The sequence below is a fragment of the Squalius cephalus genome (genome assembly GCF_949319135.1).
Source record: "Squalius cephalus genome assembly, chromosome: 23".
Taxonomy (NCBI): Eukaryota; Metazoa; Chordata; class Actinopteri; order Cypriniformes; family Leuciscidae; genus Squalius; species Squalius cephalus.
In genome coordinates, this window is record NC_137144.1 from 7,374,584 (window position 1) to 7,435,531 (window position 60,948).

Below are 60,948 nucleotides of genomic sequence, written 5' to 3' on the forward strand. Positions count from 1 at the left end.
GAAACATCTCTTCTTGTGAAGGTGCCATATTTTAGAGTCAAGGACCCAGCCTGCAACAATGTACCGATATGACTCGTTACTCTTGTACGCTTTGAGGTGTATGGCGACGGATTATGTACAAGGTATATATATATATATATCATTGAATGCCAGGATTGGTAGTTCGGTAGCAGCGGACAGAGGCTGGAATTACGCATCAGGTATCGCGAAGGGATCACACTCTAACGATGATATTTTTTGAAAGTAGCGTTTCTTTCATGGCAGTCAAGGTGCGAAATGTTGTCTTTCATAGCAATTTACTGTATCTGTACGAAGCTGTAAATCGTAGCAAGCTAGCTAGCTAATTCTTGTCAGTACCATAGACAGTACTCGGTAGGTACTCAAGATGGCGGCAGTCAACTGGAAAAAGAGCGGATGACGTAAGAGGTCACGTGACTGATATTCATGTATTGGCTGATTCAGTGGTTGAGGGCGGCCATTTTGGGTTGATATCATTGTAGTCCATAGTTTGCAGCACTTAAGTCCCACTTTAGTCAGCACTTAAGAATCAGTCTAAGGCTTTACTGAAAGTTGCTTTTAGCTTCTTTATAAAAGTCTCCTACTCTTGAGGTGATGATACACAGGGCAACTTTTTGAGCAATATTGCTGGGCAATGTTGCCATCAACGGGCAACCAGATGAGACACAGGGCCCACGGCCAATCTAAATTATCCAGATAGAAATTTATTGCCCATTTTCAATGGGAAAGTGCCCAAGCAACAATCGCTCGGCAAGATTGCCCAGCAACATTGCTCAAAAAGATGCCCTGTGTATCATCACCTTTAGAGAAGTCCTACTTTTTACTAAGAATTTTTTGACACTTAAGTCAAAGCTTAATTCTTAAGAGCATTTCTGAGAAGTTTTATAAATACGGGCCCTGGGCCCGTATTCTTAAAGCTTCTAAGAATTCTCTCAGAAAACTCCTTATTTAGCTTAAAAACTTCTACGTAGGAGTCTTAGCTTAAGAGCGATTCGGGACCGATCTGAGAGCAACTCTGAGCAAAGAAAAGACTAAAACTTTCATCTTAGTGAGGAGGCGGGGCTGACCCTGTTGCTGCATATGACACAATCTTTTGAAGACTGTGATTAGTTGGTTGTCCAAGAAGGAAAAAAAATGAGCGATTTTAAGTATAGGGTCTACTCACACACACACACGCACGCACGCACACACACACACACACACACACACACACACACATTATATATATGTATATATAAAAAAAATATATTTACCATTCTGTTAATTTCCTATAAGGTTGGCTTATAATGATAAAAATTGTTCCACTTTTTCCAATTACACTGATTGCTGGCATGTCTATTTAAGTGGTGGTTTGAATGTTGGTTTTAATGTAGAAAACATGGAATCAAAAACAAGAAGGATGAGAAAGCCCGACTGGACAGAGGAACAACACTGTTCCTCTGTCCAGTCGGGCTTTCTCATCCTTCTTGTTTTGCTTACTGTTAGCCCAGTTAGTGGATGGACACAAGGCCATCCTTAAAAGGAAAATTCAGGCCGGGTGTCACAGCACGGGGCAAGAAGCAGACGTGGGAGCTTATAGCGCAAATTATTAACGGTTCATTCCCCCTGATTGTGCGCACCAGGAAAGCCTGCTATATTCATAAATGCAGTTTTTTGAGCCTGCAAGGTGGGAATGTCTAGTGGAAACGAAATGAACTGCGACACAAGAGGTTCTGAAAGTGCTGTAATTGTTTGTGTGATCTCTCTGCTTACAGAAGCTTGTGACAGACCCAAATCATCACTGTTGCATTGTTGCATTTTCCCAGTGGCCAAATATCTTAATGTAGTGATTACTTTCATTTCTGGCGCTATGGCATTTCTGCCCTGTGTCGGAGATGTTAGCGTGTCTCTAATAAGATCTGTCACAAACATGATCCCTGCACGATCTCACTGTCATCCATTGTCTGCAACACATTTCTTCTCCTTTGTCTTTCTGCCATTTTCTCCTCTTCTAAAGAAACTCTTAAGCCTCTTAAAAGTCCTCCTCCGTCGACCAATTTTGACCTTAAGTCCTCTTTTAAGGGTTAAGATGCTTTTTGAATTACTTTTTTCTTTACTATGATTTTTATTTAATTTTAAAGGAACACTCCACCGTTTTTTTCAAATTAAACTATGTTATTCTCTTAACTAAGACGAGTTGATACATATCTCTCTCGTCTCAGTGCGTGCACTCAATCGCTCTGGTGCGCGGCGACACTTTGATAGCACTTAGCTTAGCCCAGTTCATTCATTAGGGACCAAACAGAGATGAAGTTAGAAGCGACCAAACACCTCACGTTTTCCCTATTTAAATACAGTTACACGAGTAGTTACACGACCAAGTATGGTGACACAAAATAAAACGTGGCGCTTTTCTAAGCGGGTAAAAAGGATAACTTCGACTCAATGCAGTAAAAAGTCACGCCTGAAAAATCCTCTCCCCCTCTCCCTCTCACTTCTGTCATTAGAACCAACGTGACCTTTTACTGCGCCGAGTCGAAGTGCTCCCAAGTGCTATTCCAACATACATTATAGTTATCCTTTTTACCCGCTTAGAAAAGCGCCACGTTTTATTTTGTGTCACCAAACTTGGTTGTGTAACTACTCGTGTAACTATTTAAATAGGGAAAACGTGGAGGAGTTTGGTCGCTTCTAACTTCATCTCTGTTTGGTCCCTAATGAATGAACTGGGCTAAGCTAAGTGCTATCAAAGTGTCGCTGCGCGCCAGAGTGATTGAGTGCACGCACTGAGATGAGAGAGGTATGCATCAACTCGTCTTATTTAAGGGAATAACATAGTTTAACATGAAAAAACGGTGGAGTGTTCCTTTAAGAGTAAACGCCCACATTTCTAAGAATTTTCTTAGAATTTTGTCACTAGGAGCAACTCTTTGCATTAAGATTTTTTATGAATACGGGCCCTGGTGTGTTTGTTTAGGGTTAGAGCTGAACTAGGCTATATAGTCTGACCAAAGCCCCAACATCTGTGCAAATATATCAAACATATAGTGTGAACTAGTGCAAAAAATGCCCGTGCAAAATCAGTTTTTGTGTGTGTTTTTAGTAATTGTTGGTTTGGTGTGTTTGAGTGCTCATTGTTACAATTACACAGCAAAAGTTCAGTGACATTTTTTTTTGTGCATGGTAGAAAGCACACAGTGAACTCTGAGAAAACGCTGCGCTTGAGTAAACAGTTTGTGTATAGGCCACTACAAATGATGCCCGTGAAAGAGACTGTGAACGCATTGAATAGGATATGTTTAGTTGGTGAATAGCATAGGCTACTATTACACAGTAGCGATAACGTTAAGCGCACCAGAATGAAATATAATATTCAGAAGTAAACAGCATAGCTGACTTACAGATTCAGTTAACATCCACAAATGAATAAGCGTGTCGATTCAGGGAGCAGTGCAAAGTGCCCGTGCAAAATCAGTTCTCTTACGAGAGGTTCTCTCGTATTGCGTAGTTACTACGCTACGGGAAAGCCTTTCTTTCTCGAGATACTGAAGCCAAAAATTATCCTTAATTTTTATAATCTTGTCAACGCAGTGCGGCAGCCTGCAGACCTAGGGCAGGCTTACTAGCGTGCCCATTGGCTGCCCTGCGGCAACTGCAGCAGCCTACCGCTGAGCCCTTGGCGTGACGTCACGACCAATGAGCGCGCTTGGCGCGCTTAATGCGTCACAGCCCGCGAAAAGGGGTGTGGCTTAGCGTATAAAAGCGGGGCTCGGAGGCTGCTTCTCTGATTTCTGTCTTTTCAGCGAAGCTCTACGCATCGCTGCTCTCTGAGGAAGCCGCCGTCGAAACAAGCGACCAGCACGCCGAGGATCTCAGCCTGAGGACGCCGGCCGCCTTCGCCGCCTTCAGCTTTCCCTGCCTGCTTCGCTATCCGGCGAATATATCCTTTTACTGCTCTGTGTTGTATGTGTTTGTGTGTTCGCCCCGCGACACACTTTGCATCTAAAAGAGCGCGAGGCGTTGTTGCAAATGCCTCGCTCATCCTGTGGCTCGTGCAGAGCCGCGCTCAGCGACGGAGACCGCCACGTGATCTGCGCTCTCTGCCTGGGTTTCGACCACGCAGCCCGCGCCCTTCACGGGCGGCTGCGAACAGTGTGAGGACTTGCCGATGTCGACCCTGCGGGCTCGACTCGCCATGTTTCACGATCCTCCACCTTCTCCGGCTGCCTCTTCCGGGCCGTGTAAGAAAATACGCCGCTCTCAAAGGCTTTCCGAGCCGGTGGTTATAGCTGAGCGCTCGCCGGAGCCCCTCCCGCGAGCCTCGCTCTCTCCTTCTCCCCCGCCCTTCACCGACGCGCAGCGGCCGGCCTCTGCCCGCACTGCCGTCGCATCAGGGGGTGAAGCAGACCAGCTGGTTACTCCCCTCTGTCAAGCCGCGCAAACGGCGCCGCTCACAAGGGATGTCAGAACGGACGGTCACGGGCTATAGCTTCCTTTACGTTACAAGGAAGCTACCCCCCCCCCGGATGACGCACGCCCTCTCCCCCTCTGTTCGAGCCGCGCAAGGCGCCGCTCACAAGGGATGTCAGAAGTAGACGGTCACGGGCTGGCTTCCTTTACGTTATAAGAAAGCTACCCCGCGCCTCGGTCGCGCGCGTCACTCTCCGGCCACCTCCGTTTCTCACACATTTCTCAGTCCCCTCCTAGCTCAGGCGACTAGAAATATCTATATTGCAGTAAACGAGCCTGTTGTTATACACGCACGCCTGCAAACAAACAATGTCACAGCACATAATGACATCTTCCCGCTCTCTCTCCCTTTGTTCGAGCCGCGCAACTGCGCCGTTCTCAAGGGATATCAGAGCGGACGTCACGAGCACCGGCGAAAGGAGGAAGAGAGAGTGATTTCGTCCCGCTTAGGCCGGACTTCCTCCAATCCTCGCATATTTCTCAGTCCCCTCTAAGTTCAGGCGGCTGGAAATACTAATACTGCAGTAAACGAGCCTGTTTTAATACACGCGCGCCTGCAAACAAACGCTCGGTCATATGCTCGCACTGACTGGAAGCTCATGTGTGCCCCTGTGGCTCAGTGGCAGAACATTAGGCTTCCGCACCAGAGATCCGTGTTCGAATCCGGCTCTGGCAGCAGAAAAACTTTTTTCTGCTTGCTTCTCCGAGTTCGCGGCCAGCTTTCTTACATACAGAAAGCAAACCCGCATCTCACGGGATACATATTTCTCAGTCCCCTCTAAGTTCAGGCGGCTGGAAATACTAATACTGCAGTAAACGGGCCTGTCTTAATACACGCGCGCCTGCAAACAAACGCCGAAACACGACGCTCGGTCATATGCTCGCACTGACCAGAAGCTCATGTGTGCCCCTGTGGTTCAGTGGCAGAACATTAGGCTTCCGCACCAGAGACCCGTGTTCGAATCCGGCTCTGGCAGCAGAAAAACTTTTTTTCTGCTTGCTTCTCCGAGCTCGCGGCCAGCTTTCTTACATACAGAAAGCAAACCCGCATCTCACGGGATAAATATTTCTCAGTCCCCTCTAAGTTCAGGCGGCTGGAAATACTAATGCTGCAGTAAACGGGCCTGTTTTAATACACGCGCGCCTGCAAACAAACGCCGAAACACGACGCTCGGTCATATGCTCGCACCAACTGGAAGCTCATGTGTGCCCCTGTGGCTCAGTGGCAGAATATTACGCTTCTGCACTGGAGAACCGTGTTCAAATCCGGCTCTGGCGGCAGAAAAATATTTTTTTCTGCTGGCTTCTCCGAGCTCGCGGCCAGCTTTCTTACATACAGAAAGCGAACCCGCATCTCACAGGATGGTGCTTGAGTATTTATGAGCGTCTAAACATATGAGCCATCAAAGCATTTGATCTATAACGCCGATGGTGTTACAAGTGTAGAAAATGTGCCCACTCCCATGTGCTCACTGCTACACACAAAACACGGTCTCCCCGGTAACGCTCACAGAGCGCACTCTCATAAAGCGGACACATGCCGCTTGAGTACTAAGTGTAGTAAATGTGCCCACAACTCTGTGCTCACACCTAGCTGCTGCCCGCTCTATCACACAGTTACCCCGGGTTGCAGATCCTCTAAAGCTCACAAACATTCCGGCTCTGGCCGAAGGTGTCATAAGTGTAGAAAATGTGCCCACTCCCATGTGCTCACTGCTTCACACAAACATGGTCCCCATGGTAACGCGCATAGAGCGCTCTCTCATAAAGCGGACACAAGCCGCTCGAGTACTAAGTGTAGTAAATGTGCCCACAACTTTGTGCTCACACCTACCCGCTGCTCGCTCTGCCATTCAGTTACCTCGGGTCGCACACCCTCTAAGCTCCCAAACACTGGCCGTGTCATAAGTGTAAACTCTGCGCCCGCTCACGTGCACGCGCACTCACTTTTAGACATTACAATCCCCACGCCGCTTTCGCGCCAGGGGTGTTTGTCAGCAAATCGCGCTCCATCCTCTGGGACCGAGCTACCGAACGCTGTACAGCCGGCCAATACTGTTTACCAGCCCCCGTGTTCGAGCACCAGCGGCGCGCACGCCGCTCCATCCTCTCTGATACAGGTTCCCCAATCCCGCGCAGTGCGGCGATCTGAACCCAGAGACCATTCGACCCCTAGCTATGCATGCGGAAGCATGGGAAGCTATTCAGGGCGCGTCAGAATGGGTGCTGAGTACTATAAAACACGGCTATTCGCTTCAATTCGCTCGTCGCCCTCCGCGCTTTCTAGCACAGACGGAGACGAAAGTGAGTTCAGAAGCTGCGCACCTGCTTCAAGCTGAAATAGCGAAGCTGCTGCGCAAAAGGGCTATAGAACAGGTTCATCCTTCTCTGAGCGAGTCGAGCTTTTACAGCCGCTACTTCCTCGTACCCAAGAAGGACGGAGCGTTAAGACCTATTTTAGATCTGAGACATCTGAACAAAGCCCTCATGAGACGGCCGTTCAAAATGATCACAACCAGAAAAATCCTCGCGCAGATTCGCCCAGGAGACTGGTTTATCTCTCTCGATCTAAAAGACGCATATTTTCAGATCCAGATAACTCCCCGTCACAGGCCATTCTTGAGATTCGCCTTCAACGGTCGAGTATATCAGTACACAATCCTGCCCTTCGGCCTGTCTTTGGCACCCCGTACATTACGAAATGCATGGACACGGCTCTCGCTCCCCTGAGAAAACAGGGAATGCGAATACTGAATTATCTGGACGATTGGCTTATTCTAGCGCTGTCAGAGACGGAACTTGTGTCTCACAGAACAGCGCTTCTTAGCCATCTGGAGGATCTGGGTCTCTCGGTCACTGGACCAAGAGCTCGCTATCGCCCCGTCAGTCAATTTCCTTCTTGGAATAGAACTGGACTCGGTGGCTATGACGGCCAGACTGTCGGAGCAGCGCGCGCGCCGCATCCGCCTCCTCGCCGCATCCCTCCAAATAGGCAGCCGGGTTCCGCTGAGGACATTCCAGCGTATCCTGGGGCATATTGCCTCAGCTGCAGCAGCGCTCCAGCTGGGCTTACTGCGCATGCGCCCGCTTCAACGCTGGCTGAAAGCGCGCGTGCCCCACCGAGCCTGGGCGGCCGGCGGCTTGCGAGTCAAAGTGAATCAGAGCTGCATTTCAGCCCTGCAGCCCTGGCTGGCAGCCGAATGGTATCACACAGGAGTGACTATGGGAGTGATTTCACACCGGAAAGTTGTCTCGACAGACGCTTCCAACCTAGGTTGGGGAGCGCTCTTCGAAGGCAGACCGGTCTATGGCCGCTGGTCAGACCAGGAGAATCTCCTACACATAAACTGTCTAGAGATGCTCGCGGTCGAGAAAGCGCTCAAACACTTCCTCCCATTCCTCCACGGTCACCATGTTCTAGTCCGCACGGACAATACATCGGTAGTGGCCTATGTGAATCGCCAGGGCGGTGTCAGATCAAAGACGCTCTGCACCCTGGCGGAACGCCTCCTCGTGTGGGCTCAGCACTCTGCGCTCGCTGAGAGCCGCGCATGTGCCTGGCCACCTGAACGAGGGCCCCGACAGACTGTCCAGGGACAACGTTCCCCCTGGGGAGTGGTCTCTACACCCCCAAACAGTCCAGTCACTGTGGCGCCGTTTCGGCAAAGCGAAAGTCGACCTTTTTGCGTCAAAAGACAACGCTCATTGCCCTGAGTTCTTCTCGAAGAACGAGGACGCGCTGGCCCAGACCTGGCCCAGCGGCCCGCTGTATGCTTTTCCCCCGGTCTCTCTGCTGCCTCAGGTCATCAAGAGAATCAGGGAAGCGCGCCACACAGTGCTCCTCTTAGCCCCATACTGGGAGAACCAAGCTTGGTTCCCGGATCTAATACAGCTGGCAGACTCAGCCCCCTGGCCGATACCGGTGAAGAGAGACCTTCTCTCTCTAGCCCGCGGCTCGATATGGCATCCCCATCCAGAGCGCTGTCTCTGCATGCGTGGAGCCTCAACGATTACACGCTGATCTGCCAGACGGGGTCATGAACACGATCATACAATCTAGAGCCCCCTCTACGAGGCGGCTCTACATGTCGAAATGGTCAGTGTTTAACAGATGGTGCACTGCTAAGGGGCTCGATCCACAGACATGTGGGGTATCGCGAGTACTGTGTTTCCTTCAAGAGTTACTGGACGCGGGCAGGTCCCCCTCCACGCTCAAAGTCTATGTCACGGCCATTTCAGCGCTCTCTGTTCAGAGCTGGGCCGCGCATTAGGAAGGAACGAGTTCGTCATCCGCTTCCTTAGAGGAGCCAGGAGGATGAACCCCCCGCGACCCCCCTCGGTTCCTATGTGGGATCTTTCACTGGTCTTGGAGGCCCTGAAAGCGCATCCCTTCGAACCCTTGGAAACTGTGGATATGAAATACCTCACGCTCAAAACCGTTTTTCTGATAGCACTGTCTTCAGTCAAACGAGTGGTGGAACAGCTCTTTGTTTCGTTTGGCGGGCGCACCAAGGGTCTCGCCGCCTCGAAACACAGCCTGTCCAGATGGATAGTGGACGCTATTGCTGCTGCTTATGCGTCTAAAGACCTGCAGTGCCCATTGGGCATTCAAGCTCACTCCACCAGAGGCATGGCCTCGTCGTGGGCGTGGTCCAGCGGGATTCCCATTCATGACATTTGTGCAGCGGCAGGCTGGGCCTCCCCCTCCACATTTGTTAGGTTTTACAACCTGGATGTTCCCGCCTTGCAGGCGAAAGTGTTATCAGTCTAAGTCTCGCGTATGCCAGCCCACTATCTGTGCGCGGGCTACGTTGTGTGATTTAGCTCTACTGGTTGAGCTGCACTATACAGGGAATTGTCAGTTCGGACCGGCCGTGCCGCTCCTAACCCCCTAGTGTGTGCTTATGTACGGCGCTAGCCCTCTGTGGGCCGCCCGGCTCTCTGCTATCACGTTCCCCGGGCTCTCCCTGGGACTCATTCAGTGGATGCTGGGCGCGCACGGCGTTGACAAGGGTGTTCCCGTAGCGTAGTAACTACGCAATACGAGAGAACCTCTCGTAAGAGAACGTTTCGGTTACTAACGTAACCTCTGTTCTCTCTAGAAGAGGGAACGAGTATTGCGTAGCCCGCCGTGCTCGCGCCACGAGCTCATTCGCTTCATGCGACAGAAACCAGAGAAGCAGCCTCCGAGCCCCGCTTTTATACGCTAAGCCACACCCCTTTTCGCGGGCTGTGACGCATTAAGCGCGCCAAGCGTGCTCATTGGTCGTGACGTCACGCCAAGGGCTCAGCGGTAGGCTGCTGCAGTTGCCGCAGGGCAGCCAATGGGCACGCTAGTAAGCCTGCCCTAGGTCTGCAGGCTGCCGCACTGCGTTGACAAGATTATAAAAATTAAGGATAATTTTTGGCTTCAGTATCTCGAGAAAGAAAGGCTTTCCCGTAGCGTAGTAACTACGCAATACTCGTTCCCTCTTCTAGAGAGAACAGAGGTTACGTTAGTAACCGAAACGTTTTTGTGTGTGTTTTTAGTAATTGTTGGTTTCTTAGTAAAGAAAACACATTTTTACTCCAATTAATCAAAATGGATTTATCACGTTTTGGAACCAAACTATAATATTCAGAAGTAAACAGTGTAGCTGACAGATTGTCAGAATGTTTAATTTTAAACCACAACCTTCTTGGGGATTCTTTGACCGATACAACTCTCTAGTGTCAGAATGTTTATTTTTAAACCACAACCTTATAAAAATGATATATTTAACGATATCTTTAGCATTTCTCATCCAAACAACGTCAAACTTGGCACTGCACTTACTCGTGACTGTAGCGAGACACCTGTCAAGTTTGAAATCCATCAGACTAATGGTTCGAGAGATGTGTGGTTAACAGACACACACACACACACACACACAGACAGACATACAGACACACACACAGACACACAGACAGACAGACGTTCCTGTAATTTATAGAGAGATAATACGTCTGTTTTATGAATAAGCATTTAATAGTGGTTAAATCAAAATTACATGTGCTTTATTATTAACATTTATTCATTTAGCAGACACTTTTATCCAAAGACACTTACAAATGAGGAATACAATCGAGGCTATGACATAAGAAATGCTTGCAAGTAGCACTACAAAGTTTCAAACAATGTCCAGAAAAGTACAGGCTATATAACAAGGAGGGAAATAATTGAGAAAAATAAGTTGTTTTTAAATAATTTGCTATGCCATGCTGTAAATGAACAAGTCGTTCATATGAGCTTTTACCCAATCCTCATTAGCATGCCGAAAACTGAGATGATTTGAATGACGAATAAAGGGAAACACGTGACAATTTACATTTTATTTATGTGATATGTACATCACCACTTATGGAAACGTGTTTAACAAGTTAAAACATTAACACTTGTGTGATCAGGCGTATATATTTATTATTGTGATTAATGTTATTATTATTATTATATGGACAGATCATCTGGCCAGACATGAGAGTCACAGAGAGACTCAAGAGTCTCCGGATGTTCGTGTGCTTCAAGCTGCCCAAAACAACATCTGTATAAAAGCCTCCTGACGCCCCTCACTGATGCTGATTTCTTTAAAGTTTCACCAGACTGTTTGCTGAACATAAAGAAGACGCGTTCAGGTTTTTATCAACTTTTACACTAAAACTATTTATCAAATTTACACGCGGCTTTCTCCCGTGCCTGATGCTCGCCTTGGATTTGATCTGACGAAAGCAAAATAAGCATTTCCTCTTCTCGTATATTAGTCTCAAATGAAAGCTCAGAACCTCTGCTTGGTGTTCACTTTGTTTTGACTGTGCTAAACTATTTTACCGTTCCAGTTTTGCCTCAAATGTAAGAGAAGAAAACACATTCGTGAGGGGCTCGTGGACGCGCACAGACGCCGAGCGGGCAGGTTGAGTCTATAAGGTTCTCATGTGTTATTTAAGAGCGCCGCGCCGCGCGAGAGCCAGTCATTGCAGAAAGAAATCAGAGACAGCATTTGAAAGACTGTAGATCCAATCAGAGAGAAATGGCAGAAACCGCACCCGCACCCGCCGTTGCCGCCCCGGCCAAAGCGCCCAAGAAGAAGTCCGCTGCGAAAGCGAAGAAAGCAGGTCCAGGCGTCGGCGAGCTCATCGTCAAAGCTGTGTCCGCATCCAAGGAGAGGAGCGGCGTGTCTCTCGCCGCGCTGAAGAAAGCGCTCGCTGCTGGCGGCTACGATGTAGAGAAGAACAACTCCCGCGTCAAGATCGCCATCAAGAGCCTGGTGACCAAAGGCGCCCTGGTGCAGGTCAAAGGGACCGGCGCCTCGGGCTCATTCAAGCTCAACAAGCAGCAAGCCGAGACCAAGAAGAAAGCGGCTACTAAAGCGAAGAAGCCCGCGGTCAAGAAACCCGCTGCTGCCAAGAAGCCCAAGAGCGCTGCGGCAAAGAAGCCCGCCGCCAAGAAATCGCCCAAGAAACCCGCCGCTAAGAAGTCGCCCAAGAAGGCCAAGAAACCCGCCGCCACAGCCGCTAAGAAGGCGACGAAGAGCCCCAAGAAGGCAAAGAAACCAGCAGCCGCTAAGAAAGCAACCAAGAGTCCCAAGAAGGCAAAGACTGCTAAACCTAAGGTGGCAAAACCTAAAGCCACCAAGCCTAAAAGGGCAGCGCCCAAAAAGAAGTAAAGTTCACTGTTTGTGCCTTAACGGCTCTTTTAAGAGCCACCCACTTACTCTGAATTAGAGCAAAACTTATTTATATTGAAGTTTTCTGTTCATTTCGAAAGCAGATAATAGAGATGGTCTTTTTTAACCTCTTAGACTAATTCATTTAACAAACAAAACCAAGCACCCTGTTAAAAAAAATTATATTAACTTAAGTGAACCATTATGTAAGGGATAATGTATAGAGAGGCGGTCGTTATAGCGAATAACAAGCCCGACAGGCTGAACGAGACCCCGACGCGAAGCGGAGGGGTCTTGACAGCCTGAAGGGCTTGTTATTCGCTATAACGACCGCCTCTCTATACATTATCCCGCTTATTACATGGCTACCTACAAAATAAATAAATCATTTGCCACGAAATATTGATTTAAAAAGGAGTTTATTGATTTAAAAACGATTGTATTGCTTCCGCCAAAGAAAATAGTCCGTTCCGCGTCCATAGCAACGCGCTGTTTTTCATGGCAACGGTCTGTTATACTTCGCAGCGGTCTGTTATCAAGAAATAACAGACCGCATTCTACATTGGAATTCAGCCCAGCCATGTAATAACTATGGTTAAGACGTATTGTAAATGGCCCAAAAAAACAAGAGGGTTCAGACTGTTAATAAATGTCATACAACACGGTACAGACAGAATATACACACAACACTATGCTGAGGAATTGAGATAATACAACACAAACAACCCCACATCCAACAATATGGACAGTGATAAAACTCCAATATTGCAATAGGAACATAATACTGTACAGTATCAGATAGTCAGTGTGCACAGAATATACAGTGATACAAGAAGACAGAGAAACCCTCCAAATCGAAATAAGTCGACTCAAGTTAGTTTTATTTAGGCCAAAAGGCTCTTTTTGTAAAGGCCAAAAGAGCCACCCATTTTATCTGATAGAGAGTGTTTTTCATTGGTATTTTTTATAGACACCATAAAGGTGTTGGTTGGTTGGTTGACATTACCCATTAGCTGCTAAACTAGTGAAATATATGATTGCTCTGCATCATCGACGATTACAGGTAACCTTACAGTCGCAGGTGTGTGTGTGTGTGTGTGTTTGTCATAAGCACATTATGATCCCCTAATGTGGGTTTGTCAATAAATTGTTCAAAATAAAAAGCCACATGCATATCGGCTTCATGGTAAAAGAAATTGGTGAATATTACTCTGGTTCTTTGATCCCCTATTTTACGGGGCGGATGGAAACCCTAGTGTGTCTCGCTGCAGTGTTTTTATACAGACTGTAATGTGATCTTCTAATCCGAGATCTACAATCATTGGAAATTAAGGCGACTATTTCAGAACAATTTAATACAACATTGTGAGTATAAAGACCAGGGAGGTGTTATATATATACACTGTTTGATGCATATGAAGTATTCAACAGAAGAAAAGCAGCTCGAGCGGGAAACCTTCCACTTGTTTGAAAAAGAGGAAACGCGCAGTCATTGGCTGGCACTCATGCGCAGACGTCACGTATTAGCCAATCACAAGGTCTGCATCCTCGCGACACTATGAGCTCGTGGCGGTTCAATGCTTTAAAAGCGGGTGTATAACGTATTGCAGCATTCCCTTCCAGCGCAAGCAGGACAAAGAGAAAGACCGCAGCAATGGCAAGAACCAAGCAGACCGCTCGTAAATCTACCGGTGGTAAAGCCCCGAGGAAGCAGCTCGCTACTAAAGCCGCCCGTAAGAGCGCTCCGGCCACCGGCGGCGTCAAGAAGCCTCACCGTTACCGGCCCGGGACCGTGGCTCTGCGGGAGATCCGCCGCTATCAGAAGTCCACCGAGCTGCTGATCCGCAAACTGCCCTTCCAGCGGCTGGTGAGAGAAATCGCTCAGGACTTCAAGACGGACCTGCGCTTCCAGAGCTCCGCTGTCATGGCCCTGCAGGAGTCCAGCGAGGCTTATTTGGTTGGTCTGTTCGAGGACACCAACCTGTGCGCCATCCACGCCAAGAGGGTCACCATCATGCCCAAAGATATTCAGCTGGCCCGCCGCATCCGCGGAGAGCGCGCTTAAACCCGCGTCTGCGTCAACCCACAACGGCTCTTTTAAGAGCCACCAAAACTGCACTGAACGAGATCATTTCCAGTTAAACTCCTATATAGAAAGTTGCGTTCACGCAATACATTAATACTCTCTGGGTCACCGTTCTCTAAATCATCAGTTACCATTAATATAAGTCTAATTCTATTACAAACTACTTAGACATAAGGAAATGTTCTTTTTATTTTACTTCAATACTGTGATGTCAATAAACTGCGCACTCAGATTCCAATGTTGTGGAGAGTTTCAACGGAGCTAGAAATTTATCTTAATATTTACAGATAAAGCTTCTTTTCATCTTCAGTTTCCCCAAACAAGACTACAGTGGTTGTTTTTTTCAGTCAATTCTTTTCTTCCAGCTACTCCCTAATAGTGGCATGGTCTGTTTTGAAACTTAGCGCAAGTTCAATGCCAACTTTAGAGATTATTCTTATACAGGTGCAAGTTCAGCTAAAGGTAGACATACAGTTTAAACCACTGAGGCCTGAAATCATTTATATTCTGCAAATATATCTGAATTATCTAATATAAAATGTACTATACTGTACTTCTAGATTAGCACATTCCATTAGCATTCAGTATCTCTGTATATTATATGATGATATTATAACATCCTCTTCATCAAATGAAATAAATCTTATAAACATGAAAGAATTCGGACAGGCCTCGTTAGATTATGGTTTGGGTTAAACCACATTGTTTTGTGCTGGAACTATATTGAGGGAGGGGCGTTTTGCGTCTTGTGACGCGGTCTTGGTTTCTATCAGGTCCTGTAAGTAAATATAAAAGGCCTCCTTGCAACGGTGAACGTACATTTCTTGTCATCATTTGACTGGATTGAGTGAAACATGTCTGGAAGAGGCAAAGGCGGTAAAGGACTCGGGAAAGGAGGCGCTAAGCGTCACCGTAAAGTTTTGCGCGATAACATCCAGGGAATCACCAAACCCGCTATTCGTCGTCTGGCTCGCCGCGGCGGCGTCAAGCGCATCTCCGGTCTGATCTACGAGGAGACCCGCGGAGTGTTGAAGGTGTTCCTGGAGAACGTGATCCGCGATGCCGTCACCTACACCGAGCACGCCAAGAGAAAGACCGTCACCGCCATGGATGTCGTGTACGCGCTGAAGAGACAGGGACGCACTCTGTACGGCTTCGGCGGATAAACGCCTGAAACCAGGAGAAACCACACAAACCCAACGGCTCTTTTAAGAGCCACACACACTTTCAGTTAAAGAGTCTTGCTACATCAGTAATGATTCATGCTTTTCTTTAAAGTAAATGATACAATTTTAATTTGTTTTCGGAAAAATAATTCTGCAAGGATAGTTTTGACTTGTCTTTACTGAATATGTGACTCTGGACCACAAAATCAGTCACAAGTAGAATGGGTGTATTTACGGCAATATATACATTGAATGGGTCAAAATTATAGTTTTTTTTTTTTTCTTATATGCCAAAAATCATTAGAATATTAAGTAAACATCATGTTCCATGAAAATATTTTGTAAATTTCCTAACATTATATAAAACCCTTTTTTTGTGAATGAATGCAGCACAATCGTAAACATAAGTGGACAAATTTAAAGGTGATTTTTCTCAATGTTTCCATTTTTTGGCACCCTCAGATTCCAGATGTTCAATAGTTGTATCCCGCCAAATATTGTCCTATCCTAGCAAACCCATACATCAATGGAAAGCTTATTTATTCAGCTTTCATACGATGTATAAATGTTTTGTGGTCCAGGGTCACATACGGTTCACTGTATAGTTGCATTAAAGTCGCATAAAAAATGTAATTTTATGAACTTTTCTTTCAGAAGCACATTTCCTAGAGATTCACCACCTATTAGACTTTAAAGTGATTTACAGAAACAAGAAAAAAAGAGAAAATGGTGAAAATAAAAGTGAAACGTCAGCGGTAAAGGGGCTTTGAGAGACTTTCTGGTATACAAAGCTGTTTTTAAAGGAATTTTATCGTTGCTATTATTAATTCCCTTCAAAAAAGACTTTTCAGATTACACGATCATGCGTAATATTTGGCTTTTTCTTCAAAATTTTATCAAAACGAAAATAAATAGCGGGAAATGAACAAAGGAAACAGTGTCCTGTGGCGTGTCACTCAAACATTTGGCGGTAGGAGGGGCTATCATTTAACCGCTCGTGATTGGCACTTGTTCCTCTCGTGATTCTTTGAGTTGTCCAATGAAATACGAGTTTATGGGTTTGGCCTATGAAAACAGGCAATCAGCAGATTCTCGAATCTCTTTGAAAATTAACATAAGGAGCGAATAAATGCCTCTGTATCGCACTGGATTTTACACTGATTCGTCAGTTCTCTGATCACTCATCATCATGCCTGAACCAGCAAAGTCCGCGCCCAAGAAGGGCTCTAAGAAGGCCGTCACCAAGACCGCCGGTAAGGGAGGAAAGAAGCGCAGAAAGTCCAGGAAGGAGAGCTATGCCATCTACGTCTATAAAGTGTTGAAGCAGGTCCACCCTGACACCGGCATCTCCTCCAAGGCGATGGGCATCATGAACTCTTTCGTCAACGACATCTTCGAGCGCATCGCCGGTGAGTCGTCTCGCCTCGCGCACTACAACAAGCGCTCCACCATCACTTCTAGAGAGATCCAGACCGCCGTGCGTCTGCTGCTGCCCGGAGAGCTGGCCAAACACGCCGTGTCCGAGGGCACCAAGGCCGTCACCAAATACACCAGCTCGAAGTAAAGCGGGATCTGAAGACTTCAGCTGCCACAAAGGCTCTTTTAAGAGCCACCCACTCTATCTATTTAAAGAGTTTCTGTTGATTGTTACTGTTTAAATGGTGAAAAATTGCCTCTTCTGATATTTGATCTTTCTCTCAGATGCATGAACTTTTTTTTTTTCTTTTTTCTCAGAATTTTTAACTTTTAAAGGTTTTCATAGTTTCAACAGCTACTTTTTATTTCATCTCACTCCTTCTCTCACCTGATTCGAATGTCTCTTTTTAAGAGCCACCCATTTTCTCCTAAAGGTAGAGTATAGGCACATTTTTTGAAAAACACTTTTTCTTATAGTGGTTGAAACATCCTGATACCAATCAATAATAGAAGTGGTTTAAACATAAATAAATGTCCATACATATAACAAATAATAAATTACAATTTTAAAATCCATACCTGCCCGACCCTACATTTAAAAAAAAAAAAAAAAAAATTTTCAGATGTTTTAGAATCTGTTGCAAATACCACATTCAAAACTAAATATGGTAAATGTAGAAAAAACACGTTGTAAATTGGTGGATTTTCTAAACTGTAATTTGATCCGTGTTTCATCCAAAGCTGTTTTTTGTTATTCAGCGAAAATGACAAGTTTAAGAAAGCTTTATAGTTTAATTCTTGTTTGGTTGGGTTATTGAGGTAATAGTTATCGAATGAAAGAATTTAAGAGCAAATACATTCATTCTCCTGTTATATTTGAAAAACCATCCAGGTAAATTTATATTGCTTTGGAATGATGTGGATGAAGAAAACATGATTTCAGTGTTGGCTAAATTACTACTTTTAAATACACATTTGTGAAATCTCAATTTTAGCCCTCAAACTTTCTTAATTTCTAAATGATGTACTGTTCTGGAATTAACTTAATAAACTTAAAGTCTAATAATAAAACTCAATCTTTGGATTTATCATGGTCAGTTTCCTAAAGACTAATGCCAACTGACCTGTCAGATGATGATGACTGAAGGCCAATTTCAGTCTGAATTTTGCACAGCTGTCACTGTACTTTACTGTACATGGATCAGCTATTATTATGCTTTTTTTTTAACTGTCATTTAGCAGACGCTTTTATCCAAAGCGACTTACTTAACCCTCTGGTTGTTTTAATGTAAGTGGACTAAAACTTACAGTGTGTGGTAATGTTAGATGGATGTTTGATGCACTTCAGAATAGGATGAAATTAATATCTGTGGAAAAAGAGGCCTAAAAGCAGTCAGATCCAAAAAGAAATACAAAACCTATGCTGAAAGAAAGAAATCCAGTTGACAAATATTTGGTAATAATATAGCATTTTGAAAGGATTACAAGCATTTTTATGTAGGCCGGTCATTTTTAATAAATTGTATAGAATATTTGATAATTTCATAAAATTTTGCCTAAATTATACTTTTAAATAATGTTTTTTTCAGTCAAAAATTGAGGTGCATAAATTCAATTTAATGAGGCCTGTGGTCAGTCAGATCCAAAAAAAGAAAAGAAATACAAAACCTGTGCTAAATGAAATAAAATGAGCTGACAAAAAGACTGAATCCAATATTTAGAGATAACGAGAGACTTACAAGCAATTTTAAAAGGCCAGCCATTTTTAAACCAGAACACCAAATTATGTAAAGTGTTTTGAAGCAGCACAAGGGTTAAAGAGGTCGTTCAAAGATGAGATGAAACAGATGCTGGAAGGAAATGCAGTGAAAAGAAAATCAAGTGTCCAGCATACATGAGAACGGTTTAACCAAACTGAAAGATTTCATGCATGCAGGGCACTTGATGATACGTTTCTTTTACTATCTGCTCCTTCTAATCCACAAGACAATCCATTAAAATGTTTGTAAAGAAGTTCATATGTAGGAAAAATAATAATAATTGTAGAGGTGTGACGTCATCTGGTGCACATACAAACTTACAAGATTAATACAACATCATAATAATATCAACAACATTATTAACGTGCACATTTTTACATGAAAATAAGAAATGCACTTTCCTTTTCTTCACAAATGCACACAGCTTTAAAGTTCGGATGCTTGCCGTGACCCAGCGCGTGCGGTGTATAAAGCGGGTCTTAAAGGAGTCATGACCTGCAATTTTCACTTTTCCACGAGAATCAATGTATGTTATGATTGCCTAACGATTATACACTGGCCGGGAAGCCGATATTTAAAAGTGAAGCGTTCGTTTACCCCAGGGTTCATAAACCAGCGCGCGTGCACGCGCACTCAAATACGAGATTTTGATTTCAGCCCCGACTTGACGTCATGACGGGGCAGGATATACCATATATGGACACCGCAGACCTGCCGCAGGAAGTGCGCCCTGGCGCCCCTCCTCCCCTCATATTCAGTCGAGAAAGAAGCAGAAACGTAGTGCACACTAAGTTGCTCTGTTGTTGACTGCCAGAATCAACATGTAAATGTGTTTTCTCTCCCAAGAACGGACCAAGCTGTCAGGGACCAGTGGATTAAATTCATTTTTAATGACGCGGTTCCTACAACCCTTCCCACTGGCTTAACGTTATGTGTCTGTGCTAACTAAACATTTTACGCCGGAATCCTTCACAAATTTGAGGCAATATCAGGCGAAGTTGGCATCGAAGCTCTGGAAAAAGGGGCCATTTTCAACAATCAGACACTTGCCTGCAATTGAAACAGTAAGAATGTGTTTTTATTGCTCTACTCTGTGTAACAAACAGCAGCCAACTGCTAATGCGGCTATTGTATGCTAGCGGGAGTATTAGCTTCGAGGTAAACATGGGGAATGGCTGCTAACGTTACTTTGCAAACAACAAATGACTGAGATCATCATGAATTCGGCTATTGTATATTGATTGCCTAACGCTTATATATGAGGCGCCGTCTAGTTTGTGTGTGTGTGTGTGTGTGCTCGCGTCTCATGAGTATGTGCGCGAGTTTGTGTGTGTGTGCTCGCGTCTCATATGAGTATGTGCGTGGAGAGTTCATATACATGTATGTGTGACTACTTAGTATGTATGCAAGCGTGTTTCATTTATGTGTGCGTGAATGAAGTTTGATTTAAGCCCTAAACGGCGCCTCGTACTTATACACTGGCCGGGAAGCCGGTCGCGGCCAGGTCGGGTTCATTCATAATTTGCGCCATGATGTCATTTTGTAATGATATGCTAAAGCGTCACCTGCGCTGTCAACCCCCTCCTTCCTGCCACCAATCAACGCGCCCCTCATTTGCATTATTAAAATGACTGTCCACGACAGCCAAAATATCGCATCAGATCTCGCGAGACAATAATGCCTTCAGAAATAAGGGTCTGAGGAGCTCTGTGTTTATTTTTTTTCCACTTTTCTTTTTTAGAAGGGCCTGAAAGACTATAATACAGCAGTAGGTATCCAAGGTAATACTAGGTCATGACTCCTTTAAAGGGGTTGTTGTATGGTATCAGTAAAGTGAAAGACATGTGCCCTCTAGTGGTGAAACATGAAAGTGCAATTAAAAGGATAGACTTCTCTACAATAATAGTAATAATAAATATAGCTGCAAGCAGCAATTAAGGGGCCAAGCATAAAGAAGGCAAGATTGGTCATGTCATCATGGGAGCCTCAGATTAACTGCAACAACGAGCAATTAAAGACATTAAGTTAAACATTAAATTAAGAGCATTACGATGAAAAATCATATATTCAGTTACTAATAATATGATTTAATTGTTTATCACTTTTGACCAATAGGCTACGTGCACGTAACTAAGGAGTTCTACTTCCGCCGCCTTGAGTGTGCGGTCGACCATTTCCGGTTCGCAGCATTGCTATAGCAGCGAGATGGCAGGATAGTATTGATTGAGAAAGATGGCATATTTCACCCGTTGTCTACAAGGCCTCCCGAAAATTGACGTGAACGACGTCCACAGGATTGTCGACCACTGTTCACCTACACCCGGTTGCAAGCGTGAAAAAGGATTTAGATTGTACATATCAAGTTACATCCACAACTTTGAAGGTGAGTAGCGATACCTCAGCTGTTAGCGGCTAATGTTAGATCAGCTGTCAACGTTAGACATTGACTAGCTAGCAGCCAAGTATTTTAACTCACATCAAATCGTGTCAATATTACGACATACTTTATTAGTGTTATTAAATACCTTGTTATGATTATCAACTGGTTGTGTGTATTTTTAATTTGGGTTTTGTATTTCCTCTCAGTGTCTCAGAAAGATCCAGTGGCAGGAGTAGTGTGTGTGAGGGCGTTATGTCATCCGTCAATGGACAGATCTAAACCACCTCACAGTTTAAGTGTAGGATGAGTGTAGCGTTAAGAATGTTCCTGGGTTAATCGTGTTCTTTTGCTCTAGGTTAACCATGTTCATTTGGTTAACCATGTCCCCCATTCACGTTAAAAACGACCAGTGTAAGCTTAGTGCTATGTTACTACAATGTTTTCACTAACTGCAATCAGTGGTGTAGTATAGTTTGTTTTTCCAGGTATGCTGAACATCCCATGTGAAAGGTGAAACACATAAGATAGGTATAGAAGTGCATGTAAATCTGCTAAGTCTAAGTAGGTATGCTGCAATCTTGGTACTTTTTAAGTGGGGATTCTGAGTGTACCTGCAAATCAAACAGACTGCTCCACTGACCACATAAAAAGAAAAAGATTATTAATCCCTTTGCTAACAGTGTTTACAAGAAAAAAAAGTTACGTTTTTACTAGCTTTTTTAACTAACAGTGTACAAAATAAATAGTAGCTTACTTGAGTAGTCCATATACATATATGACAAATCAGTTATGCTACTCTTTTATATATATATATATATATATATATATATATATATATATATATATATATATATATATATATATATATATATATTTTTTTTTTTTTTTTTTTTTTTTTTTTTTAATGGTTACAGGTGGGGCTGAAGGACTCAATCCCTGTTGAGCTGGCCCATCACAGCTGTACATGTGTAGCTGGATCAGTGCTCTGTAACCATTGTGTAGCTCTACTTTTCCAGTCTGCACATTATTCTCAGCTAGACACTCCAGTTGTTCCACCAGTGCTGAGCTGTATGGAGGGTGAACAACAGTGGCACAAGTCAAGAACCCTGGCAAGTCTTGGAATAATGTAACAATAATTCCAATACTACATCTACACACACACATCACATACGCTCATCGCTGCTTATGGCCTATATTCACAGAGTGTTAAACCAGGTCCTGTCGAGAAGATGTCTGTGATGTCTGCCAAACCAAAGCAGAGGACCATGGCTGAGGGAGTAAGGTGAGAATTTGGCTAGTAGTTAGTAATCTATTAATTAATTTGTTAGGCCTACTTTTCTCAATCAAATCAAGAAAACTGTAGAGTTTGTTACTTGTAGTTATGAAGTGATGTATCTTACTGGTGTTTCTCAATTTGTTTCAAATAGGTCCACATTGAACAAAGCCGTCAGTGGAGAGTTGCTGGACCTGTCCATTCTCAGAGTGTCAGAGATCTACAAAGAGTTCACCCCTGTTTCTGCACCAACCATTTGTACAATGGGTATCACCTGTGAGGTGCCACTAGTGGAATCTGCACTCGGTTTGGTACAAGCAGGCAGTCCTCTGTCACACCAACAACCCAAGGCAAGAAGTCGCCCTTTTGCTCACCATGATGCTCCACCACGCCCAGATTTGCCATTGGCTGGCTGCAGACTGGAGACATCATGCAGTATGTTCGTTTTCACTGAGCATCAACAGCTGCACTTCAAGTCACTTGAGGTTACCAGGGAGATGGTTAAAGGGGGGATGAAACACTCAGTTTCAGTCAATCTCATGTTAATCTTGAGTACCTATAGAGTAGAATTGCATCCTTCATATCTCCAAAAAGTCTTTAGTTTTATTATATTTATAAAAGAAAGATAGGCTTTACCGAGAATTTCCGGAAAAAAACGAGCGGCTGGAGGCGTGCCGTGTGGGCTGTGCTATACCGATAGGCCGATACCTAACAACACACAGACATTTGAAGCAGTTTTACTCACGGTTCCAACGCACGACCGTTAATCTTTATCATTGGGACTGCTCCATCCTTAAGCATTAGATGATCTGCAAATCCGGCGTCAAACTGGCCTTGTTTATAAAACAATCATCGTCGAAATGCACTAGCAGCGAGCACAGCGCTTTGATGGTTTCGCTCTCTCGCTCTGGTCTACCTCTATGGCTCTGGTCTACGGGTGCGCGCGCGCCCTCCGAGAGAAGTTCCCTTAGGACCCATATAAGGAAATTCCGCTCCATCTGACGTCACACATGCCCATACTCGAAAAAAACTTTCCGAAACTTGTGACAAACCGGAAGGAGTATTTTTGGCACAGAAATACTCCATCAAACGTACAACTTATTTTTTAAACTTTGTCCATGTTTAGCATGGGAATCCAACTCTTTAACAGTGTAAAAAACTCAGTATGCATGAAATAGCATTTCACCCCCCCTTTAAGAAAATAGAGGATGCAACTAGGAGTCAAAGTACATCAGCAGACTGACATAGACTGAGAAAACCCAGACTCACTTCCTCACATTTTGGGGAAATATGCCATGCTAAACCATGCACCATAGATAAGATGGCAGACCGGCTGCTCAAAGGGGTCCGTCAGACAGCAGCAAGTCAAGTCAAGTCATCTTCATTTATATAGCGCTTTTAACAATGTAGATTGTTTCAAAGCAGCTTTACAGAGAAAAACGTATAATTTAAGGTAACAGAGATTGTTTTGGCTTTATAGCAGTTCTTTAATATAGTTATTTTCCAGCTAAAGTTAGTTTTGATTCATTCGCTTCCGTCGCAACGATGAGCAATGAAGAGGGGTCTCAAAATGGAAGCTGATGCCATCGAAGAGTACTGCAAGCTCAAGAGGGTGAACTACTACCCTTGTGGCTTCATTATGCACCCCGACACTCCATGGCTAGGTACATCCCCAGATGGGGTTGTCTTTGACCCAACAGAAAGTTCTGAATTCGGCCTTGTGGAAATGAAATGTCCAAACGTTAAGAGCTATGTGGATTATCCACATCTGAAAATGAAAGACGGCAACCTGGAATTGAAGCAGGGTCATGGTTACTACTGGCAGGTGCAGGGTCAGCTGCTCCTAACAGGGATGGAGTGGTGCGATTTTGTGGTGTTTGCGGAGGAAGACACCCTGATTCAAAGAATATACCGGGACAGTGGTGTGATGCAAAAAATAAGAGAGAGAGCAGACTTCTTTTTTTTCTACACATACCTACATAAATATCTGCTGTAATAAAATGAATTATCAGTAAACAACTTGTCTTGTTCTTGTTGATATCTCATTATAGTGTGAGGCCTTCAAGTGGGTTGTTTTAAATTTAAGTTAATTTAAATTTGTCAAGTTACTAATCAGAAAATGTGTGCTAAACAGAGTTGTAACACTTTTAGGATTGACCACTTCAATTAAAGTGTACACAGCAAAGGTGAACCCATACCAGTGTTTTGCTAGATTTTAAACTAATAGTCAATGATTCAGGCACAATTGAGGGGAAATTAAACAACACAAAGGAAGACCAAGTTAATATAGATTTCAAATAAATCATTTATTAATTAAAAAAAGTCAGTAAATGTAAGCCAAAACGAAATTGTGGTGTGAAGTATATTGTTTGTAAAAAAAAAAAAAAAAAAAAAAAGGAAAATGAGGAAGAGGAGCAGCCAGCCATGAAGCAAACAGTCAGATTTCTACCTGGCTCTTATGTTCTCTCCAGTCTTTGACCAGAGGTCCATTTTGGTAGTTGCACAAGATACAAGCTACAGTGAAAAGTTGGCTAATGCTCCCTGAAATAGACAAAGGGATTACAGTGTCAAAAAGTTTGTTCTCCTTAACCCGCCTGATTAGCCTTTCATGAACTCGCAGCCACGCGATTGACTGGGTCTCCAGGACGTCCTGTGCTGCCATTTGTTCCTTGTTGGAGCGGAAGGCAGGCCTGTGAAGCTTTCCTGGCACAAGGTTGTCCACTCTAAAGCCCTTGTCCACCATCACAGCCATGTCAGGCGACAAGAGAGGTATGATGCCCGACAATCTGAAGAGCTCACGGTCACTGACAGAGCCCCCATAATGTCAGAGGACCATGTGGTGCCATGCCAATCATGGCCTTGAAGGTACAGTGTGATTTGTAGTGCGAGTACACCTCACTCTGTAGCACAAGTGAGGATGGAGTTTGGCACAATGACCTGAGTGTCTGCATATTCCTTGAACTCAGGAGGTAGGTTGGCTGTGATTTCTTCAGGTGTCATCCAGATACACACAGCTCCCAGTACACAGTAAAGAAAGCTGGCCCAGGTTGTGATGATCCTGCCGGCTGTTGTCCGATGGATGTTAAATCGGTGGCCAAGCTCTCTCTGTGTGCATCCGGTTGATAGATAAATTAGAAAAAGAAATAACTCATCTATGGGCAGCAACTTAGTTGATCTGTTCGATGTTGTCTTCTCTGCCACAGAGGCCGATGCTTCTCTTGCCACACTTGGCACGGATCATCCTTGATGTTGCTGGTTCGATGAGCCTCCAGAATGCCATCAGGGAGTCATAAGAATGGAATCTTTTAAACAAAATACACAAAAGTAACATTGTTGTTAGTCACAGTAGTCTAATTTAGTTGCAGATGATCAATTATCTTAATTTTTAACTTAACTTTAACTTACTACAATTTTTTTACATGAAGAAAAGGCCTTAAAAACAACAAACAGATTTTTTAATTTATTTTACATTTAAACCAAACCAACACTGCTTAACACAAATGTGTCTGAAATAAGGTCTCAAAATTAATTTATTAAATACATACATTTCAACTAGCATGCATGTCACCCTTAATATAATGCATGTAGATAAATGATTCTTAATCATTATACTTTACACAGGATGTGCTGACCATCCTCAGTCATGCTTTTATAAATGGTGCTAGCCAGATATAATTTATGGAGTATCCTAAAATTTATATAGAAATAAAGCTTGCATAATCTGTGACTGAATTAATTTTCATGTCAATAAATAAACAAATAAAAAAATACAAAAACAAATTAATTGTAAATAGAAAAGAATAGAATAGAAAAACTTAGAAACTCATGGCAGTCTAATTTAGTTACACATGATCAATTATCATAAATTACATTACTTTTACTTTTGATATTTGATGTAACGTTACACTTGAAGGAAAATACTCTTCCTCTTTTAAGGTGGACTTTTAGTGGAGCAACATTTTACATGTGTAGTAGCCCATCTTTACTTTCACTAAAGTACATGACTTGCGTGATTTTTTTGTCCATCACTGTTAATATGGTACAAGACATCAGCTTCCTGCAATTTAAAACACCTTAATTATGACTTACCAGGTATAATGTCGGATGTCCTCGTCCGATCCTGCAAAGCGCTTCAGTCCAAAACAACTCCGCAGCTGGAGATCCTGAATTTGTAGTTCGAGCTCCTTTACTTTCAGGCGAAGCGAAGTGTATCATTTTCCTCAGCTAACAGATCTGCGACCATTGATGTTGTAGGAGTAATACAGTAATCGTGATCTGGTGCCAGGGTAGCCACCTCCATCTCTTCTTCTGAGTCGATGTCATGGACAGGAGGAGGGCTATCCGCTCTGGGTCTCCGCTCCCACACGCTCGCCCTCGGTGCCGGTATTTGAAAATTATTCCAAGAAAAAATGTTGCTATTAGTAAACAAAAACAATTTCTAAAGCTATTTCTTCTAAACATTAGATCACTCACACCCAAGGCAGTTATTGTAAATGAAATAGTCACAGATAATAGCTTCGATGTACTTTGCCTTACTGAAACCTGGCTTAAACCAAATGATTATTTCGGTCTAAATGAGTCTACTCCATCAGGATACTCCTATAAGCATGAGCCCCGTCTGATTGGTCGTGGCAGCGGTGTTGCAACAATCTATAGAGATATTCTCAATGTTACTCAGAAAACGGGTTATAAGTTTATTTCGCTTGAAGTACATGTACTAAATGTTACGCTCTTAGATGTTAGAAAAACATCCCTATTATCTCTAGCCTTGGCTACCGTACATAGACCGCCTGGGCCTTGATTTCCTAAAAGAGTTTGCAGATTTTCTCTCAGACCTATTAGTCAATGTCGATAAAGCATTAATTGTTGGAGATTTTAACATAACACGTAGATAATCCAAATGATGCGTTAGGGGCTGCGTTTACAGATTTATTAAACTCCTTTGGAGTCAAGCAAAACGTTACCGGACCAACTCATCGTTTTAATCATACACTCGATTTAATTATATCACATGGAACCGATCCAACCAATATAGACATCATTCCACAAAGTGATGATGTCACTGACCATTACATGGTAACTTGCATATTACGTACTCCTGTAATATGTCATGCTGCACCGCGTTATCGATCAGGCAGAACAATTCTTCCATCCACCATAGATAATTTTTCAAATAGCTTATTTGATCTGTCTCAGCTGCTCAGTGAACCTAAACAAATAGATGAACTAGAGGAATTAACTAGCACTATGAGCACCATTCTCTCTGGTAAATTGGATATTGTTGCACCCATTAGATTAAAAAAGGTCAGAGAGAAAAGTAAAGCACCCTGGTACAACAATACTACGCATGTTCTAAAGAGAGAAACCCGTAATTTAGAGCGTAAATGGAAACAAACTAATTTAGAGGTCTTTAGAATCGCATGGAAAGACAGTATGTCACGTTATAAAAAGGCCCTAAAAGCGGCCAGGGCTGAGCACCTCCGCAAACTAATAGAAAACAACCAAAACAATCCTAGGTTTTTATTTAACAACGTGGCTAGACTAACAAATAAACAGATGTCACCTGAACAAAATATTCCGTTACAGTTTAGTAGCAATGATTTCATGAAGTTCTTCACTGAGAAAATAGAAAACATCAGAACCACAATTGTAAACGTTCAGTCCTCAATTGCGCCTTATAATCTAGCCTCAACTATCACCCCGCAAGAACAATTACAGTGCTTTACAACTATAGAACAAAAAGAGTTAAATAAACTTATCACTTCATCTAAAACAACAACATGTTTATTAGATCCTATACCCACTAAACTACTGAAAGAAGTGTTACCTGTAGTGGAAGAGCCTCTCCTCAATATTATTAACTCATCTTTATTTTTAGGTCATGTTCCAAGAACTTTTAAATTGGCAGTTCCCTATCGTTCGGTCACTACGACGTACGTCGTGGTGAACGACGAATAGGAATCTCGCTAGAGAGGCCAATCTACTTCGAGTGAACTAAAACAAGCCAATGCACATTGGCGTGCAATCATTTGCATCAGCTGTGCAGCCTCGCAGCGCGGGTATTTAACGAGCAGCTGGTGTGATTGCACTTCAGCTTTTTGCTTCGGAGCCAAGCACTTCGATGCGTCTTACAGAGAGTGATTTACTAATCAACGAGCCTTTCTGGACCTCTCCTTCCCGGTGCGGGCGTTACAGCACGGCAGCGCGAGCAGTCTTTTTCTCTCTTCTCTCTTCTCTTTCTGTCTTTTTTTTTTGTTTTGTGGTATTGATCAAAAAAAAAAAAAGCTGTTATAACAGCTGGTAAGGTGCGCCAGCAGAGCGCTCAAAAGCTGTTTTTACAGCTGGTAAGACCTGCCAGCGAGAGAGAGAGAGACAGCGCACAGACAGGTGCACATTCCTGTCTGTGTTCGCAGTGACTGTTCCCCTGCGTGTTTCAGCACCAGTGAGAGCAGTCCCTAAAAGAGCTTACACAGATAGAGAGCGTCTTTTTCAAAAAGAGAAAAAAATGACTTTCTATCTGTGTGTTTCTGGATGCGGTCGTTACCTGGGTTCGCGGGATGGTCACGAACGCTGCCTCGTGTGTCTGGGCATTAAACACGCTGAGGCAGCGTTTGTGGATGAGTCATGTACCCATTGTGGGAAGATGGCCATCGCGGAGCTGCGGTCGAGACTCACGTTCCTGCAAAGGGGCGGAGTCCCCGTGCCGCTGCCTCGATCCAATCCTCCTCAGAGGGTGGCTTCGGGCAGCGACATGGGTGACCTGAGGATCACGGTGAGCGCGGCTCCTTCGGGGAACCAACCCCCTAGGAGCCCTCACTCCTCTCATGCTCCGCAGCCAGTTGAGCCCCCATTGGAGAGAGCTGGACCATCCTCGCGGTGTGTACCGGTTGTCTCCTTTGGGGCTCCCTGTGAGGATCAGATGTCGATCGCTGCATCGGAGGGTGGGTCAGACTTCTCTGCGGATGACGACTCGGCGCCGTTGCCTCCTTCGGGGGTGTCAACGGTGCCTGAGACGGACCCGGAGATGATGGCCATGCTTTCCCGGGCCGCCAACGGGGTCGGGCTCGTGTGGAATCCTCCACCGTGTCCCGAACCCTCGAGGTTGGACGATTGGTATCTCGGGGTGGCGCGCGCTGGTTCTCAGCAACCCACCCCAGTGCCTTTCTTCCCGGAAGTGCATGAGGAGCTTACGGGGACATGGACGGCACCTTTTACTGCCAGAAACCGTTCCGGTGGCTCCTCCTCCCTCACCACCCTTGATGGCGGGGCAGCTAAGGGATACACGCGCATCCCGCCAGTGGAACGGGCCGTTGCTATGCAACTGTGCCCTAACTCCACTTGGCGCGGAGAACCGTGTCTCCCTTCACGGGCCTGTAAGTACTCGTCGGATTTAACCGGGAAAGGCTTACAAGGCCTGTGGGGAAGCTGCCTCTGCCGTGCACGCCATGGCGTTGCTGCAGGTTCATCAGGCCAAGGCACTGAAGAACCTGCACGAGGGTGGTCATGATCCCCAAGTTCTTCAGGAACTTCGTATCGCGACGGACCTCGCGCTTCGTGCGACGAAGGTGACCGCGCGGTCGGTGGGTCGTGCGATGTCCACCATGGTGGTCCAGGAACGCCATCTCTGGCTGTGTCTGGCGGACATGCGGGAGACCGATAAGCTCCGGTTCCTGAACTCCCCCGTGTCCCAGACCGGCCTCTTCGGCGACGCGGTCGAGAACTTCGCCCAGCAGTTCTCGGCTGTACAAAAGCAGACTGAGGCCATCCGTCACATCCTGCCGCGGCGGCCAGCTGCTGCTCCCACCCCTCCGTCTGCGGCTCCTCAGTCTGCTCGTCGCCGAGGACGGCCTCCTGCGTCTGCCCCTGCTCCCGCGCCGCAGCAGCAGCCTCCATCCAAACGGCGCCGTGGAGCCAGTCGCAGGCGGGCCGCCCCGCCCGTCCAGGTCCCCGCTAAGAAGGGCGGCAAAGCCAGGAGCAAGCGGCCCTAGGACGGGCGACCCAGAGATGGCAGGGACTGCTCTCCAGGAGACGATGACTGCATCGCTCCATCCCCCGGAAGAGGGCCGGGTGGAAAATCTTTGTTTTCCTTTTCTTTTTGTTCCGCCGCTGGCCTCAATACCAGCGGTACCCAAATTTTCAATAAAAGAGCAGTTTCTTCCGTCTCTGGGTCCGAAGAGGGCCCGGAGAGCAGTGGGGGGAGAGAATCCTCACCACTCTCATCCGCCTCTTCTATCGCCAGCAGGCAGCAGTGTGCAGTTCGAGAACGCAACCAAGTCATCTCCTGCACCTCCCGCCTCGTGGAACCAGGTAAGTGTTGCGCAGCACACTCAGACTCCGCTACGGGTCGCCTCCCAGAGAGAGCCTCCCGAGCCGAGCCCCTGTGTTCCACCTCGCTGCCCCACTCCGGGCACGCCTACGGTCCCTTTGGTTCCGCTTGTACGGTCTCTGCGAGCCTGGCTAGCGCTCCCCAGTCCGTCTCGCTGGCTCATTCGGACCATCAGGCTCGGCTATGCGATTCAGTTCGCCCGGCGTCCCCCCAAGTTTCGGGCCATCCACTCCACTACAGTGAGAGCAGCCGATGCCCGTGTCTTGAGCGCGGAGATCGCAGTCCTACTGGCGAAGGACGCGATAGAGCCGGTCCCTCCAGCCGATATGAGGTCAGGGCACTACAGTCCCTACTTCATTGTGCCCAAGAAAGGTGGTGGGTTACGACCGATCTTGGACCTGCGAGTTTTGAATCGGAGCCTTCACAGGCTACCGTTCAAAATGCTCACGCAGAAACGCATTTTCGAATGCATCCGTCCCCAAGATTGGTTTGCAGCGATCGACTTGAAGGACGCGTACTTTCATGTCTCGATTCTTCCTCGACACAGGCCGTTTCTGCGCTTTGCGTTCGAGGGTCGAGCATATCAGTACAAGGTCCTGCTCTTCGGGCTGGCCCTGTCTCCCCATGTCTTCACGAAAGTCACGGAGGGGGTTCGCATTCTCAACTATCTCGACGACTGGCTCATACTAGCACACTCTCGAGATCAGTTATGCGAACACAGGGACCTCGTGCTCAGGTTTAATACCTATGATCACGCGCGTGAACTCGGCAATCGACTACTTTGGACTTCAACCGAAAAACAGGATGTAAACAAAGGTATTTGCGCTGGCTTAAATAACATCATTTTTATACATTTCTTTCACATCTACTGCAGTCAGACTCACTCGTGTTCACTCAGAAGGAATCACTCACATTTTCTGTGCACTTGTAATGACACATCAAGGATGTTAAGAGGCTAAAAGCAGGTTTAGTCCTTGCCCCATTGAAGTCAACAGGGTGCAAATTTTAAAAATAGAATAACTCGGTGTAGGCAACACCGATTTTTGTCGTTGTTCTCTGTATTGACAGCACTCCAAATGTACAAAAAAATGAGCTCAATGTTAAAATTGACCGGAGTTCTCCTTTAATTTCTTCCTATTCTGAAGTGCATCAAACAGCCATCTAACATTACCACACACTGTAAGTTTTAGTCCACTTACATTAAAACAACCAGAGGGTTAAGTAAGTCGCTTTGGATAAAAAGCGTCTGCTAAATGACAGTTTAAAAAAAAGCATAATAATAGCTGATCCAAGTACAGTGACAGCTGTGCAAAATTCAGACTGAAATTGTCCTTCAGTCATCATCATCTGACAGGTCAGTTGGCATTAGTCTTTAGGAAACTGACCATGGTAAATCCAAAGATTGAGTTTTATTATTAGACTTTATTTTAAAATCACCCTTTTGGCAAGCGAATTTCACTGCAATAATGTTTTATTAGCACAAACAATTAAAATGAATCAGAAATCGACTTAACTAGGCCCAAATGCTCCTGTCTACACAACAATGAACCTTATATCACATGCTTTGTAGAGGCCTAGTAAACTTGATTCACATTAGTATGTAGATTTCTCATGATGTAGCAAGTTATTACATAATGACCTTGATTTTATTAAGTTTATTAAGTTAATTCCAGAACAGTACATAATTTAGAAATTAAGAAAATTTGAGGGCTAAAATTGAGATTTCTCAAATGTGTATTTAAACGTAGTAATTTAGCCAACACTGAAATCATGTTTTCTTCATCCACATCCTGGATGGTTTTTCGAATATAACAACAGGAGAATCAATGTATTTGCTCTTAAATTCTTTCATTCGATAACTATTACCTCAATAACCCAACCAAACAAGAATTAAACTATTAAGCTTTCTTAAACTTGTCATTTTCGCTGAATAACAAAAAAACAGCTTTGATGAAACACGGATCAAATTACAGTTTAGAAAATCCACCAATTTACAACGTGTTTTTTTCTACATTTACCATATTTAGTTTTGAATGTGGTATTTGCAACAGATTCTAAAACATCTGAAAAAAAAACATTTTTTTTTAAATGTAGGGTCGGGCAGGTATGGATTTTAAAATTGTATTTTATTATTTGTTATATGTATGGACATGTATTTATGTTTAAACCACTTCTATTATTGATTGGTATCAGGATGTTTCAACCACTATAACAAAAAGTGTTTTTCAAAAAATGTGCCTATACTCTACCTTTAGGAGAAAATGGGTGGCTCTTAAAAAGAGACATTCGAATCAGGTGAGAGAAGGAGTGAGATGAAATAAAAAAGTAGCTGTTGAAACTATGATAAACTTCAAAGTTAAAAAACCTGAGAAAAAAAAAAGAGAAAGAATTCATACATCTGAGAGAAAGATCAAATATCAAAAGATGCAGTTTTTCACCACTTAAACAGTAACAATCAACAGAAACTCTTTAAATGGATAGAGTGGGTGGCTCTTAAAAGAGCCTTTGTGGTAGCTGAAGTCTTCAGATCCCGCTTTACTTCGAGCTGGTGTATTTGGTGACGGCCTTGGTGCCCTCGGACACGGCGTGTTTGGCCAGCTCTCCGGGCAGCAGCAGACGCACGGCGGTCTGGATCTCTCTAGAAGTGATGGTGGAGCGCTTGTTGTAGTGCGCGAGGCGAGACGACTCACCGGCGATGCGCTCGAAGATGTCGTTGACGAAAGAGTTCATGATGCCCATCGCCTTGGAGGAGATACCGGTGTCAGGGTGGACCTGTTTCAACACTTTATAGACGTATATGGCATAGCTCTCCTTCCTGGACTTTCTGCGCTTCTTTCCTCCCTTACCGGCGGTCTTGGTGACGGCCTTCTTAGAGCCCTTCTTGGGCGCGGACTTTGCTGGTTCAGGCATGATGATGAGTGATCAGAGAACTGACGAGTCAGTGTAAAATCCAGTGCGATACAGAGGCATTTATTCGCTCCTTATGCTAATTTTCAAAGAGATTCGAGAATCTGCTGATTGCCTGTTTTCATAGGCCAAACCCATAAACTCGTATTTCATTGGACAACTCAAAGAATCACGAGAGGAAAAAGGGCCAATCACGAGCGGTTAAATGATAGCCCCTCCTACCGCCAAATGTTTGAGTGACACGCCACAGGACACTGTTTCCTTTGTTCATTTCCCGCTATTTATTTTCGCTTTGATAAAATTTTGAAGAAAAAGCCAAATATTACGGATGATCGTGTAATCAGAAAACTCTTTTTGAAGGGAATTAATAATAGCAACGATAAAATTCTTTTAAAAACAGCTTTGTATACCAGAAAGTCTCTCAAAGCCCCTTTACCGCTGACGTTTCACTTTTATTTTCACCATTTTCTCTTTTTTTCTTGTTTCTGTAAATCACTTTAAAGTCTAATAGGTGGTGAATCTCTAGGAAATGTGCTTCTGAAAGAAAAGTTTATAAAACTCCATTTTTTATGCGACTTTAATGCAATTATACAGTGAACCTTATGTGACCCTGGACCACAAAACATTTATACATCGTATGAAAGCTGAATAAATAAGCTTTCCATTGATGTATGGGTTTGCTAGGATAGGACAATATTTGGCGGGATACAACTATTGAACATCTGGAATCTGAGGATGCCAAAAAATGGAAACATTGAGAAAAATCACCTTTAAATTTGTCCATTTATGTTCACGATTGTGCTGCATTCATTCACAAAATAAGTGTTTTATATAATGTTAGGAAATTTACGAAATATTTTCATGGTATAAAATAAAAAAAATCTGTAATTGACCCATTCAGTGTATCTATTGCTGTAAATACTTGTGCTACTTGACTGATTTCGTGGTCCATGATCACATATTCAGTAAAGACAAGTCAAAACTATCCTTACAGAATTATTTTTCCAAAAACAATTTAGAATTGTATCGTTTACTTTCAAGAAAAGCATGAATCATTAACACTGATGTAGCAAGACTCTTTAACTGAAAGTGTGTGTGGCTCTTAAAAGAGCCGTTGGGTTTGTTGGGTTTGTGTGGTTTCTCCTGGTTTCAGGCGTTTATCCGCCGAAGCCGTACAGAGTGCGTCCCTGTCTCTTCAGCGCGTACACAACATCCATGGCGGTGACGGTCTTTCTCTTGGCGTGCTCGGTGTAGGTGACGGCATCGCGGATCACGTTCTCCAGGAACACCTTCAACACTCCGCGGGTCTCCTCGTAGATCAGACCGGAGATGCGCTTGACGCCGCCGCGGCGAGCCAGACGACGAATAGCGGGTTTGGTGATTCCCTGGATGTTATCGCGCAAAACTTTACGGTGACGCTTAGCGCCTCCTTTCCCGAGTCCTTTACCGCCTTTGCCTCTTCCAGACATGTTTCACTCAATCCAGTCAAATGATGACAAGAAATGTACGTTCACCGTTGCAAGGAGGCCTTTTATATTTACTTACAGGACCTGATAGAAACCAAGACTGCGTCACAAGGCGCAAAACGCCCCTCCCTCAATATAGTTCCAGCACAAAACAATGTGGTTTAACCCAAACCATAATCTAACGAGGCCTGTCCGAATTCTTTCATGTTTATAAGATTTATTTCATTTGATGAAGAGGATGTTATATCATCATATAATATACAGAGATACTGAATGCTAATGAAATGTGCTAATCTAGAAGTACAGTATAGTACATTTTGTATTAGATAATTCAGATATATTTGCAGAATATAAATGATTTCTGGCCTCAGTGGTTTAAACTGTATGTCTACCTTTAGCTGAACTTGCACCTGTATAAGAGTAATCTCTAAAGTTGGCATTGAACTTGCGCTAAAAGTTTCAAAACAGACCATGCCACTATTAGGGAGTAGCTGGAAGAAAAGAATTGACTGAAAAAAACAACCACTGTAGTCTTGTTTGGGGAAACTGTGTGAAGATGAAACGAAGCTTTACCTGTAAATATGAAGATAGATTTCTAGCTCCGTTGAAACTATCCACAACATTGGAATCTGAGTGCGCAGTTTATTTGTGTGATTCGCACCCTGTACAACTGACATCACAGTATTGAAGTAAAATAAAAAATAATATAGATCTATACAAACATTAAAATACATAACCGCTTCAATTACATTCTAATAATTCATATTTCCTGATGTCTAAGGAGTTTGTAATAGGGTTAGGATTAGATTTATAGTAATGGTAACTGATGATTTAGAAAACGGTGACCCAGAGAGTATTAATGTAATGCATGAACGCAACTTTCTACTCATATTGAGTTAAACTGGAAATGATCTCGTTCAGTGCAGTTTTGGTGGCTCTTAAAAGAGCCGTTGTGGGTTGACGCAGACGCGGGTTTAAGCGCGCTCTCCGCGGATGCGGCGGGCCAGCTGAATATCTTTGGGCATGATGGTGACCCTCTTGGCGTGGATGGCGCACAGGTTGGTGTCCTCGAACAGACCAACCAAATAAGCCTCGCTGGACTCCTGCAGGGCCATGACAGCGGAGCTCTGGAAGCGCAGGTCCGTCTTGAAGTCCTGAGCGATTTCTCTCACCAGCCGCTGGAAAGGCAGTTTGCGGATCAGCAGCTCGGTGGACTTCTGATAGCGGCGGATCTCCCGCAGAGCCACGGTCCCGGGCCGGTAACGGTGAGGCTTCTTGACGCCGCCGGTGGCCGGAGCGCTCTTACGGGCGGCTTTAGTAGCGAGCTGCTTCCTCGGGGCTTTACCACCGGTAGATTTACGAGCGGTCTGCTTGGTTCTTGCCATTGCTGCGGTCTTTCTCTTTGTCCTGCTTGCGCTGGAAGGAAATGCTGCAATACGTTATACACCCGCTTTTAAAGCATTGAACCGCCACGAGCTCATAGTGTCGCGAGGATGCAGACCTTGTGATTGGCTAATACGTGACGTCTACGCATGAGTGCCAGCCAATGACTGCGCGTTTCCTCTTTTTCAAACAAGTGGAAGGTTTCCCGCTCGAGCTGCTTTTCTTGTTGAATACTTTATATACATTAAACAGTGTATATATATAACACCTCCCTGGTCTTTATACTCACAATGTTGTATTAAATTGTTCTGAAATACTCGCATTAATTCCCAGTGATTGTGCAGATCTCGGATTAGAAGATCACATTACAGTCTGTGTAAAAGCACTGCAGCGAGACACACTAGGGTTTCCATCCGCCCCGTAAAATAGGGGATCAAAGAAACTGAGTAATATTCACCAATTTATTTTACCATGAAGCCGATATGCATGTTGCTTTTTATTTTGAACAAATTATTAAAATATTCAAAACACTACCAGAGCTTGGTAGACCAGCTATATTTTTATATTAAGGGAGATTGGTTGGGTGACAAACACACATTAGGGGATCATCATGTGCTTATGACAAACACGCACATCTACGACTGTAAGGATACTATAATCAATGAAACTATCATATATTTTACTCTGGTTTGATAGGTCATTTTCTCTCTCAACCAAACGCCTCTATGACGTTTAAAAATATTAAAAAGGAAAAACGCTCTCTATCAGATAAAATGGGTGGCTCTTAAAAGAGCCTTTTGGTTTAAATGAGACAAACTTGAGTCCATTTATTTAGATTTGGAGGGTTTCTCGGTCTTCTTGGGCAGGAGCACGGCCTGAATGTTGGGCAGCACGCCGCCCTGAGCGATGGTCACTCGGCCCAAAAGTTTGTTGAGCTCCTCGTCGTTGCGCACCGCCAGCTGCAGGTGACGGGGGATGATGCGGGTCTTCTTGTTGTCCCGAGCGGCGTTTCCAGCCAGCTCCAGGATCTCAGCGGTCAGATACTCGAGCACCGCCGCCAGATAAACAGGAGCTCCGGCACCGACGCGCTCGCCGTAGTTTCCTTTGCGGAGAAGCCTGTGAACACGGCCGACGGGGAACTGCAGTCCCGCTCTAGAGGAGCGAGTCTTAGCCTTCGCTCTGGCTTTACCACCGGTTTTGCCTCTTCCACTCATTGTTTTTAAAATAGTTTTAACAAACTTCACAACCAAAAGTAAGCAACAGAATAAAATCCGTATGCCTCCACTCACTGACTTTAAACGAGAGTGCCAGTCGCCGATTGGTTTAGAGTCTGTAAAGATTTAAACCAATCACTGAACTTCTCTCCCCTTTCTAGCGGGTATGTGAGTGTGACTAATACGAAAGTACAAAAATGGATATTGTACACTGTTCCTACCAAAAGCGCTGCACCTTTCACACAGACACACACTGTATATTCTGTGCACACTGACCATCAGATACTGTACAGTATTATGTTCCTATTGCAATATTTAGATAGTTTTATCACTGTCCATATTGTTGGATGTGGGGTTGTTTGTGTTGTATTATCACAATTCCCCAGCATAGTGTTGTGTGTATATTCTGTCTGTACCGTGTTGCATAACATGCCATTTCTGAACAGTCTGAACCCTCTTTTTTTGGCCATTTACAATACATTTCTTATATAGTAATGGTTTAATAAAGTTTTTTTTTTTTAACTGGGTGTTTAGAATTGTTTGTTTAGAATGAAAGAGTCCAAGAGGTTATAAGTCACATCTCCATTGAAAATTAATTTCACATTTCTATCGAAATGAACAGAAAACTTCAATATAAATAAGTTTTGCTCTAATTCAGAGTAAGTGGGTGGCTCTTAAAAGAGCCGTTGAGGCACAAACAGTGAACTTTACTTCTTTTTGGGCGCTGCCCTTTTAGGCTTGGTGGCTTTAGGTTTTGCCACCTTAGGTTTAGCAGTCTTTGCCTTCTTGGGACTCTTGGCTGCTTTCTTAGCGGCTGCTGGTTTCTTTGCCTTCTTGGGGCTCTTCGTCGCCTTCTTAGCTGCTGTGGCGGCAGGTTTCTTGGCCTTCTTGGGCGACTTCTTAGCGGCGGGTTTCTTGGGCGATTTCTTGGCGGCGGGCTTCTTTGCCGCAGCGCTCTTGGGCTTCTTGGCAGCAGCGGGTTTCTTGACCGCGGGCTTCTTCGCTTTAGTAGCCGCTTTCTTCTTGGTCTCGGCTTGCTGTTTGTTGAGCTTGAATGAGCCCGAGGCGCCGGTCCCTTTGACCTGCACCAGGGCGCCTTTGGTCACCAGGCTCTTGATGGCGATCTTGACGCGGGAGTTGTTCTTCTCTACATCGTAGCCGCCAGCAGCGAGCGCTTTCTTCAGCGCGGCGAGAGACACGCCGCTCCTCTCCTTGGATGCGGACACAGCTTTGACGATGAGCTCGCCGACGCCTGGACCTGCTTTCTTCGCTTTCGCAGCGGACTTCTTCTTGGGCGCTTTGGCCGGGGCGGCAACAGCGGGTGCGGGTGCGGTTTCTGCCATTTCTCTCTGATTGGATCTACAGTCTTTCAAATGCTGTCTCTGGTTTCTGCAATGACTGGCTGTCGCGCAGCGCTGCGCTCTTAAATAACACATGAGAACCTTATAGACTCAACCTGCCCGCTCGGCGTCTGTGCGCGTCCACGAACCCCTCATGCGTGTGTTTTTTCTCTTACAATTTGAGGAAAAACTGGAACGGTAAAATAGTTTAGCACAGTCAAAACAAAGTGAACACCAAGCAGAGGTTCTGAGCTTTCATTTGAGACTAATATACGAGAAGAGGAAATGTTTATTTTGCCTTCATCAGATCAAATCCAAGGCGAGCATCAGGCACGGGAGAAAGCCGCGTGTAAATTTGATAAATAGTTTAAGTGGAAAAGTTGATAAAAGCCTGAACGCGTCTTCTTTATATTCAGCAAACAGTCTGAAGAGACTTTAATGAAATCAGCATCAGTGAGGGGCGTCAGGAGGCTTTCATACAGATGTTGTTCTCTTACGAGAGGTTCTCTCGTATTGCGTAAGGAACTTACGCTACGGGAAAAGTCATCTTTTCTCGAGATACTGAAGCCAAAAAATTATCCTTAATTAATTTTTCATAATTTGTCAACGCAGTGCAGCAGGCAGCACAGCAGAGCTAGAGCGGGCAATACTGCGTGCTCATTGGCTGCCGCGCGGCAACTGCTTAAGCCTACCAGTGAGCCCCGCGTGACGTCACGCCCAATCAGGGTGCGCGCGCCCTCGCGCGTCACAGCCCGCCAGAAGGGGCGGCGTCAGAGCGTATAAAAACAGGGCTCGGAGGCTTAATTCTCTGATTTCTGTCTCTTCAGCGAAGCTCTTCGCATCGCTGCTCTCTGAGAGAAGCCGTCGCCGTCGAAACCAGCAACGAGCCAGCCTAGGACAGCCTGAGGAAGCCGGACGAATCTTCGCCGCCTTCAGCCTGCCGTGCCAGCTCAGCTATCCGGCGATATATCCTTTCTCATTATGTGTTTTACTGATGTATCTTTACACGAGGCGTTGTTTCAAATGCCTCGCACCACTCCCCGCTCTCTCTCTCCCTCTGTCGAGCCGCGCAACTGCGCCTCTCACAAGGTGTGTTAGAGATGCGGATGATTACGGGGCTCGCTCTCTCCCTCTGTTCGAGCCGCGCAAAACGTGCCGCTCACAAGGGATCGCAGACGCGTACGGTCACGGGGCTAGCTTTCTTTACGTTACAAGAAAGCTACCCCCCTCCCCCCCGCCCGCCGTCTCCCGGCGAAAGGAGAAAAGAGTGTTCTAGACCCGCCAAGGCCGTTCTAACCTCCATCTCTAACATATTTCTCAGTCCCCTCCTAGTTCAGGCTACTGGGAATATCTATACTGCAGTAAACGAGCCTGTCACAGCACACGCACGCCTGCAAACATGATAACGCTCTCTGGCTACTCGCCCTCCCCGCACTCTCTCCCTCTGTTCGAGCCGCGCAGACTGCGCCGCTCACAAGGGATTGCAGAAGCTGACAGTCGCGGGGTTAGTTTTCTTTACGTTACAAGAAAGCTACTGTCCCCGCGTCCGTCACTCGCCGGTGATAGGAGAAAAGAGAGTGTTCGAGTCTCACCGAGGCTTGGCTACCGCCTTTCTCACATATTTCTCAGTCCCCTCCAAGTTCAGGCGGCTGAAAATATTAATATTGCAGTTAACGAGCCTGTTACAGTACACGCACGCCTGCAAACATGATAACGCTCTCTGGCTACTCGCTCTCCCCGCACTCTCTCCCTCTGTTCGAGCCGCGCGGACTGCGCCGCTCACAAGGGATTGCAGAAGCTGACAGTCGCGGGGTTAGTTTTCTTTACGTTACAAGAAAGCTACTGTCCCCGCGTCCGTCACTCGCCGGTGATAGGAGGAAAGAGAGCGTTCGAGTCCCACCGAGGCTTGGCTTCCGCCTTTCTCACATATTTCTCAGTCCCCTCTAAGTTCAGGCGGCTGGAAATATTAATATTGCAGTAAACGAGCCTGTCACAGCACACGCACGCCTGCAAACATGATAACGCTCTCTGGCTACTCGCTCTCACCGCACTCTCTCCCTCTGTTCGAGCCGCGCGGACTGCGCCGCTCACAAGGGATTGCAGAAGCTGACAGTCGCGGGGTTAGTTTTCTTTACGTTACAAGAAAGCTACTGTCCCCGCGTCCGTCACTCGCCGGTGATAGGAGGAAAGAGAGCGTTCGAGTCCCACCGAGGCTTGGCTTCCGCCTTTCTCACATATTTCTCAGTCCCCTCTAAGTTCAGGCGGCTGGAAATATTAATATTGCAGTAAACGAGCCTGTTACCTTACACGCTCGCCTGCAAAACATGACGACGCTCCGGCTACTCGCCCCGCTTCCCGCGCAAACTGCGCCGTTCTCAGGGATGTCAGAGCGGACGGTCACGAGTAATGCTCAGCACCCCGCGTGCCTCACTCACCGGCGGAATGAGGAGGGAGATGTTTGTAGCCCCGCTGAGGCCGGGCCATTCTCCAATTCCCATACGTTTCTCAGCCCCCTCTGAGTTTAGGCGGCTGAAAATGTTAATGTTGCAGCAACGAGCCTGTTATAATACACGCACGTCTGCACGCTATCGCCGACGAAAAACATGACCCGCACTCTCTTATGCTCGAGCGAACCGATAGCCTATGCACTCTTCCCCTGTGGCTCAGTGGCAGAATAACAGGCTTTCACACCAGAGACCCGTGTTCGATCCCGGCTCTGGCAGCAAAAATTTTTATGCTGTTCGCTGATCCAAGCTCGCGGCCAGCTTCTCACACGCAGAAAGTGTGTGTATTGCAGCCAATGAGTCAGTTATACAACTCGCTCGCCTGCACACAAACGCTGTTCGTACAGCGGCCCAGAAAATCTGGCAAAGAGTGTTAATTCTGGTTATTCGGCTCACGCCGACGGTGTTTGAGTGTAGTAAATATGCCCACGACCCAGTGTTCATTTCTACACACAAGCACAATTCCCCCTGTGTACCCCACAGAGCACACTCACATAAAGCGCGCACTTGCCGCTCGAGTGTTAAGTGTAGGAAAGGTGCCCGCTCACGAGTGCTCACAACCACACGCTGTTCGCTCTGTCTCACACGTTCAGGGTTCAGATATCGCCACTGCCACCGGCCGTGTTTTAATAAAGAGTCCTGTGCCCGCTCCCCTGCGTTCACACTCTGCTATAAACACTCACGCGCGCTCTCTCAGCGCAATCCGGCCGGTCACTGCTATCAGCGAGTCCCCGTCTCGCAGCACTGTCTCGGCGCGCACCGCGCGCCCGCCACTGCAGTTCCCTCGTCCCGCGCTATGCAGCGGGCAGGACTCAGAGGCCATTCGACCCCTAGCTATGAGTGCGAATGCATGGAAAGCTATTCCGGGTGTGTCGACATGGGTGCTGGACACGGTAATACAGGGCTATTCGCTACAGTTCAGTCGTCGGCCTCCGCGCTTTCAAGCCCGGACCGAAATGAAAGTGAACGCAGAAGCAGCCCATCTGCTTCATGCAGAAATAGCGAAGCTGCTACGAAAAAAAAAAAAAAAAAAAAAAAAAAAAAGGCGATAGAGAGAGTTCCTCCTTCTCTGACCGAGGCGGGCTTTACAGCCGTTATTTCCTCGTGCCCAAGAAGGACGGTGGGCTCAGACCCATATTAGATCTGAGACATTTGAACAGGGCTCTCATGAGACGGCCGTTCAAAATGCTTACGACCAGGCAGATCCTCGCGCTAATTCGCCCGAGGGACTGGTTCATATCTCTCGATCTGAAAGACTAGCGCAGTCAAAAGAGGAACTCATCTCTCACAAGATAGCGCTTCTCAGTCATCTGGAAAGCCTGGGTCTTTCGGTGAACTGGGCCAAGAGCTCACTTATCCCCAGTCAGTCAATTTCCTTCCTAGGAATAGAACTGGACTCGGTGGCGATGACGGCCAGGCTGTCAGAACAGCGCGCGCGCTGTGTTCGACACCTCGCAGCATCCTTCCAAAAGGGCAGATACCTCCCTCTGAAACGTTTCCAGAAGCTGTTAGGCCATATGGCATCAGCCGCAGCGGTCCTACAGCTGGGTTTACTTCGAATGCGCCCGCTTCAATGCTGGCTGAAATCGAAAATACCCCGCGGAGCGTGGGTTTCGGGCAGCGCTCAAGTCAGCGTGACTCAGGTCTGTGTCTCAGCCCTGCAGCCCTGGCTAGCGCCCGAATGGTACCGACAGGGAGTGACAATGGGAGTCATCTCACACCGCAAAGTGGTCTCGACAGACGCGTCCAACATGGGTTGGGGAGCGCTTTACGGGGGCAGACCAATCTGCGGCCCCTGGTCGGGCCCAGAGCGGAACCTCCATATAAACTGTCTGGAGATGTTAGCGGTCGAGAAGGCTTTGAAGCATTTTCTCCCATACTTGCGGGGACACCACGTGCTAGTTCGCTCAGACAACATGTCAGTGGTGTCCTACGTGAACCGCCAGGGCGGACTCAGATCCAGAGCCCTGCGCGCTCTAACAGAACGCCTTTTGGTCTGGGCTCAGGGCTCGCTGCGCTCGCTGAGAGCCGCGCACGTGCCCGGGCACCTGAACGACGACCCGGACAAACTGTCCAGGGACAATGTTACCCCAGGGGAATGGGCGTTACACAGCCAGACGGTACAGACGTTGTGGCGCCGCTTCGGCGAAGCGAAATTGGACCTTTTTGCCACAAGCGAGAACGCTCAGTGCAAAAGGTTCATTTCGAAGAGCAAGGATGCGCTGGCCCAAGTTTGGCCCAGTGTCCCGTTGTACGCTTTCCCCCCGATCTCAATGCTGCCTCAGGTATTAGCAAAGATCAGGGAAACGCGCTGCGCAGTGCTCCTCATAGCCCCGCACTGGGAGAACCAACCCTGGTTCCCGGAGCTGGTGAGCCTGTCAGACACAGCCCCGTGGCCGATTCCGGCGAGGAGAGACCGTCTCTCTCAAGCCCGAGGGTCAATTCTGCATCCCCATCCAGAGCGCTGGTCTCTGCATGCGTGGGTAATCAACGAATATTCGCTGATCTGCCAGAAGGGGTAGTTAACACGACCTCGCAGTCCAGAGCCCCCTCGACGAGGCGGCTCTATGCGTCTAAATGGTCAGTGTTTAACAAATGGTGTGCAGGGAAGAGTTTGAACTCTCAGTCCTGTGGGGTTCCACAGGTTCTGAACTTCCTCCAAGAGCTCTTGGACGCGGGCAGGTCCCCCTCCACGCTCAAGGTGTATGTTGCGGCGATTGCTGCGTTCGCCGACTCGGCGCGCGGCCGCGCACTAGGAAGAAACAAACTCATTACCCGTTTCCTGCGAGGCGCCAGGAGGCTGAACCCTCCGCGGCCACCTTCGGTTCCGAAATGGGATCTGTCTTCGGTCCTGGAGGCCCTTAAAGCTTTTCCCTTCGAGCCGTTAGACTCTGTGGGTCTCTAATACCTCACTTTCAAAACCGTTTTTCTGCTGGCCCTCGCCTCAGTAAAACGTGTGGGTGACTTGCATGCGCTATCAGTTAGCGCGTCGTGTCTCGAGTTTTGACCTAACGACTCGTTAGTCATTCTCAAACCTAGACATGGCTATGTCCCTAAAGTGTTGGGTACTCCTTTCAGAGCACAGGTTATCTCCCTCTCAGCCCTGCCGCCGGCAGCCAGCGAGGTCGATAATAACCTCCTTTGCCCTGTCAGGGCGTTAAGGCTTTATATTACGCGCTCTGCAGCCTTCAGGCTCTCAGAGCAGCTCTTTGTTTCGTTTGGTGGGCACACCAAGGGTCTCGCCGCCTCGAAACAGACGCTATCCAGATGGATAGTGGACGCTATTGCGACAGCATACGCGTCCAAAGACCTGCAGTGCCCTCTGGGCATACGGGCTCATTCCACCAGAGGCGTTGCCTCATCGTGGGCATGGTCCAGTGGGATTTCCATTTATGACATTTGTACGGCAGCAGGCTGGGCCTCCCCGTCTACATTTGTTAGGTTTTATAACCTGGAAGTTCCCGCCCTGCAGGCTAAACTTCTTGCAGTCTAAAATCATGTTCATGCCCTGCTCTTCGCAGGCTGGATATTAGATTTGACTCTTCTGGTCGAGCCGCACTTTCAGGGAAAGCTTTTATATACAGACCGGCTGCGCCGCTCTGTTTCTCCCTACGGGTGCTTATGTACATGTGTTGGCCCGCATTGCTGGCCACCTCTCTCCCCACTCTTCACTCCCCGGGTCCCCTCCCCCTGGAGTTGTGTGTGGATGCATGGCGCGCACGGCGTTGACAAAGGGTTCCCGTAGCGTAAGTTCCTTACGCAATACGAGAGAACCTCTCGTAAGAGAACGATACTCGGTTACTCACGTAACCTCGGTTCTCTCTAGAGAGGGAACGAGTATTGCGTTCCCTGCCGTGCTTGCGCCTCGAGCTCATGTCGCTTCATTCGACAGAAACCAGAGAATTAAGCCTCCGAGCCCTGTTTTTATACGCTCTGACGCCGCCCCTTCTGGCGGGCTGTGACGCGCGAGGGCGCGCGCACCCTGATTGGGCGTGACGTCACGCGGGGCTCACTGGTAGGCTTAAGCAGTTGCCGCGCGGCAGCCAATGAGCACGCAGTATTGCCCGCTCTAGCTCTGCTGTGCTGCCTGCTGCACTGCGTTGACAAATTATGAAAAATTAATTAAGGATAATTTTTTGGCTTCAGTATCTCGAGAAAAGATGACTTTTCCCGTAGCGTAAGTTCCTTACGCAATACTCGTTCCCTCTCTAGAGAGAACCGAGGTTACGTGAGTAACCGAGTATCGTTTTGGGCAGCTTGAAGCACACGAACATCCGGAGACTGAGTCTCTCTGTGACTCTCATATCTAGCCAGATGATCTGTCCATATAATAATAACATTAATCACAATAATAAATGTATACGCCTGATCACACAAGTGTTAATGTTTTAACTTGTTAAACACGTTTCCATAAGCTGATGTGCCTATGTCGAGTCATTCCACGAAACCGGTATGATTTGAGTCCCTCTGACCTTTTTAAGTCTTTTTTACCTATTGGGTCACCGAAATCTATTTTTAAAAGCTTTTTGTATCAATTGAAATGTCTCCTTTAATAAAGTTTAAAACCAATGACATACCTATTATCTTTATATTAGAAATTAGCTTGTTTTTTTTCAGTTGACACCACCTATTTTGTCCCTCATGGCCTTCTATGAAAGTGTACTTGGGATATGAATAATAAAATTTGAAAAAAGTCCATACATTTTGCCATTACCATGAAGATCTATCTGTGCTTTTTTGCTGGTAATGTTTTTTTTTTTTCAAGTAAATTCAAGATTATACATTAAAATCACATTATTTAGTTCTGTCCCTCAGTAACCCTGTTAAACAAATCATTCTCCCCCATAAAAATAATGAACAGATCCTTATTTGTGACTTCTTATTTGTGAATAAGTCTTCTGAACAACATTGTGTGTAGACACAGGCAAGGTACCACCATCTCTTATAACTATAACTTATTTAGAATTGTGATATTGTGGTTGTCAGGCTCAACGACTCAACCCTGTTACATCAAATAAAGATAGAATTCTTTTACTTGTGAAAATGATCTTTGTTATTTCAACAATATACATGATTTCTTAATACCATGCATGCCATGTGCTCTCCTGTTATTCACTACATGTAGAGCAGTGGCCATTTTCGAGCAAAAAATCACAACCCCGTTACTTTTTTGCTACGAAGCGAAGCTACATGCAAAAAAAACAAAAAGTTTATAATGTTGTGAATAATGTTCTAATGTATACTAAGTTATTGTTGTTTTTCCTGTAGTCGGGTTAATAAAACTGAGTTGCAATTGCAATTTATATATGTTGTTTTTCTTGGTTACATAATGAAATACAGTGCTTATAGAAAATCTTACAGTGAATTTGAGTAAAAAACAACTATGTATATGTTAAGCTGTATTTGTCTCTTCAACCCTGTTACCCTAGTCTCAACCCCGTCACACCTACATTTTTATTATTATTATTTTTTTAAGTTTATGAATAAGTAATTTAATGTTTGTTGAACTTAGTCTGAAATGTTCAGAGCAATCATAAGAATACTGATTTTAGTTCAAATTCTGAAGTTAAGTTACCCTGTTAATCCAGAGTTCTAGCGAGAGCACAAGTTGAATTTGCTCAGCGAGTTACTCTGGTGTCCAGAAATGATGCTCATTAAATATGCCCCTCGATCTGAGCTGCACCAATCACATCGGGTTATCTGATATAGGCGGGCCAGAGGCGAGCTAAACAGATGACAGGCTTGTTCGACTTGAACCGGCGCTGCACCAAGCGTGCCGCACAAGCCCTGAAAAGTTAAGCCAAAACATCTCGATCGCCCCCCGGTGACTGGTCCTAGTATAGGTCATAAGCACCGCCTTCCCGTGTTATTCAATGGGACGTGAGACCAACTAAACAATTAAATTACACTTCAAATATCTTTTTTTCCAAAGGTGGTTTTAACAAGCCTCTTGTCGTACTGCAATCAATTTTTAAAAAAGTGTGCAGAATGCACTCTCTCTGAATGCATTCTGCGAGAGTGAGGGCGGAGTGTTGATTTCGCGGCTTTACTTCCTGCTCACTACTGTGCAGGTCTGGTCCCGAGATCGCTACTGCGCAGACTCAAGTTACAATATGTCAGCGCCATATTGGGACACTGGCGGCTTCAGTTCTCATCAATGGAAGAGAGCGAAGGGGCGTCGTCCATCTTTTTTTACAGTCTATGCGCTGCACAGACCGATCGGTTTATGACATCAAAGTACCGCGAGAGCAATTCAAAAGCATAGGGAGACGTCTACTTTCTATTCGGTCTCGCGGTACTTTGATGTCATTCACCGATCGGTCTGTGCAGTGCCGGTTCAAGTCGAACAAGCCTGACGACAGCGCTGTGACGTCGAAGTTATTAGTAAACATGGCAAGATGGCTATGGATAAATACCAGTTGTTTGAAACGGCTTTGGCCGCTACAATGAAAGAGTTAGACTTGGCTTTTTATCTAAAACAGGAACAGAAGATGCCGCTCGAATCGTTTCTTTGCAAGAAGGACGTTTTTGCTGTTTTGCCAACTGGATACGGTAAGAGTCTAATCTACCAGTTAGCTCCGCTGGTAGCTAAGCGTATGGGGTTTATTGTTGTGATTGGTCGTAGTGTTATCCAATTGCGTTGCAGTGTGATTTACAAATGCATGCTTGGTGCTGCCCCTCGAGCTGGCCGATTTTCATTAGTCGACGCCAGACCATTAATCTTTTAGATTTAGGAATGGATTTCCCAGGGAACCAATGTTTTAGAAAACATTGAAGCTTCCCCGGGCGCCGCCATTGATTAGCGGACCCCCACCTGCTGTTAGCATTCCTTTGACTCCCATTCATTTTGGCGTCACTTTGACAGCGAATAACTTTACATCTGAGGTGTTTAAAGACTCCATTTGTCCATTATTTATTTCTAAAGAAACACGATGTATAAAAGGCTCCATTACCTTGTATCTTACGTTATGGCCCTGTAGAAGCCGTTTTTGTAAAAATAGGCTACCGATTGCGTCATAACCACGCGACTCTCTGTCGCACAGTAGAGAGATTACCTTATGGACAGGAGGAGAAGCTTGCGGGCAATCGGGGGGACGTGGAGGCAAAATGACAAAATTATTAATCAGAATACTTAGCAAAAGTTTCTCCTGCTCCTAGCTCATGGACACCTCCTACTCACACTCTCCGTCTCTGCAAGTTTCGGAAGGGAATGATTGAGATTTCTCTTGGCACAGCTACTAGAAGACAGACGGGTTGCTCACGTCACATCTACGTCGTCAAGCTCAGTTTGAGTCTGCGCAGTACGGTCAGCCATCAGGAAGTGAGTGCTTCTAATTGACTTCACTTTTCTCCATTGAATCCAATGGGGTCGCTGTGTCCATTTCTTTTACTGTCTATGGGTTCTCTTACGAGAGGTTCTCTCGTATTGCGTAAGCTAGCTTACGCTACGGGTAAAGTCATCTTTTCTCGAGATATGAAGCCAAAAAATTATCCTTAATTTTGTATTTATTGTCAACGCAGTGCAGCGGCTAGCAGAGCTAGAGCGGGCTAACTTGCGCGCTCATTGGCTGCCGCGCGGCAACTGCTTTAGCCTACCAGTGAGCCCGGCGTGACGTCACGCCCAATGAGGGCGCGCGCGCCCTCACGCGTCACAACCTGCCAGAATGGGCGATGGCAGAGCGTATAAAAGGAGGGCTCGGAGGCTAAATCTCTGATTTCTGTCTCTTCAGCGAAGCTCTTCGCATCGCTGCACTCTGAGAGAAGCCGCCGCCGTCGAATCAGCGCCCAGCAAGCTTAGGACAGCGCCTGAGGAAGCCGGTCGAATCTTCGCCGCCTTCAGCCTGCCGTGCCTGCTTCGCTATCCGGCGACAATATCCTTTACTTGCTTCTTGTGTGTTGGTGTGTGTGTTCGCTTCGCGACACTTACTAAAAGAGCAGAGGCGTTTGTTGCAAAATGCCTCGTGTTTCCTGCGGCTCGTGCGCTCTCATCTCAGCGACAGGGACCGCCACGTGATCTGCACTCTCTGCCTGGGACGTGACCATGCAGCCACCGCCTTGTCTTCGGGCGGCTGCGAATTCTGCGAGGAACTGCCCATGTCGACCCTGCGGGCTCGACTCGCCTTGTTCAACGCAGACACCGCTCCTCCTGTCTCTGGGCCGCGTAAGAAGAAGCGCCGCTCTCAGAGACCACCGGAGCCCGAGACTCAAGCCAGGTTTTCGCCGGAGCCTCTCCTGCGAACCTCGCTCTCTCCCTCTCCGCCCCCGCTTCCCGACGCGCAGCCGCCGGCAACCGCCCGCGATGCCGTCGCCTCAGGGGATGAAGCGGATGAGGACGCCATCCTGGACAGCTGTTCTCTACTGGCGTCAGACAGCGAAGAGTGGTCCGGTTCTCTCCGCTCCACCTCTTCCTCGACGCGGGAGTCTGGCAGGACCCACGCCAGTGTGGACGCCGAGCTTCTCCACCTCCTCACTATGGCTGTCGATCACCTGGGCCTTGAATGGTCCCCGCCTAAGGTGCCCGCACCGAATAGGCTCGACGGGTTCTTTCTGCCCAGCTGCCGCCAAGCGCCAGGGTCCAGGCCAGCACCCTTTCTGCCCGAGCTCCACGCTGAACTTTCCAAGTCATGGAACGCTCCGGTCTCCGCTAGACTCCGCTCCCCGGTCTCGTCGACCCTTTCACACGTGGACGGAGCCACAGAGAAGGGATATAACCAGATCCCTCTAGTCGAACAGGCGGTTGCAGCGCACCTTTGCCCCCCATCCGCGAGATGGGGCTCAAAGTCTGCCCTCCCGTCTAAAGCCTGCAGGACTACTTCAGCTTTCGTCAGCTGCGCCTTCTCCGCCGCTGGACAAGCTGCTTCCGCCCCGCACACAATGGCGGTTCTCCAGATTCTCCAAGCTGATCTTCTCCGCCAGCTGGACGAGAAGGGCCCGAGTCAAACCGCCTTGACTGACCTGCGCAGCGCGACGGATCTCTCCCTTCGCGCTACCAAGATAGCAGCACAAGCTATCGGACGTTCCATGGCCTCGCTCACGGTTACAGAGCGCCACCTGTGGCTAACGCTCGCCGACATGGGTGATTCCGAGCGGTCCGTTTTTCTCTCCCCCACTGGCCTCTTCGGCCCAGCAGTGAGTGGCCTCGTGGATCGTTTCTCGGAGGTACAGAAGGCATCGCAGGCCATGAATCTCTTCCTGCCTCGTCGCTCGAGTTCCGCTGCAGGCCGCTCTCACGCACAGCCTCCTGCACGCAGCTCTACACAGCGCTCGTCTCGTCCTCCGCCTTCGCAGCAGCGTCAGCGTGGCCGCCCCAGGTCGCGTTCAACCAGCCAGCACAGGCCGCTTCCCCCGCGGGGCCCCCGGCCTAAGGTTTCGCTGAAACCTGAGCCTGCGAAGTCGCGGCCGGACCACCGTCAAAACTCATCTGTTTACCTCTGCCAGTCCCCTTAGAAAAGGCTACTGCAGTAGTGTTCACCGCAGCCAACGAGCCAGTTCCTCAACTCGCTCGCCTGCACTCAAACGCCGTTTTTACGGCTACCCAGATAAATCGCAAAAAGAGCATAAAGTCTGGTTATCCGGCTCGCAGTGTTTTAAGTGTAGTAAACATGCCCACACCCCAGTGTTCATTTCTACACACAAGCATGATCTCCCCTGTGTATCCCACAGAGCACACTCACATAAAGCGTGCTTACGCCGCTCGAGTGTTAAATGTAGGAAATGTGCCCACTTCCCAGTGCCCACGCCTACACACTGCCCGCTCTGTCTCACATATTCGGGGATCAGATCTCATAAAACCCCCTGCCACCGGCCGTGTTGTGAAAAAGAGTCCCGTGCCCGCTTACGAGCGCTCACACTCGCTTGTAAACACTTTTATGCCCACGCCGCCTTCGCGCCACGGGCTGCCCATGACAGCACGCTCTCAGTCCCTAGGGACCGTGTTTCTGAGCGCTGTTCAGCCGGTTGTCACTATCAGTGAGCCCCCATCCCCCAACATCGACAGCGCGCGCACCGCGCTTTCGTCGCTTCGAGTCCCCTGTCCCGCGCAGTTCAGCGGGCGGGACCTAGAGGCTATTCGACCCCTAGCCATGAGTGCAAAAGCATGGGAGGCTATCCCGGGCGTGTCGAAATGGGTGCTGGACACTGTAATACGGGGCTATTCGCTGCAGTTCGCTCGCCGTCCTCCGCGCTTTCTAGCCCGGACCGAGACGAAAGTGAACACAGAAGCAGCCCATCTGCTTCATACAGAAATAGCGAAACTATTGCGCAAAGGGGCGATAGAACGAGTTCACCCTTCTTTAACCGAGGCAGGCTTTTACAGCCGTTATTTCCTCGTTCCCAAGAAGGACGGAGCGCTCAGACCTATATTAGATCTGAGATATTTGAACAAAGCTCTCATGAGACGGCCGTTCAAAATGCTCACGACCAGACAAATCCTCGCGCAAATTCGCCCGAGGGACTGGTTTATTTCTCTCGATCTGAAAGACGCATACTTTCAGATTCAGATTATACCCCGTCACAGGCCATTCTTGAGATTCGCCTTCGACGGCCAGGTATATCAATACACCGTCCTTCCGTTTGGCCTGTCTCTAGCACCCCGCACGTTTACGAAGTGCATGGATTCGGCCCTCGCTCCCCTGAGAACGCAGGGATGCGAATTCTGAATTATTTGGACGATTGGCTCATTCTGGCGCAATCGGAGGAAGAACTCATTTCCCACAAACTAGCGCTTCTCAGTCATCTAGAAAGCCTGGGTCTTTCGGTGAACTGGGCCAAGAGCTCATTAATCCCCAGCCAGTCGATCTCCTTTCTGGGAATAGAACTGGACTCGGTGGCTATGACGGCCAGACTGTCAACACAGCGCGCGCGCCGTGTTCGACACCTCGCCGCGTCCTTTCAGAAAGGCAGGTGCTTCCCCCTGAAAACATTTCAGAAGTTGTTGGGCCACATGGCATCAGCTGCAGCAGTTCTGCAGGGCTTACTGCGAATGCGCCCGCTCCAGCACTGGCTGAGAGCGAGAGTGCCCCGCAGAGCGTGGATTGCCGGCTGCTCGTGAGTCAGCGTGACTCAGGTCTGTGTCTCAGCCCTGCAGCCCTGGCTGGCAGCCGAATGGTACCAATGGGGAGTCACGATGGGAGTGATCTCACACCGAAAAGCGATCTCGACGGACGCCTCCAACCTGGGTTGGGGAGCGCTTTACGAGGGCAGACCGGTCTATGGCCTGTGGTCAGATCAGGAGAAAAGCCTTCATATAAACTGTCTGGAGATGCTTGCGGTCGAAAATGCATTGAAGCATTTTCTCCCATACCTGCATGGACACCACGTGCTAGTCCGCACGGACAACATGTCAGTGGTGGCTTATGTGAACCGTCAGGGCGGAATCAGATCCAGAACCCTATGCGCTCTGGCAGAGCGCCTCCTGGTCTGGGCTCAGGGCTCACTGCGCTCGCTGAGAGCCGCGCATGTGCCCGGTCGCCTGAACGACGGCCCGGACAGACTGTCCAGGGACAACGTTCCCCCCGGGGAATGGGCTCTACACCGCCAAACAGTCCAGCTACTGTGGCACCGTTTTGGCAAAGCAGAAGTCGAACTTTTCGCCACGAGCGACAACGCTCAGTGCCAGAGGTTCTTCTCGAAGACCAAGGACGCGCTGGCCCAAGTCTGGCCCAGCATCCCGTTGTACGCTTTTCCCCCGGTCTCGATGTTACCACAGGTGATAGCGAAGATCAGGGAGACGCGCTGTGCAGTGCTCCTTATAGCCCCGCACTGGGAAAACCAGTCTTGGTTCCCGGAGCTGATGTGGCTGTCAGACACAGCCCCATGGCCAATCCCGGTGAGGAGAGGCCTTCTCTCCCAAGCCCGAGATTCAATTCGGATACTGGTTACTAAACGTAACCTCGGTTCTCTCTAGAAGAGGGAACGAGTATTGCGTAACCTGCCGTGCTCGCGCCATGAGCTCATGTCGCTTCAGTCGACAGAAACCAGAGATTTAGCCTCCGAGCCCTCCTTTTATACGCTCTGCCACCGCCCATTCTGGCGGGTTGTGGCGTGTGAGGGCGCGCGTGCCCTCATTGGGCGTGACGTCACGCCGGGCTCACTGGTAGGCTAAAGCAGTTGCCGTGCGGCAGCCAATGAGCGCGCAAGTTAGCCCGCTCTAGCTCTGCTAGCCGCTGCACTGCGTTGACAATAAATACAAAATTAAGGATAATTTTTTGGCTTCATATCTCGAGAAAAGATGACTTTACCCGTAGCGTAAGCTAGCTTACGCAATACTCGTTCCCTCTTCTAGAGAGAACCGAGGTTACGTTTAGTAACCAGTATCGATTTCCAGGCTAAAGTTAAGCCACATCTTTAATCAAAAATGATGAGGTTGCTGTCACAAAAAGTGCCCATTTCAGGCTTTAGTTTAGCATAAGTATAAAATTATATGTAAATTTTACATTTACAAAATTGAATTAGTGTGAGGGACATCTGATCAATAGGAAAATGTTGATTTCATTACAATTATATATATTATAATCATATTCAGAGATCTCCCATAGTGTCCATAACGGGGTTGAAGACTAATAGTGCCCATGTCTTAAAATAATAACCAATAATAATAGGGATTTGATGCCTGAGGTGGGAAAATATGTTTTTCTGGAAGTTAAATATGTAATTAATGTTGTGGGGTGTTCAGAAAAGTAATACAACGTTAAGCCAAGTCTCAGTCACAAATGAAAAAAGCCAGACCTTGTGAAGCGAAAAAGTCATTCAGTATGAAGGTCTTACTAACCAACAATCTTGAATTAACCAGAGCAAGGAAACAAGGAACCATCAATTTGAGTATTGAGAAGCACCCACAGTATAGTCCTGGAAGTTTTATCTATTTTTATATTTTATACAAACAATGTTGAAGTCTCTGCGGTCACAGATTGAATGTCAACACAATAGTTGTGTTTCACAGCAGAATTGCAGTGGTGAAAAACTACAGTACCCAAGATGTTGTACAGAAAATTCCATCAATCAAAGTCGCCAAAATCAAAATGCACCAAAAGAGCTCTTTAACTCCACCCACTCCCATGAACCACATCATGCAGTCAAGTTGGTCTCCTTACACTTTCAAAACACTGGAATATTTGATGCATATTTTGAAATAAACTTAAAATATATTGTTTTTAAATATATAAAATCAACATTTTTAAATTACTTTTATTTTTCTCTATTTTTTAAATGCTGTTTACTAGGGTTGTTTCGATACCCCATGTCACGATTCGATAAAAATCACGATACTGAACTCACAATACAATATTATTGCGATACTCCAAGACATATGATATAAGGTAAAACATTTTTTTTTACTGTTAATTAAAATGCTAAATTTGGTATTACATTGTGGGTGTAAATTAATATTCTTGGACTTGTTGCTGGAAACCCAATGCACATGACAATAATGACACCAGAATAAAAATATCCATGATTCTGAAGCTGAAATGTATTGATTGTTGATTTATTCTTTTCACCAGTTTTTGTTTTTTCATTGTGGCAAGTGTGTTGCCCTTAGACTTCATTGTAAATAGTGTAAATATGACTGTTTTCCTCCTGGTTAATTTTGATATTGGAGACATTAAATTGTCTTTAGGTGTGAATATGTGTATACCCGTGTGTTTGCACTGTGATGGACTGGCCATCTGTCCAGGGTATTTCTCTCTTCTTGCCTGAGACACTGGCTGCAGTTTGGAGAATGGATGTATGGCATTCAGGATTTCTAGAGTCATTTATAGTATATGAACTTCTCAGTCCAATTCTCTTATGTGTAGTCAGCCTATACACCTTATTCAGAGCAGTGCCATGACAGGTATGAAAGCGAGGCTGTGAGGGATAGACGTTTCAGCTATAAAAAGCTCTAAATCTCCTATCACTCTTTTCCACAGCTCATGTTTGGAGTTTTTTGGTCTACTTAAATTTCTTGGACAGGTATTTTTGCAGTGTTTCATCAGCAGAACAATCCAAAAAAAAAAACAAAAAAAACATCAAATTCTAAAGCAGTACAACCCACTGAAGAGATGAATGTCTGTCCCTCACAGCCTGGCTTGCTTTTATTCCCATTAAAAATCAAAGATGCTGCTCTGAATCAGGTCTACTAAAAGCTTTCAGCAATCAGGTTCTATTACATTAACTCCTTATGGATGCAAAGCTACCACATTTAAGGTCATGCAAAGGGAAGGTCTCTGGTTACAAAGCAGACCAATCAGTGCAGTACTGAAAAAAAGTGGTTCAACTTAAGAAATCTTAATAAAGGGGATGAAGTACTTCCTCATTTTTCCAGTTTGTGCAACTCTGTTACTGTTTACCTGAGAAATTAACCACTCCCTGTAACATTGAAAGATGTCTGCAAAAACATCCTGAAAAATGCACTGAATTAAGAGTATTGCGACTTCTTATAATTATATAGGCTAATAATTAGATTTCAAAATCCACCCCTTTTCCTGTCTTCTCACACAGACTGGGTGACTGACAGCATTTCAACAGGTTTAAACTGGCAGGGGAATGTTCTCCTCTTTGCCTTCCCATGAGGCAGAACAATGGGAAGATGTTCAATGGATTATGCTGGCAAAAGCAACGACAGGTTTTTTTTTTTTTTAAAGAAAACTCCTTAAGAGAGAATACATAGAGAGGTTACCCTTTCTGAATTTCAGTAACAGAGTTACGCAAACTGGAAACCTGTTTACCTGAGAAATTAGCATATTGCCTGTAATATTGAAAGAAGTCTGCAAAAACATCCTGAAAAATGCACTGAATTAAGAGTATTGTGACTTCCTATAATTATATAGGCTAATAATTATATTTCTAAATCCACCCCTTTTCTGTCTCACTCGTGTAGACTGGGTGACTGACAGCATTTCAACAGGTTTAAACTGGCAGGGAATTTTCTCCTCTTTGTCTTCCCATGAGGCCACAGCACTCAGGTTACAGTGACCTGGGACAGTAAATGTGCCACAGAGAACAATGGGAAGATGTTCAATGGATTATGCTGGCAAAAGCAACGACAGGTTTTTTTTTTTTTTAAAGAAAACTCCTTAAGAGAGAATACATAGAGAGGTTACCCTTTCTGTCTGAATTTCTCAAAATAGTTCACGAGGTCTAAAATCTCCCACCACGCATTTAATATTTAAAACCCCATAGAATCAGAGGTGTTCTTCGAATCCTGAAGATGTTGGACATGCCCTAACATTTGTGCTTATTTCAGCTATTTACAACTTAAGGAAAATGGCTCACTACACTGCATTCAACCCAGATTGCATTTCAATAATAATGCTACTTTGATTTTCTGGTTTCATAAAAGCAGTGCGAAAGACAGTGCCAGTGGTCATAAATACTGCATTCAGCACCTGGGGAAATATTGATCCCTTCCCTAAAGGATCTATTAATATGGGAAAAAAAAAAAAAAAAAAAAAAAAGTCTCCTCACAATCACACACATTTTTAAATGTAGTTTATTTACAAAAATAGTGTACAGTTTACTCAAACAAAAGAGGGTGTGTAATTGAAGGCACATTGTTGTGCACCCAGGTTTGAACACACTCAATCATTGTTGTGCCATTCCTGGAAACAGTTCCTGTTCAACTGAAGACACAAATGAACGTCACATGCTTGGCATTTCCATGGTGTTTGCTGCTTCTTGCCACGCACTGCTTTGCAATGCACACATATGCGGCGACCAACAGTGGCAATTCTTCTGACATTGGAGGTCAGCTCAGCTCCTGGAACCGGCACATGGTCATTACTGGTCTGTTCTGGATCTGCTTTCTCAGACACACCACAGAGCTCTGCAACAAGCTCTTCCATAAACGCCTTGTGCGTCATGTTGCCGTGCAGCTCCTTGTGCAATATGAAAGCGTTGGTGGCAGCAACGTCCAAGAAGTGTAGAAAGACTTTTCTGTACCACTTCATGGTGTTGTGCTGTGCAGTGTAGTACTGCAACAGCTGGTCGGACGGGTCAACACTTGTCATGTGCTGGTTGTAAGCGCTCACAGGCGCAGGACATGGCAAAGACTTTGTCCTCCGTGTCTCTTGTGCTTTCACTTGCCGTTGCACACGGTCTCCTGTATAGGCAGCATGGATGGTGGAACAAACAGACACCTCTCGTTTGTCCATCCACTTCACACACACAAGAGGCCCATCCCGAATCCACCGGATGGATCCCCTGCTGGACTTTTTGGTCAATGGATTAGATGCGCTCCGTGGGAAGTCCTTCCTATAGTCTCTGTAAGTCCCACAAGCACCAAACTTCATAGCAAACAAGTCTGTTAAGAGCTTTGGACTTGTATAGAAATCGTCCATGTACACATGGTACCCAGAGCCCAAAACTTTCTTGTCCAGAAGAGACATCACAGCATCATAAGAAAGCCCACGGCCTGTGGGAAAGATGTTCTTGCCCGTGTACACAGAGAGGTCCACAGTATATCCATTCGACGAGTCCGCCAGTACAAAAAACTTGAAGCCCAGCTTTGCTGGCTTGGCTTTCATGAATCTTCTCATTCCTGCATTTGCTCTGCATGCCACCAGTCTTTCCTTCACAGCTAAATTTCTTCTGGGATGATAAAAGGTTTTGCACGCAAGACGGATGGTGTCCATGAGGGGTCTGACTCTGAAGAGCTGGTCATGTTCAGCTGTTCCCCTCTTTTTGTCATTTTCCTTGTCTGCCTCTGGGTGACTTATGTGCAAATTCCATGATATGGTGCGGTATCGATCCCTAGACATGACTGTGGAGGGAAAGGGCACAGAGAAGAGACTGTCCTGCCGCCAGTAGTCAGCGATGGAGCTCATCTTCACCGAGGCCATGTAGAAAACGAGTCCAATGTAGCGGTACAGCTCGCCAACACTGACATCTGTCCAACTGTATTTGCGACCCTTTGCGAGTGCCCTGGCAGCCTGAGCGTTTGTGTTGTGGCACAGATTTGACATGGTGCTCTCTGAGAAAAACAGTTTGAAAAGACTCATAGGAGAGTGGGAGTCAGCAAGACTCGACTGCGGCCCAGGTTCCCGAGCCGGCAGGAATCTCAGAGACTTTGGAGCCACATCGACATCAGTCTCTTCTCTCCATGACAGTGTCTTGGCTCTCTTTAAAACAGGAATCTGGTCATTCTCACATCTGTGGGGGGGAGAAAACAAAAGTGAGCATGTTGACAAAAGGATCACAACATTATCAGTTACTAATACTGATATATTGCCCACTCATTAAAAAGCTAGCTATTTACACATTCATCCATGCACATATACTTTGCTTAGATTAATTTTGATTACATGTACTGTGAAATAATGTCACTTGTAAAATGACGGGGTAAACGTGCACTTACACATTAAGATTCTCAACCGCGTTGAAAACCGAACGATGTTTGTGTCCTGTGTGAGGTCCACGTGAAGGAACCACATTCCTAAGAAAAGAAAAGGTACAAGCACAAATATTAGTAAACAATTAGCTCATGTTGTCCAAGGTGGCAAAACAGTGCATGCATAAGTGATAGACCCTTTTCACATTTCCGGGTTTCTCAGAAGAGAAAATCATCATAGTTGGGTAAAATTCTAAAGTGTTGAATGAGAGACAATATTACATATATTGTTATTTGAGCAAATTAAAAATAAAATATATAACTTCACAAAAGTGTTTTGACAACTTTCAAAAAGAGTAAAAGAAATATAGAGAGCTTAATAACAGCAGTCGAGGAGAGAGAAAGATGTTAATCTCACTGTCAGTCACACAGCCACAGTATTAGAAATACCCTAGTTTTTTGTAATTTGATGCAACGGTGATATATTGCCAGACCTAGTTATAAATGTGCATACATTTAAATAGTACTGATAATAATAATAATAATAATAATAATAATAATAATAATAATAATAATAATATGCACTATGCAGGATTCACGATGCTGATCACCATTAAAACTAGTCATCACAGTCTGTGAAAAGGGTCCATTGATAATTAATGGATATACAGTCGCGCGCTTTATGGCTGTTGATGGGGCATCGACACAACACGATGTCCCATCGACACGATGCCCCATCAACAGCCATAAAGCGCGCGAATGTATATTCATTAATTATCAATGGACCCTTTTCACAGACTGATGACTAGTTTTAATGGTGATCAGCATCGTGAATCCTGCATAGTGTTTATAATAATAATAATAATAATAATAATAATAATAATATTATTATTATTATTATTATTATTTTTCTGTAATATTCAAAACAGTTAATCCTCAGCAGATGTTGGAGAACACGGTTAAGCTCCGTTGCTAAATGTCTCTCTCGCTCTCCACATTAGAGTATAACAGGTATACACTTGTTTTGTGAGACATTTAGATGTTCTAATAGTCCACAGGACAACACATTTCACTCAGAATATCCCCAACTGGTAGATATCATCTGGCCATATTGGTTTGAAACAACTAGCTGCGACTCTAATAACTAAAATAAGAATAAACGGCTTACTCTTCAGAAAATGTGTCCTGCGCTGGCTCAAACTGATCCTCAAAATGCAGGCCTTCATCATCAACGTCTTCATCATCTTCTGACTCTGAGGAAGAAGTCAATTCTTCCTCGCTGTCTATGATCATCCGAAGAGCTTCCTCGTGTGCGTGACGTGCCATCTTCAGGAAAAGTCAATAAAGCCAAACAAAAGTTTGCCGCCAGTTTTATCCTGTTGATCGGGGGCGTTTCCCACATTTACGTCATTTCCATGTGAATGACGCGCTCTGCCGGTGGGCGTGGCCAGACCGGCGCTAAACAAGAACAGGAAATCCCCCTTCAACTTTGTAATTTTGGCTTAACTCTCTTTATTTCTGGATTTTAGATGTTTCTTCCCTATTTCGTTGGCCGTCTTGGCGAGCGCCTTCTTTGAGGACAGATTTCACTGGTTCGGGAATGTTAATCTTTTGATATTTGCAGCAGACTAACGTTACGCTACAATGGCGTATTGCTGCCCTCCTCAGTTCATTTGAAGAATTAATAGATTTAACAGATTATATCCTTATAGTCCAGTCCAGTGCAAAAAGTTGATGACAAATCTTATCTCATAGTCCTTAGTACATAGTAATGATTTGAATAAATAACAGCCCATAATTCAATGCACACCTCATTCCTAAACCCTTATTTATGGAATGATTCACTGTTGACTGAATAGAAAAATAACGTCTGCCTTTTCCCTTTCCCCATTCTGTTTGCCATATTTTCATTAGTTCTTGCTGAAAAATATATTTACAATCAACCCTTCCATACATTACTTCAAATTGTACTTTATTTCTATGTACAGCTTTTTTGGCCATTTCATCAGCCTCTTCACTCCCTGAATTCACAGAGGATCTGATTCTGCACTGGATATTTATTTGAAGCTCATGTAAATTTCAAAAAGATGGATTGTCTTCCTCTGATTGGCTATATATGGTTTGAAGGTGTTTCATTGGCTAGAAAGGCGGGCAGCACAGACGCATCTGCTAGTATAATACATGCGAAATCAGACAAAGCAGATTTATTAATGGAAGTATATTTATTATTACACAGATTGAAAGAGGCGGGAATAGTGATGTTATTTTTTGTTAGG

General features: G+C 45.8%; 10 protein-coding genes across 10 annotated transcripts; 4 read left to right on the forward strand and 6 right to left on the reverse strand.

Annotated features, from left to right (window-relative positions):
* Nucleotides 1-11,510: 11,510 nt before the first annotated feature.
* On the forward strand, nt 11,511-12,146 carry LOC307151735 (histone H1; the record flags this gene model as incomplete). Its single annotated transcript, XM_079859876.1, has 1 exon — nt 11,511-12,146. One exon carries the CDS (start codon nt 11,511-11,513, stop codon nt 12,144-12,146), a length of 636 nt encoding a protein of 211 aa, XP_079716002.1.
* Nucleotides 12,147-13,773: 1,627 nt separating this feature from the next.
* On the forward strand, nt 13,774-14,267 carry LOC307151915 (histone H3.2-like). The gene has a single exon (XM_079860161.1). The coding sequence runs from the start codon at nt 13,801-13,803 to the stop codon at nt 14,209-14,211; it is 411 nt and encodes a 136-aa protein (XP_079716287.1). The 5' UTR covers nt 13,774-13,800; the 3' UTR covers nt 14,212-14,267.
* Nucleotides 14,268-15,067: 800 nt separating this feature from the next.
* On the forward strand, nt 15,068-15,413 carry LOC307151745 (histone H4). The gene has a single exon (XM_079859887.1). It carries the CDS (start codon nt 15,087-15,089, stop codon nt 15,396-15,398), a length of 312 nt encoding a protein of 103 aa, XP_079716013.1. The 5' UTR covers nt 15,068-15,086; the 3' UTR covers nt 15,399-15,413.
* Nucleotides 15,414-15,483: 70 nt separating this feature from the next.
* On the forward strand, nt 15,484-17,493 carry LOC307151741 (histone H2B). Its single transcript, XM_079859882.1, has one exon. It carries the CDS (start codon nt 16,588-16,590, stop codon nt 16,960-16,962), a length of 375 nt encoding a protein of 124 aa, XP_079716008.1. The 5' UTR covers nt 15,484-16,587; the 3' UTR covers nt 16,963-17,493.
* A 12,840-nt stretch (nt 17,494-30,333) lies between these two features.
* LOC307151742 (histone H2B) lies at nt 30,334-33,492 on the reverse strand. Its single transcript, XM_079859883.1, has one exon. It carries the CDS (start codon nt 33,461-33,463, stop codon nt 33,089-33,091), a length of 375 nt encoding a protein of 124 aa, XP_079716009.1. The 5' UTR covers nt 33,464-33,492; the 3' UTR covers nt 30,334-33,088.
* Nucleotides 33,493-33,950: 458 nt separating this feature from the next.
* LOC307151743 (histone H4) lies at nt 33,951-34,960 on the reverse strand. The gene has a single exon (XM_079859884.1). The coding sequence runs from the start codon at nt 34,927-34,929 to the stop codon at nt 34,618-34,620; it is 312 nt and encodes a 103-aa protein (XP_079716010.1). The 5' UTR covers nt 34,930-34,960; the 3' UTR covers nt 33,951-34,617.
* A 755-nt stretch (nt 34,961-35,715) lies between these two features.
* On the reverse strand, nt 35,716-36,399 carry LOC307151738 (histone H3.2-like). The gene has a single exon (XM_079859879.1). The coding sequence runs from the start codon at nt 36,309-36,311 to the stop codon at nt 35,901-35,903; it is 411 nt and encodes a 136-aa protein (XP_079716005.1). The 5' UTR covers nt 36,312-36,399; the 3' UTR covers nt 35,716-35,900.
* Nucleotides 36,400-36,991: 592 nt separating this feature from the next.
* On the reverse strand, nt 36,992-37,556 carry LOC307151740 (histone H2A-like). Its single transcript, XM_079859881.1, has one exon. The coding sequence runs from the start codon at nt 37,521-37,523 to the stop codon at nt 37,137-37,139; it is 387 nt and encodes a 128-aa protein (XP_079716007.1). The 5' UTR covers nt 37,524-37,556; the 3' UTR covers nt 36,992-37,136.
* Nucleotides 37,557-38,159: 603 nt separating this feature from the next.
* Nucleotides 38,160-38,902, reverse strand: LOC307151736 (histone H1-like). Its single transcript, XM_079859877.1, has one exon. The coding sequence runs from the start codon at nt 38,864-38,866 to the stop codon at nt 38,231-38,233; it is 636 nt and encodes a 211-aa protein (XP_079716003.1). The 5' UTR covers nt 38,867-38,902; the 3' UTR covers nt 38,160-38,230.
* A 17,918-nt stretch (nt 38,903-56,820) lies between these two features.
* LOC307151726 (piggyBac transposable element-derived protein 4-like) lies at nt 56,821-60,154 on the reverse strand. Its single transcript, XM_079859867.1, has 3 exons — nt 59,841-60,154; nt 58,700-58,777; nt 56,821-58,494 (listed from the first exon to the last, which is right to left on the reverse strand). The coding sequence occupies exons 1-3, from the start codon at nt 59,996-59,998 to the stop codon at nt 56,925-56,927; spliced, it is 1,806 nt and encodes a 601-aa protein (XP_079715993.1). The 5' UTR covers nt 59,999-60,154; the 3' UTR covers nt 56,821-56,924.
* Between the last annotated feature and the right edge of the window lie 794 nt (nt 60,155-60,948).

Excerpts from the sequence above, each read along its gene's own strand:
- LOC307151736 (XM_079859877.1), bottom strand. The coding sequence starts at position 38,866 with ATGGCAGAAACCGCACCCGCACCCGCTGTTGCCGCCCCGGCCAAAGCG.
- LOC307151745 (XM_079859887.1), top strand. The coding sequence starts at position 15,087 with ATGTCTGGAAGAGGCAAAGGCGGTAAAGGACTCGGGAAAGGAGGCGCT.
- LOC307151738 (XM_079859879.1), bottom strand. The coding sequence starts at position 36,311 with ATGGCAAGAACCAAGCAGACCGCTCGTAAATCTACCGGTGGTAAAGCC.
- LOC307151742 (XM_079859883.1), bottom strand. The coding sequence starts at position 33,463 with ATGCCTGAACCAGCAAAGTCCGCGCCCAAGAAGGGCTCTAAGAAGGCC.
- LOC307151726 (XM_079859867.1), bottom strand. The coding sequence starts at position 59,998 with ATGGCACGTCACGCACACGAGGAAGCTCTTCGGATGATCATAGACAGC. Across the intron at positions 58,778-59,840 it reads CAGGACACATTTTCTGAAGA|GAATGTGGTTCCTTCACGTG; the intron begins GTAAGCCGTTTA and ends TTCTTTTCTTAG. Across the intron at positions 58,495-58,699 it reads GCGGTTGAGAATCTTAATGT|ATGTGAGAATGACCAGATTC; the intron begins GTAAGTGCACGT and ends TCCCCCCCACAG.
- LOC307151915 (XM_079860161.1), top strand. The coding sequence starts at position 13,801 with ATGGCAAGAACCAAGCAGACCGCTCGTAAATCTACCGGTGGTAAAGCC.
- LOC307151741 (XM_079859882.1), top strand. The coding sequence starts at position 16,588 with ATGCCTGAACCAGCAAAGTCCGCGCCCAAGAAGGGCTCTAAGAAGGCC.
- LOC307151740 (XM_079859881.1), bottom strand. The coding sequence starts at position 37,523 with ATGAGTGGAAGAGGCAAAACCGGTGGTAAAGCCAGAGCGAAGGCTAAG.
- LOC307151743 (XM_079859884.1), bottom strand. The coding sequence starts at position 34,929 with ATGTCTGGAAGAGGCAAAGGCGGTAAAGGACTCGGGAAAGGAGGCGCT.